Below are 64491 nucleotides of genomic sequence, written 5' to 3' on the forward strand. Positions count from 1 at the left end.
TCCTTCCCAAAAAGTAACCAGGATTTATCCAAAAACAGTGTCAGGGGTCACCACACCATGCTGACAAATGACAAAGCAGGAAAGCACGAGCCAGGGTCTGAGGCCATGAGAGCCCTAAATAAGGCCACTGTTTAACTTTTAGCATGTCAGAAAATGGCTCCTGCCAACTGGTACAACTAGTACTCTCCAAACTAATGCTCATTCAAGGTTTGGAGATGGTATGTGCTGGGTGAGAAAATTCTAGTTTTGGCTCACTCCATCCCACACAGTTTTCCAGCAGCATATAATACAGACTTTTTACTCTGCAACATCCATACTTACCTTCAAGCCAAATGCAAATGTACAATCAGTATATGCTTCTTTGCTACATAAATGCCACTCTGATGAAATAGTTCTGCCCTCACATTTTTTATTCCCTTTGAACATAAATATAAAAAAGAAACAAACCAAATTCATACTTTTTAAGGTAACTTTAAGAAGATCAGATAAAGCCAGTTGAAACTACTGTATAATGTGCGTTAGTACCAGCCAGTACCATTTGGGTTAGGGCTGGAAAGAGTACCTCACTGTTTTATTTAGAAGTATTATAATATCCATGCAGCACTTCTGTTATTCTCCACAGTAAATCTAGAATACCTAATATTGTGAGTGATCTTGGTTCTTTCATCCTTTTTTTCTACATTGTTTATGAATATTTTAAACAGTCCAGGTACCTGTGCAAATTCCTGTGGGAAACAACTCATGGCTCCTTCTTACTGTGAAAGCTGACTATTTACTCCCACATTGTTTTCTTCCTTTCTCCCAGCTGTTTATATAAGTGAGGACCTTCCCAGCTCTGCCATGCAAGTCTGGGCTCCTAAACAACCTTTGGCAAAGGACTCTGACACCTATCTTTTGGGAATTGCACTAGATTATTTTCTACTTGCTTTAAGGCACGCTCGGTGGATTCCTGTGAATTTTATCATCATTAAAAATGACATAAAAGTCTCTTTATAAGAGAGAATCTTCTGTTTTAGAACATGTCATGTACCCATAAACCAGCCTAATTGCTTTGTACTCATATGTACTCAGTGAATATGCTAGATCTTTTATTGGTCTGTAGTTTTCAGATTTTCCCTGTAACTTCTTAAGACTGGTGCCATATTAGCTACTTCCCAAGCCTTCTGATAACAAGGCAGCTTTAAATGAGAATTGACATGCAGTGGTAAGTTCAGCTATTTCAACTTAAGTTCATTTAGAACTGATGATATGTGACTTTTCAATTGATCCATTTGATTCCTAACCTCTTTTTTTTCTTAATAAAATCAGCAAATTGCTTGATCTAAGACAGAACTTCTGAATAAAAAGTGGTATGAAATGCAAACTTTCTTGGATTCCTTTACACTGCAATGCAGATACAGAAAATTCCTTAACTTCATTCATTGTGCACTCCTTGATTCTGTTGACACTCTGGACTCTGCCTTTTGTTAAGGAAAGGAAACCTAGCAGGTGAATTCCATGTTCCAAGGTCAAGTTTTACCAACTACCTTACATCTAAGTTGCTTGTTGGGGCTCTAGGGAACACTAGTCCTAGAGATAAGAGTTTGGGGAAAATATAAACAGAGTCAAAGAATGAACAAGGAATTAAAGAGTGGAGACCACAGTACTCCAGTGTTTGACCTTGTTCCCTGCTCTCAGTCTCATTGATTGAAATAGATGTAGGCACAGGCTCTCCAGCAACCTTCCTGTTCTGATGTGCTAGAAAAGGGATTTATTGGAAGACTTAATGCCTTTTTTCAAGTTCAACCTCCAACTTCTTTCAAGGTGATGTGAGATGTTTTTTTTCTGTGTTTCCTGGAGAGTCCTGTTCTCCCAGAAGTTCATCTTCTGCCTCCATTAGTGGCTGTGCTTTGAGGTGTTTATCTCAGTGTCTCCTGACATTCCTTTCTTGGTTGTGCTGCTCAAAGCTTGAGGGAAGCAGATGGTCAGACTTCAGATTTAAAATTATGGGAGAAAGCAGGCTTTCTCATTTTCTCTGAGTTAGCTCAATCACAGCTTTCTGTCTGGCTCTGGACAGTCACATTTACTGTTTCAGCACTTTTAGTACATGAGCAGTTTCTTACACTTAGCCTAAATGCCTAGCACTCTCAATAGCTTTAATGATGTCTGTGATTGTCTGCAGTTCAAAGACAGGCTTGCTAGCAGCCATTAACACCTTGCAGTGCCAAGAAGGATAGCTCAGTAATAACTATAAAAACGTTGAAAATCGAAAAGTGCTACAGAAACAGTTGTACGTTTTTGTCACCTGTCCCTGTTTACTCCTATTTCTGCTGGCACAGAAGGCTTTCTTCTAATGGCTTGGCATGTGTTTATATGTGTTCTGGTTTCAGTTTCATATAGCTTTAACATTATTTAATCAAAAAATTAGTTATAAAATATTTTATAGGGAAAAAGAAAGCATTATTTTTATTCATTTAGATTTCTAGGGCTTTTTCCCTGTGATAGATTGTCATGAATGTGTCCATGCAGCATGAGCTCAATGCCTTTAGCCTGAAGAAGACATCAGTGCAGGACTTTTTTGTACTTGCACATTATGAAGAATGATTCAAGAGGCAGCTAATTGACAGCCATCATAATTCCATGCTGGGCTCCAGGACTCCACAATTTAATACATGATCATGACTTATATCACCCTCACAGCATCAAATTTCAACTTCTTCCTCTTCTGCGTTTGTTGAAACAATGTATGGGTCAAAGTACACCTTTATTTTATGTGCAAACTAAGCATTTCTGTAAAAATATGTCCTCTGTGAAAGGGATCACTACCTACATCTTATATTGAGCTTCATGGAGGCAACTGTGACCACAGAGGTTTTTAGGTATATAATTAACTGAATAACTTCTGGTGCATACAGCTGAATATATCATACACAGCATAAGGGTATGAACTATGAAGATTACACTACTGGTGGTACCAGACATATTCTTAAGTCACAGTTGCTGGTTTGTTAGTTTTATTTTTTTGGTAGACATTTAATTCAAAGGCCACTAAATCAATAGAAATAAGTTTTTTCTACTGACATCATTGATTGGGGTATAGAACAGTGGTGTGCTTACATCACCTTTAAATAGCATTAAATCCCTTTTCAAACTGAGCTGGGAAATACACAATAAGGATTTCAATCCTGATTGAAAAATTGCAAGAAATAAAGTTATCATAACATTTCCCATAAAAAACTTTATGAAACACAAATGAAGTCAAAATACTAACAGTTCCCAAATGTGTGCTTAGATAGGTATGTAAGCATTTAGATATATTTACGATCTTAACACTTTTACCTGCAAAAGAATAGAGAAAGAGGCAGCATAAGAATTCAATAAATATCAAAAGAAAATCTAAGAGAGGTATCTGCAGAAGAATTAAACAGTTTCTTTATGAAGGAGAGTTAACTCAGCTGATTTTCTGAAAGGTGAGGTATTTTTACATAGATTTCTTGCTAAGGATGAAGAGTCAGAAAGATACTGTACTTAAAGCACGTTTTCACTGAATGCTACAAATACTCAAACAGAATTCTGTAAACAAATGGTTAGCAATGGCATGAACATGTTTTTGGTAACTTGAAAGAAAAAGTGGTAACTGAAAATCAAGCAGTAAAACAAATGTTCACCTATATCAGCTGAAACCGTTTAAGTGAAAACCACTCCAGGAGACTTTCCATACACATTTGACACACAGAATTAATTATTTGCTTGTGAATGGATACAGAAAGATGAAATGCTTCATTCAGGATTCTGCCATTTTGTCTTCTTTTACCCTTCTGTATATATTATTTGCGTTATGTTTTCTAGCCTTTCCTAGTCACAGATGACTTCTTCCTCATGCCAGTTTCTGCCACTAAGTCACACTGAGTTGTACGTATTCAAACACAAATGTCTGTATACAGTAGTCCCATGGAATCAATGGAAAAACTACTCCTTTAGTCACTGGGAGTAAGGGAGGTAGACTAGGATTTCATATAAATGAGCTCTTCACACAAAGCAGCAGCAAACAACAAGAGATTGTGCATCTGGCACCTCATCATCATGAATGTTGCATCCAGCTTTTGTGATCTTGCCATTAGAAGTTTGTGCAGATGGATTGTAAAACTGACTGGAGTAGCGTGCACTGTGGCAGAGTATAGGTACCCAAATGAGACAACATATTAAAGCACAGAATTATTTGCAGCTTTATTTACAGGAAGCTGGGAAGAAATGAACTCATAGCAGCAATCAGAGGTAAATGAAATCATGCTAAGATTATCTTGAGAGACACGTGTTTCACTCATAGACCCAGAACCCACTCCTTTCCCACTTTGTATTTCAGCTTGCAAGTAATTATTTTGCAAATGTAAATGCAATTTTAGGAAAATGTGCTTTTTTGTTGAATGCTAGAAAATTTATTTCTAATTGTCTCAAAGAGCTTGAGCAGCTGAAAAAATAAGACAGAAGGTTCAAAGCCGCATGACCATTTGTTCACAGATGGCAGTTTGAGAATCTCTGATACTGTAAATGCCTGGCTGCTGCACCAGTTTACCTTGTCCTTTGCTGCAAAATCAAGGGTTTTCTCTTTAGGGTAGGGATTGTGTCATCAGGGAACAGAATCAGCAAGATGCATTATGTTTGATTATTAACTTTTTTTCAGCTTAGGTCGCTTTTGGATGGAGGACATTTCACTAGATGGAATATTGACAATGCAGTATGAAGTGCTCTATGAAAATTGTCAACAAAATGCCAATTTCTGTCCTACAAGAAGATGCCAGGATACATTTGAGAAGCACACGTTTCCATTCTGCCATTTACTTTAGACTGCCAAAGATAAAAGGTTTCAGACAACAGAAGACTTTAGCAGTGTCAAGAATAATTCATTACCCAGCACTATGACATTCACTAATGAATTTGAGGAATTTAGCATTGCGTCTTGCTAACATCTCTGTTGCAGACATTGTTTTTGACTTTTGAAAACATTGCTCACATGCATAAAGCAATTACTGAGTCATACCATTGATTGTGTATCTGTCTTTATTTTTTATGAGCCTTCCAGCATAGCTCCGTGATGCCTATTAGCTAAATTTGCTGAGCGGTGCCCTTCTTTCCTTGTTTTGGTTTTTTGATTTGCTTGTTTTCTTCCCTGGATAATCAGCTCCTGGTTAGTGTGGAGGCTGTGTTGATGTTTGTATGGAACAAATAATCTTCAACTTTCTCCAGCTATGCATTTGGTTCAGTAAACAAGCTAGCAAAAATATAAGCTTGTAACCCTGTGGAGTAGCCCACAGGGGTTGAGCCCACAGGCTCAGCTGTCTGTGCTCCAGGGCTTGGGTTTGTGAAGCACAGCTGTATGACCTTGGCTCAGATTTACAGAGAAAAGACACAGTTGTTGTGCTGTGAAAAAAAAAGAAAATATTTTCAAAATATGAAAAATAAAAACAGAGAGAAGTGAATTTTTTGTGCTAGTAGTTGTAAGTCAAGGACTCAGAAGAATACTGACCTGATAAGGTCTAAAACTCTGAGAGGAAATGTAGTGAGGTGGAAGATTACATCAGCAGGATTGAGGATCTGCCAGTTCTGCAGGTCCATAGGGTCTTATGCTTCCCCATGCTACCACCTGGCTTGAAGAGACTCACCTGGTAACTTGTGGCAGGGGTGGCAAATATATCACTGATCTCTCCTGGTGGGGTTCTATTAACCCATAGTTATTGTTTGCTCATTGAACTGTGTGTGTTTTTGCCTTCAAGTTCCTAATCATGGCAAAAGATGCCCAAAGAAGAGAAATGCAGCAAAGACAATGGTGCAGTGGACAGCCTGTTGAGGTAGAAAAGGGGCATACTGAGATATGACGAGGTTAAATAAGGTGAGGACAGATAAGGCATGATGAGGAATTTCTAGGCACCTGTGCCAGTAAGCATTCCTATTTTTACCTAAAGATTTTGTTGAATGTAAAATATGTGATCAGTTGAGGAAGCTAAACTTTGAGTGATTCTACTTCGTCTTACTTTTCACCCATGTTTTTTATGGAAATTTCTCTAATGCTCTCTCATGCTAAGCTACATGCACATAGTGTGGAAATGGAGGCTGTGCTTTGCAGTTACTCTGCCTGGAGGGATATTATACAATGAAGAGAGAAATAGGGACTGTATTCAGGTGGGAGCATAATGTTCAGGTATCCTAACTCTTTGTGCACTGACTGTGTCAGGATACAAGGTCTGGCAGCCATGGATGGTAGCCATTATGAATCACTCACTGCTTATTTGAACTTAGATGCCAGAGCAGCCTCCTAAACAATTTTTACACCTATCTGTGTCATTCAGATAAACTCACTCCTGTTCCAGTACAATAAAAGAAAAATAGAGGCTTTCCAAGAAAAATCACAGTTCAATAATGTCTTTTAAACACATTTATTTTTCATTTTGTTGAGGACTTCCCACTTGGAAAAGGTTTTAAAAGGGCTGTTGTTTTCTAAATAGGGATATACTGTGTGGAGGTGGAAAGAATCAGTTTGTTCCATTTCTTTTCCAAAATGACTAGTAATGTATATTACAGAGACTGTTTTCAAAATAAAGAGAATTCCTTAAATCAATAAATGTAAGTGGTTTGTTAAGACAGTATATGATTCTCATTGACAGCAGAGATTTGTGGCTTCCCATTGGAGAACAGATGTGGTTTATGTTTGAGTTCAGTCAGCTAATGAGTATGTGGAGAAAAGGTTTTTGAAAGAAAGAAATGCTCTTCAGAGAGGCTTTTTGGAGGATATTTACTATTATAGCAGAAGTCTCTGAAATGGCATTTGTGTCAGCTAAGGGGGATAAAACGTGTCACGTTTGTGATAATTTAAAGCATGTATCACTAACGAAGATAAAGGGAGCAAAGTATTTAAAGCTTAATGATACAGCAATAGCAATTGCCCTGCGATAATGAACAGTGGAGATTATCAGGCAAAGCCTAATGAGTGCTTTGCTTATAACAAGCTTTTTATAAACAAATACTGGTTGAGTCCTCTTTCAGAATTAGTGCTGATATGAAAGTGAAATGATTTAATTAAAATGTGCAAGATAAATAAGAACTTTGGAAAGGATGCTGTGTAAAATAGTCTGGCAAGGGCTTGCTGATAATAAGCCTTCCAAAATCGCCAGGCAGTGTACAGTATGTATCTGGTTTGACCCACAAAATAGCTTTAGCACTTGGAGGACAGACTGTGGTTCTACCTACAGCTCAGTCCATCCCATATGTGAAAGGAAATGCTTTTACTTTCTTCCTCTGGGTTCCCACAGTTGGGAGATACACATCTCCAGGGAACAGTGTTGACTATTTTCCCTCCTGGTTGTCAAGGGGAGAGGTGAGAAATCAGAGCAGATATTACCACTCATGATGGAGATTCTGCTGTGGCCAAGGTAGCACTGGCCAGAGTGAGGTTTTTTGCTTGATATGATTGTTTTCTATGTCCAAATTCAGGGACTGGTAGGGAGGAGGGGAAGTTTCACTGCAAGGTTTGTCTGCCATTCACAGGGATTCCTTGTGTCACTCATCAGCTTAGGGACTGACCAGGTTAAGAATGAATCTGAAGTAAAAAGTAGTCCTGGGGACTCTTTTATTAATACCTTAAAACCATGCTCTCAAAAGATCACAGGTTTCAGAAAGCTGTGTGGAACATTAGGAAAAGGTGCACAAAGAGCTACAACTTTTCTATAACATCTCCTTTCTTTGATAACCAGTGTTACTGAATCATAAAATCACACAACAAGTGAGCTTGAAAGGTACCTCTGGAGGTCAGAAAGTTCAGCCCTCCTGCTCAAGCCCTCCTGCTCCTGTGAGCTACAACAGATAGCCAGTCAAGTTTTGACTGTCTCCATGATGAAGACTTCACAACCTCCCTGGAAATCTGTTACAGTGCTTGGTCATGCTCACAGCAGAAATGTTTTTTCTGATATTCAGATGGAACCCCCTGTGTTTTACTTTTTTCCTATTGTCTCTTGATGTGTAACTGGACACCACTGAGAAGAGCCTGGCTTTGTCCTCCCAGTTCTCTCAGCCTCTCCTTGTATCAGAGGTGCTCCATGCAGACCCTTACTCATCTTCTGGTGCTTTGTTGGACTCTCTCAGGTGTGTTCATGTTTCTCTTATACTGGGGAGCCCAGAAATAGATCCAAAATTTCAAGTGTGGCCTCTGTAGAACTGAATGGAGGGAAAGGATCACCTTCCTTGACCTGTTGGCAGTGCTCTTCCTCATGCAGTATGTTATTGCCTGCCTTTGCTTCAAGAAGTATTGATGACACATTCAACTTGACCACCAGGATGCCCATTCCTTCTCTGGAGAGCTGCTTCCAGCCAGTTGTTCACCATCATATACTGGTGCTTGGGTTTATTCATCTAGGATTTGGCATTTTCCTTTGTTGAACTCTATGAGGTTCCTGCTTACCGATTTCTCCAGCCTAGTGAGGTCTTTTCAAATGGCAACCTGACCAAGTCTGATGTATCATCCACTCCTCCCAGCACCATGTTGTCTGCTGAGTGCACACTTGATCCCATCATTGATGTCATTAATGAAGAAGTTAAGCACTATTTGACCCACAGCTGACCCATGGGGTACACCATTACTAAGTCCTGACCAGATTTTGTGCCATTGTTCACAACCTGCTTAACCTGGCTGTCAAGCCAAGTTTGGATCCACATCACTGTTTACCTACCTAACCTGTATTGTATCCACTTTTCTATGAGTGTGTTACAGGAGATGGCTTCAAAAGCCTTACTGAAGTCAAGATAAATAACTTCCATTGCTTTTCTCTAACCAGCCAAGCTAGTAACACCACTGTAGAAGGCTATCAGGTTGGACACATTCTTAAATCCATGATGACTGCTCTGAGAACCTCCTTGTCCTTCATGTGTCTGGAAATGGCTTCCAGAATTAGTAGCTGTATCAGCTGTTTGTATATTAATATGCATCGACATCTGCTGCTATGTTCAGACTTTGGTTGGAGGTGTAAGCAGAAGTTTGTTTTGAAGGCTGATGTCATCTGCCTGAATATAGATAATTAATATAATGATCACTTAGAACCCAAATTACTTTACACAATGCTAATGGCCAGTTTTGGCTGTCAGAGCAGGGCTACAGTGAAGAGATGCCTTTTTGCACATGTGAGACATATGGTTCTAAATATCTATTGATATTCTATTGCACAAAAATGTTTAAGATAACCTTTCTTTTTTTTTTTTCCCCTAACATTATATGTAACTTCATTAATGTGAAAAAACACTAGTTAGAAACAGTTAGAATTTGTGATCAGATATAAAAATCAGTTCTATACATCTCTGGGCTTATGAGATATATACAAAAAAAAAGCTTTGAGGAAAAGGCAATCCTGTTTTCAGTGACAGATCCTGTTACTGCTAAAATTGGGGCCAGATTCTGGTACACTGGGGTCAGAGACTGGTATGCACAGCAGGACTATAAAGAAAGTAGAGCCTGTGGCCTCTGCCCATGGTGAAATGCACATGCCTCTTTCTGTCTCTGTCATTTTGAGAAGAGACACAAAATGTCATATTAGTCCTACAGAATTTTGTGGGAGCGGGTGTCAGTTAGCAGGTGATTTAATGAAATGGAAAGGACTGGAGCACTGGAGTAGAACACAGTAGGAGTAAAATATCCATTCAGCCTGTTTGCTCCCTTCTCTGTAGTTTCAGAGGTCTGACTGTATTTTCTGGTATTTCCTACTGTTTGAGCCACTAAACAATTTAATTTATTTTGACATCTGTCTTAAACAAAGGGTCATTAGCATGTCCGCTGCTCTCAGGATGACCTGTGATAGCCTAGAGATCCTGGCTACTTGCCATCAGCAGCCTCTAGCATGAGAACACACACACAAAACTAGAGAGCTTCAGTGAAAAAAATGCTTCAATGGAAAAGTGAAAGAAAGAGAGATTTCTAGGAAGGAAAGGCTTCCAAACTGTAGGGGCAGTGGCTTCAGGAGAAAGGAGGAAAAATCTAACTTTTATTTCAAAACCCTTTGTGTATTTCTTTAGTACTCTGAGGGGCATGTGCACCCTTGTGGGGTGTCCAGAATACACTCTGAATAGAGGTAGAGAAAAAAAGAGAAAATCTTTAAAATAAGCCCCAGCATACTTGCACACACAAATATATATATATATATATATATATACACACACACATATACATATAGATAGATATATGGCAAATCACAAAATGTTTAATGAGATTTATTTGGTCTAGTCTACTAATTACACTGGATGTGCATTGAGATGTTAAGAGGGGGAAAGAAAACACTAACAGCTCTTTGTAGCTCTGGGGGAGAGCTGCTGTTCTAACACATTACAAGAGCCATTACAGGCAGCTGCACATGGAAAAAGAGACAGTTTTTTACCACTGAAAGTAAGCCTTCTGTGAAGAGCTACTTGCAGTGACTCCCTTCCCTCCCACAGTGCACTCTGCTGAGATCTTCAAGTCCAAAGAAGGTGGTTACTTTTTCTTTTTTTCTGAAATGAGTTCCTACTCAATAAAGTTGTGTTTCTTCCACTCTGGAAGTCCTCTGACAACCATTTTGGTACTGTTGGAGCAAATGAAGCTGTGTGTGGGTTTTCTGTGGAAGGGTGTATTTGCTTCTTTGTTGGCTTTGGTGTTTTTTTATTGTGGATTTTTTTTTTTTTTTTTTTTTACTCACTGGCTTGTATCTTTCATTTCTTTGTGCAGAATGGATCAGTATTCTAAAATAATTTGCTAATAATAAAAAAAGGAGAGTAGGCTCAGCCTACTCACAGTGCAAGTGACTTTTTGTGCATGAATTGCTGCTAATCATGCCCATCCTAAAATTCAGGTCAGATTAAGATGTTCTTGGTACCAGAAAAGGAATTATTCTGCAAAAACAAGGCAGATATAGGCAAAAGTGATAGTTTCACAAAGAAACTGCACTTGCTTCATGTTCTTTTGAAAACCATGGAGCCCATTGAGAATAGTAAATTGAGTCAAGTGAATATATGCTGTGAATATTAGACATTTCTTTATAAAGGCATGATGTGCTTCTCTTTTTCTTATTTCTTATACTCATCAAGGTAAACTGTAGAGCCCCTAGTATAACCCTACTGATCAGTAAAACTTTGGAAGACTCTTGTAGGAAAAGAATAAAGGCTAAGAGAGCTTAACTACATGTAGAAATTATGACAAAAGCAAATTTTTGCATTTATTAATGCCAGCATTTACACACAATTCCAGGGACACAGTCCTAAAGTTAATCTAAGAAAGAAGTAATCGTGGAATATTTGAACAGACTGGTTCTCTAACAACTTGAATCTGGCAAAACAAAAGGTGCCACTGACTTGTTTACAATCCAATTGTTGGACAATTTTTTTTCCTGAGTTCATTCTGTAAAATTGAAATGATGGCTAGATTCAAGACTGGTGGAGAGGCAGTGAGAAGGAATGGGAAAAAATGAAATTCTTAAAATAAATTGCTTGCTACAAGTTTCTTCTTTAGCTCCAATTACAATAAACACAAAGGAAAACCGAGGCCTATAAGCCATCTGTGTGTGCATAACCTCAAGGCTGGCAATGACAAGCTAAGTTAACAAACAAAAATCTGCCAAGGGGGGTTAACAACTGCTGACACTGTGGTGAATGCTATGGCAGGTGATACTCATCAGATATGGCAACAGCAGAAAGTATTGAAAATTTAAGTTTCCAGGCTCAGAGTGAAATGAGAAAAAAAATAAAAAGGCCAATGGAAGCTTTCTTTTGTTTAGTCAAAGCCAGGCATATTTCAGAGCAAAATAATGGCAGTGAGCTTTTCAAAATTTTAAGTAACTCTTTAAGGGTTGCTATTTTATGGCAAAAATTGTGCTAAGAGTACAAGGAATCAATTGCTTTCAGAGATTTTCTGTGGCTGGGCCAGATGTGTTCTCCCTTCATGTTTCAGGGTGGATCAGGCAGTGTGGCTTACTGGCTTAAAGCAATGGTGTTCCAGTTTTGGGATCTAGATTTCATCTTCCCTGGAGTGTCACAGTATCAGTGATATATATTTCAGTTGCCATCTCCCAATACCTCCAAAGTCACCTACAGCTCACCACCACCTCAGTGGTGATCCGTCCCTTCTTTCTAGGAAAAGAAAACTGTACTTCTCTGACATGACAAATCTCAGCAATGAGTGCTTTATTTTTCTATATACATATGTTTTAGAGTGGAAAAGGCTGAAGATAGCGCATAATTTTTTTTTTTAACCAGGGGTAATTTTCTACATTAGTGTTTTTAAATTTTTCTTTTTCCCTCCTATTGGAAATTACTCAAACAAATGGGTCCCTCTTGGTTCACATGTATGCAGTAGATTCTTGTTGGTTAAAAGCTCTTTGTACATCTGTTGTACAAACAATAAAATACATAAAAGCAGGGGATTGAAAACAATTAGTGCAGTCTTTTGAAGTTGCAGAGCAAAAGACAACTTGATTCAAAGTTAGCTTTTATCCCTGTATTCTCCAGTTTTTTTTTCTCTGGGTAGTTTGTGTTAAGTATGAGGTTTTTAGGTATTACACATGGACATTTTGATGTCTCATCAAAAGCTATAAATGACAAAAGAGGACAGAAATAATAATGAGGAAAGAATATTACCCCCTTTATGTTAACAAGAAAAGAGATTACAACTGGAAAACCTGCGAACGGTATTCTCAAATCTGTAAGAATAGGAATACCCCAGAGGAAAAAAGTTGTGGAATAACTTCCTCCCCAGAAAACCCCACCAGTGAGGTTGTGTGGGAAAACTGCTGTGTCATATAGCCACAGCTGAAGACAATTCTGAGCAGGTAAATGTGTAATTAAATGAGTGATTTGTCTTTGATTTGTCTTTCCTGTGGGGAAAATAATAATTTTGCAGTGAGATTGCTCTAAAGGTTACATATACATTGACAATATTGATGCAGAAAGTACAGAGTCTTTATCCCTGTAAAGATGTGTTTGAAGATTTGGGCTCTACAAAAGGCATCAAATTAAAGTTCCTCAGCTTGTGAAGTGCTCACCTCTCAGAGCACCATTAGTATTAAGGGAGCAGATTAAACACAATTTAGATCACATTGAAAGACTAAAGTCAATTTAGCAGGTATATAACCATGCATGATAATGGTCTCTAAATCTTCAGCAACAAGGTGAGGATATGCTTGGATATGCAGGATAAGATGTGAAACTAAAATAATTTCCTTTGAGGACTATAAAAGAAGCAATGACGAGGAGAAAAATTTTAGATGCTAGTTTGTTTAAGTATGTAAATTCAATGGACTGATCTAGAAGGGAAATAAATCTGATAGCAGTTTTATATATATCTGCTCTGCAGGGTATTGTGAACTTGACCTTTGTTGGAGTAAATGGCTTCTTAGCTGAATAGTGTAGTATTTCATTATTATTTGCATGATAGCAGCATGCAGATGCAATATGGCGGTCACATGAAAATCTTTTCCAAAAAAGCATGTGATCTTCCAGCCTCCTCCCCCTCAAAACTGTAAACAAGATGGTTATTTTGTTTGGTGGGGTGTGGAGGCGTGTGTGTGTGTGTGTGTGGTGGTTTCTTTTTGTTTGTTTGTTTGTTTTTTTCTTTTTGTTTGTTCAGTTTTTGTTTTTGTTTTTCTGGTGCTAGTTTCTTATCTGTTGCCCATTATGTGCAAAAGTGCATAAGAGACTCCCAGGGGAGAGGAAGCTTTAAATTGCAGGAAGGTCGCATTGTGGATGAGAGGGTGTAGTGATCTTGGCAACACATGGTTCCAAAGAACATAGAAAACATGAAGAATCAAACTCATAAAGACTTCAAATTTACATAATGCTGGGATAGCAGGTGGGCTTAGAAAAACAAACAAGCAACGCAGCTGCCTATGGAAGTCTTGTCTGAATAAGTTGAAAAGTATCCAAATTCATTTGTATGGCACAGCCTGACAGTTTGCTCTTACAGGCATAAGAAAATATGTGATTAAGCACTTAATGTTCAGTCTGATCTGAGTAATGAAGATGCTTAACTTTTACCAGAATCTTAGGTAGGGAGTTGAGACAGAACCTTAAGAAGAGGGGAAAAGGACACATTGAAGGAAAAATTAATCTAAGATTGCACCTTTCCTTTCCAAAAGACCTAAAATAAAAAAAAAAAAAGTAAAGATGTAAGTACGCTGTCTTTGCATGCAGTTATTGACACTACTGCTTTTGCCTGTGAATTGCCTTTGCCACCCTGTTCAGTGGGACTCCTGTCATGAAGTGGAGCTCCACTACCACCTTCTGTAGGCCTTTCATCATCCCTAACGGATCAGCCGTGAGGGAAACTTTCCCAAGTCAGCCTCACAGTCCAACTGCCTCCTTTCTCCGCGGCCCACGCTGCTGTGCAGCTGGTACCACCTCCACAAAAGTCTGGGCCAGCAAGTCCTTAGGCTCTGCCCAGCCCCCTAATGTCATGTCTTGTGATCCTACCAGTCCTGTGATCCAATCAGTGAGCAGTCTCCTCACCAAGAGTTTTGTGTTTAATGGGATGTGTGGTAACCAGCTTTAAGGATTGCAAGAGCCTGCTGTGTGTCAGCTTTTTGAGCCCACAAAAATGCAGCATTTTCAGAGACTCCTCATTGACATAATGGGTCAATATTACCTGCTATTGAGAGTTAATGGAAGTTTTCTTTTGTTCATTTCTGAAATAGTGCACTTTGAAAATAGCATAAAAAATGGAGAGTGTTCTTTCATAGGCTGAAAAAAGAAAAAAACCATGGTGGGAAAAATTAATCATAGTCCTCTTTTGGGAGGGCCAATAAAATTATAGGGTTGGACTAATGTTCACCTGGCATAAGACTCCTGTTGCTAGCTTCAGTGAAGCAATTAAAACACGGCTCTAAGTCCATATGAGCATTCTGGTGTAGCTGTGATGCGCTAGTTTTTATGCTCTGCCAATATCCATGCTTTAATATGTGTTTTAACCTCCTGTGCTGTTGATATAAATCTTATCTCTTACAAAAAGGGTGGAAAAGCTCCAATATTGTGAATTAACATCCTGATTCCGTTATCTAGTAAACTGTGGGCTTCATTGGAAGTAGTAGTAGTTATGTTGTAGCAAATAGGATTTCTTGCAAGCACCAAATTAGAAATGTACTTAAATACCTTGCTAAATTTCAGTCTGAGTTTGCATATTGCACTCTTCCTAATAAACAGTGTTGTATTCTATGTCAGGGTGTTGCATGCCATAAGTAACCCATTGTCACCTGCAGTAAACTGAGCAGAATTGCAAATGTAAAAACTGTACAGAAGGCAGGGAGTTAATTAAGGGCTCTATCAGGTTTTTCATTTTGATCAGGACACAAAATTAAATATAGGTTGCATGGCACATTAGTGTGTCTGTCAAAGACAGTGGCTTTGACCAGGCAATTAAAGGGAGCAAAATAATCTAAATGAATTTTTAAATTGCTTCTTCCAGTCATTAAGCACAGTTATCACATCCATATTTTGTAAATGTAAAACACTGAAGTTCTCAAAAGTCTGTTCTCTGCAGTAGTTTTTATTGATGATCCATCTCAGCTTCATTTCCTAACTGAAAACCCTTGTCGGTCAATTTATTCCAACATAACACTATTTGGTTGGGTAGTTATTAATCCTGTAATTGTTCATGGCATGCCAGGAATAATTCAGCTAATTATTACAATATGTCTTACTTTGCCATGCTTCTATATGTCAAAATGACTTCTATACATATTGGAAAAAATCAGTTTCCTAATTTAACTGAAGATATAAAAATTGATTATTAATTCCCTAAAAAATGGAGAGCTGCTTTTTTTTTCCCTCTGCCCCACACATAATCTCTACTGGTCTGGATACATTTTTGACAAATATTCTGCTTCTAACTTTAATTGATCCATGAATAACACTGTGCAGCAAAACCTAGGAGTGCTACCCTCACTCAGCATTAGTTTCAATTATAGGGCAACTATAGCAGAACATGTTGGATCCTAATAGAAAAAGACTTCATTTTTTCCAGTTCCTCTTAGATCAAAAAAACCCAAAACTACTTGAAATGGTGAGATTAAGAGGTTGGTTATACTTGCAAAAAGAAAACTTCTTCCATACGTAAGTAGTCTATTAATTAAATGCTATAATGCATTAAAAATACATTTTTTATGCATAAAATTCACTATATTTAATCCTCTACTGGCGAATTCCCATCAATAAAGTTTGGTTTGTTTATCTTTGCTTTTTACACATTTGAAAATATGTCTGATGTCACTGAAGTCAATCTCCTATCTCTCTTTGGCCTAATAAAAGGAAAACCAGACTCTTATGGACTAAAATATCTTTTTAGTTCACAATAAATGCAAGAAAATTGAAAGCACAGTGAATATCACAGTATTTACTGTTTTATAGTTCTCATTAGTACATTTCCATAGTACAAAATTCTTAAATTGTATTCTGTTGGGGCAAAGAAGATCCTGAGCTCCTAATTAATGAACAACTGTGTGTACACTGACTAGAAAAGTATTTTACACAGTGGAGTTCCATGCTGTGATATATTGAAGTAAGACAGGATGTGTGAAAATGAGAACCACATAAAAAGTCAGTAACTTTTATTCTTGTGAGAATTGTCCCAGAACATTGTTCTCACTGCGAATTTCCTCCAAAAAAAGATGGCTCACTCAAGGTTTCATATGCTGTTTACGTTCCGCACAGGGACTTATCCAGAGATTTAGCAAACAATTTTGAGAACTTTCTGAGTGGAGATGTATTATTTTTTTGTTGTATATAGCTCTGATGCTAAAGGAAGAGGAAATGTAGAACAGTCTGAAAGAACAAATCACCTCAAAATTAGGGATTAAAACCAATGGAAATAATCCTGTTGTTGTGGCAACTGCTGCTTTAACTGGTAATTGAGAACTGATACTGATAACTAGGGGAACTCCAGAACTTCAGTGATTAATTTGCATGATCCAGAGTCAGTATTGGTGTTTATTCTTCTCTAAGGAAGCATGTGACTTTCAGAATCCAGTCAGTTTCAATGATCATATTTTTTTGGGGTGAAATCTGCTACTTTCCAAAACTCTTTGAACCTCTTGGTTGAGTAAATTTTGGAAAAAGCTTTGCAATTCGCATTCATTTTTGACACACACAGACAGAGACTTGAGATGTCTATGTGATTTATCTGAACTGTTCAGCTCCTTTGAGTCTCAAAAATTGGATGGTAAAGGCTTTAATCTAAGACTTTGTTACATTTTTAACTGATAGCTCCAAGTGTTGTCACATTGGGAACCACTGTCATGATATTTTGGTGTTTATTGTTGTGAACAGAAGCAAATACAGCAAAACACACTAACTCACAAACAGAACAAAACAGAAAAGTCTAATGCTGCAAACTGCAAAAACCATTAGGAACACAGCTCAAGAAACAGAGAGCCATGAGAGCAGTCTGCCTCTAACTGAGCATAATTCTAAATTAGGCATTTGAAATGCTGCATTGTCTAGACACTGTAAATGCAGTGGTTAAGTTACTTGTGTTTATTTTCCCTCTCAGACTTGTAATGGAACTACCATTCAGTGCTTACTTTTCCACTTAGATAATTCTATTTTTCTCTTTTTATTTTCTAACAAAGAATACTGTGTTCTAGTACAATGTTCAGGGATGGGATGATGCAGCTCTGCAAATGCGTATAATCCTCAGCATCATGTACCACAGATGCTCTTACTCATTGATAGGAACTTGTAAAGTAAGAAAGAGAACTCTTAGGAGCACTTTGAAAGGAAGCTAGCTGGAGAACAGGAGAGAGGTATTCCATTCTTCTAGGCTTATTGATCCTTTCATACCATTTTCACATCTAAACTGAATAAAAAGGCTTAAATTTGTACATTTCTCATGAAATCATGACAAAAGCAGGTATTCTAAACTGTTGAACATTACAGATTTTTTTTGGCTATCGCAATATGTAGCTTCAAATAATATTAGAAAGTAATGCAGTTAGTAAGCATAGAGAAACATCACAGCAGACAATATTCTATGTGCAATCCTATAATGATGTAACTTAACTTGCTTTAATAACAGTTTAATATTCAATATTTTAAAAAATATTGTAGAAAATTAAATGAAAGCAAATGTCTAAAAAATGGTTAATGAAGTTGCCAATTTTTTAGATACAGTAGAAACTAATGAGAAAGTTAGAAAATGCTGTAAGTTTTCCTATGTGTTTCTTTGCAAACTATGCTCCCGTAAAAGAGTTCAGTTTAAACAAAAATACGTGTTCAAAGTTCAAACCAAAGAGCAGTCAGGTCAAATAAGATACTTGTTAGAAGTACCTACTGTTATCCCTGTTTCAAATTGATCATGTTTCTTCCATGAAAAATCCTTTATTATGAAAACAAATTGAAAACTAGGAGACAGTCCACCTCATGCTCTGCTTGACTGGGATTCAGCATCCATTGGTTTCATTGTGCCAAACCAGGTTCTTAAGGCTGTGACAGAGTGGACATGAAAATATTCACATCTATAATTTCTGTTGCCAAATTCATTCTGCTCCCTAATGCAGCCAGTTCAAATCATTGCTTATGCGCTTACAGAAAAATAAGTGCATAACTATTTGCATATAGATTGTGTATCTGCCAAAGTGAAAAACTTAAAAGAATAAGACTAGCAATTTCTTGTGTGCATATTGAGGGAGAGCCTTTCATTTAAAATACAGGCCTAAAAATTAGGTGGAGCACTGGTCTATTCTTTTTTTTTGCCTTAAACTTTCTTTGTGACCTTGAATAAACAATGTAGGACTCTTTTTCCACAGAGAAAGTATGTGTGTGCAATCATAAATGTGCTGCTGCTCTAATTATGCCAAGTTTAAAACATAAGGTCCTTCCTTTTCTATTTTTCTTATGTAAAACAAGGTTAACATCACCTAATTTGCTTTGTAATAACTAGGATGGTGTTGTGTTGATTCATTAGTTTAACTTTTTTTGTGCAGTGCTTTGAAAACCACAGAGTTTTTTGACAGTTATATATAATTATCATCAAAGGCAGGTAATTTTTCTTCCTTGATCTATCCTGCTGCATATTTATGCCATTGTTTTTATCATTATATCAGGACAGCAAATGGAATTTTTTTAAATGTATCTGGAGTTGACAAGGAACTTTTAGGGTATTCAGGGGAAGGGAGAATTACCCTGCTGCTGGACCAGGGTGCCCACCATGGATTCATTGCACATCTGAGCAAGGCCTGAGCAGGTATTATCTTCTGTCTTCCCCTGCCAGATTTCTATCCTACCTTCTGAAAAAATATGACTGCATGGTACAAAGCACATTCAAGATGCATTAAATTCAAAAATCAGGAAACCAACATTTTGTAGCACATGATGGGGTTCATCACCCCTATGGTTTAAGATTAATTTCTGGATAAAATACTCATATTGACTTTTAGAGGACTTTGGTGAATAGGACTAAGACTTTGAAGATGTGGGTTCTGTTTGGCAGAATTTCTCTGAGCAAAATATTTTCTGTCCCTGGCTTTTGGTATTTTTAAAATGAACAAATACCAATGCAGTTGAGAACTGAATAATGAAAACCTCAATCAAATTATCATGAATGTCACTGTTATTGGTAATGTTAGTAGTTGAATTATGGGAGAAGAGCTAGAAATTCTGAGAGCTAGTGGATCTGCTGGAATTCCTGTACTCATCATGGAATCATTAGATGAGTCTCTGTTCTGGAAAAGAAAAGCACACCAAAAACATACCCTGCACCATAATCAGGGGGTGCTGTGGGATAGATTATCCTGTTTTTCAAACTTCTGAAATTGTACCAGATATTGCTTGGAAAGGATGTTGATTGTTAATATGAATAAGTGTAGAAGACTCTGGCCTTTCATTGTTAGTGCTGTTATTAAACCATATTTTTCTAATACGAAAGAAAAATTCAGGTTCTCAGTTAGTGTGCTAGCAATACCTAAACTGCAGTTTTCTGTGGCACTTGTGTTGACTTTATCTAACTTACATTATAAATGTTCCCATATTTTTTTGTCCCTGAAAAGCTTCAGGCATCAACTGTGTTTGTGACCTAAGTGTAATCTCAAACTTGCTTTCAATTATTTCTAGCCCAAGAGGCCTGGACTATACAAACCCAGTTTGAAAACCTGAAAAAACCCCATGTTTTTATTTTTCCTCTTTGATACAAGTTATACATAAGAGCCATTTCAGAGCAAAACATTTGTCTCTAATATCTGGTAGTCTAGTATTTCAGTTTTTATGTACTAGCCCAGAAGCTTTGTTGAACTTGGAGATTACAGTTGTAATTATTATTTATAGCTTGTAATGCCACAATACCCTGGCCAGTCCAGCTCCATTTCTGTTAGAAATAGTACAAGAAAAACACAAAACAACCCCCCCACAAAGATCTCACACCCTGGTGTGATGTGGCCACTTCATGATACACTGGTATGTTAATTTTCTTCAATATTCTGTGTATTACACAAACATTGATGATCCCCAGGAAAAGAGTAAAATGCACAGTGATGATAGAGTATAAACTTGTAAATAGGTATAAAGTGGTATTTTTGTCTGCAGAGTGTCTGTAAAACTTCACTTTAATTTGATTGGCCTCCTTTTTCAAATGAAATGTTGAGGTTTTCTCTGATTTTTTTACTGGCTGATGTATAAAATAGAATATATTGTATTTCATAAAAGCTTTTTATGCTTGCCAAAATAGATTGCACAAAACCTAACAGTAAATAGAGATAGCTTAGTTCTGTCTTAGAGATAGAGCACTAAGAAATTGGGTCCATCACTGTCATTTTTCTCAGATTCCTCTCATCTGTCACAACACAGTAGTTATGAAAAATGAAACCATAAATTCAATTTGTAGCTAATCTTTGGAGTAATTCCAGTGTGAATAATGCAGCAATTTGGATGCATGGTCAGTCAATTCTGTCTCTGATTTATTAGGATTTAAGATTTTTTTTTCATTCATTAATGATAATTACCCAAGAAGAGAAAATAATTTCTCAAAAATTATCTATCTTCACATCTGTGGCCTCAGTTTTGAGAAAGACTGCAATGTTTTTTAAACTTATTATTGTAGTGGGGGGGGGGGAGGTTTTTATAAAAGATATATGAGGTATTTAAATTCTGAACTGTATCTCTTTACAGCACATGTGTGAACTGATCAGCACTGGTTTATGGCTGCTTTTATACGACTCCCATTAGAGCTAACATTTTGAATATCTCAGCATAAGAACACTGGGATTTGCTATTGATTTTCCACACTTCTTACACCTTGAAGATTGCATTAAAATCCAACTCAAGTAAGAGTGACATTTTTTGTTCCTGTTTAAAAGTCAAATTTATTATCTATGACTTTTTCTACTTATTAAATCTGTACTTTCTCTGATACATTATTTATGTATATTTTTTCCATAGCTTTCCTTCAGCTCTCAAGGTCTTCTCTTGATTTTAGCAGATAGTATCTCCAACACATAAATACAGTAGATATTATACCTACTTCTGTGTCTGCTCCTAATGAGGGATGTTGGGACGAGGCCAGAGGGAAAACCAACTCATTTAACATTGACTTTGAGCTTCTGTAAAAAATTTTAGACATCTAGAGAAGTACTTCTGATGAAGAAAGGGCCTTGATAGACTTCTAGAGGAAGACTCCAAGCTGGGTGTCTTGACTTGCTGTGCTTCAAAGCTTCTTGCCTCTCTCTAGAGCTGATGAAGGAAAGGGGTACTTCAGGGGTCCTGGCTTCCAAGGCACCCAAAGAGCAGAGTAGTAAAACTGTGACCATCCACTGAGCCAGTAAAACTGTGACCATCCTACTGCCACATGTGGCCCTCTCCATCAGCTCTATGCCAGGTACCTCTGTCACAACATTTTCTTCATAGGGAAAGAATTTCATAGACGGGAGGTCCAAGAAGGACTGACACCATCCTCCCACCAGAACAAGGTGCTGAAGAGGGCTTAGCCCATGGACAGAGTTTTTAATTATCTCGACTTGCTCCTTCATAGAATCAAACAAAGGCTTGTGTTGGAAAGGACCTTAAAGATCATCTAGTTCCAATTCTCCTGCCACAGGAGATGCCACCCACTAGATCTGGTTACTTGGGCCCCCCTGTAACCTCACGTGGGACACTTCCAGGGACTGGAACATCCACAGTTTCTCTGGGTAGCCATCTTCCAACCACGGATTCCTATTTTTACCAAAGTAGCACTTTTTTCTTTGTTTTCTTGTGTATTAAAATGTTACATGTTAAATGTACAGTTAATTTGCCTACTTTAGGGTTCAGAGCACCAGACTTTGAGCTGCAATGCCACTCAAAGCCTAAGGTGCAGTCCACACACAAACTTGTACGTCCTGGTTTTCTAAAGTTAAGGGTAATGCTTCCATAGCAAAAGATGAAGAAATATTTTCTTCCCTGTAAATACTATGTATATCTAAACAAGATATCAGGTCTGTTTGGCAAGTTTTTTTCACTGGAAGCAGTAATTCTGCATATGAACTGGCAGCATCTGCCAAGTGAAACATACTTCCCATGTTATTAAGTATTTTGTGTATTTAAAATGTGCTATTAACACTCTTGCAGCTTTACTTTAATTTACAATTACATTTAGCTATTTTTAGTTGAATTTTGCACCCTACAGAATAGATTTCATATATATATGGGGAAAAGGAAAAAAGGCAATTACCTACTTTCACACCTTTTTTTACGCTAGACTGTGAACCTTTTAAAATAGGTCTGTAAAACTGTGAACCTAGAAATGGTTTTTGATTGCTGAAGAAAGTGTGTATTTTCCTGCTTTGAGCATATAATCTTTTTATTCCTGTGAGGAGAGTTTAAATGGGCTTCACAGGAAATTCACACACTGATAACAATTTTCAAATTATCATGTCAGAAGCCTCCCTTTATTTAGAAATAAAATATTTGTTGTGGTTTTTTTTTTGTTTAAATAAATTGTATTATTTAGTTGCTATTCATTGAATAGGTTTCCAAGAATATTTTCTTACTAATTTTTTTTACAGATTTCTTCGTGCATGTTTTTCAGTCTTACAATCTACAGGTCTTTTTTGTTTCCCATCAGTGAAAGGTCAGCCCTTTTAACAGTTCTCTATGTGAAGATGTTAGAAGAGGCTATTTTGCTCAACACTGTAGCTTCCAACCTTCACAACCAATAGATTGTCTGTAGTCTTCTTAATTTTGCAATTATCCTTGATAATAACTTCAGACTGCATCACAGCTTCCTCCCTTACTTCAAAAATATCTTGGTGAAAGAGTATTTAATTTATAATTAGTCCATCTAAATAGTTTCCCTAAGCATGTCTAATTAAGAAATGAAAAAAAAAAAAACCCAGTAATATTTATTTAGTTCTAGTTCTCTGAACATTTCCAATGTTTTCCCAACTGCAATGAAGCTCTTGTTTAGTCTGTGAAGTGGGGCCATTTCTGAGGTGAAGCCACCTCACCTCTTAACCACCAGAAACCGCAAACTTTCTTTTCTGCCTCCTGCTCCTGCATCAAGGACTTCTGATGACTTGTTTTGTCTTCTGTGGATTTCCACTCACTCACCTTGATGGACATGTGGTGGCTGTGAGGCAGTTGTGCATGTGCAGTAGGAGAAGTTTAGGCTGGGTTCATCAGGCTTGCTGGAAGAGTGCAGTGAACGTTCATCAAGCAACTCAGTGGATTTCCATGTGGATCCAAGGCTACATATGATATTGGACATCTGGGCAGGTGTGATGATGCCTGTGGTAGAATCTGGTCCTGACGTGCTGGGCCACTCCAATGGAAATGCACAGATTAACTAGCAGCTCTCTTCTAAACACTTCTAAACTCCATCTAAGCAGAGAGTGGGAGTTGGAAGCAGAGTAACCTTGCACTGGAGTCTCAAGGCAGGTGATATATTACAAAGCCAATCTACTAAAAATCTGAGCCTTGTGTTAGAGTAGTAAGCGAAATAAATGGAAGGAAAAGGAAGATACAGCACAATGTTTTTCAGTACTTTTCTCAATACATGTCGCCTGCTAGGTTAACTTTTTTCTGGTTTAAAACCTTTTTAAAAAATCCAGCAAGGTCTGTGGCAAGCTAGCTCGTAAGAAATCACTGAAGCAGGGGATGAACTGCTCTTTCAGTTCCTTGCCAGTCTGTAAAGTCTGAACAGAGTGCAGCACTCTGCTGAACAGAGTACAGCATGCAATCTTGAATTTACAGTGACTTCGTGCATTGTGCTGGTTGCTAAATAACCTCAAATTACTTTAGGCAAATGCTTCTGGGAACATTACTCCTTTGTTCACTTATTTAGGGGTTTAAAGTCTTCATTAGTCAAGGGATAAATACATCTGTGGAAGTAATTTATCAAATTAGTACATGTGTCTTTGGGCTGCACTCTTTTCATTGGTTATCTTAACAATAACTTGAGGTGTGCAGCCTAAGTGATATTTGCTTACAAAATATGAGATTTCTGTAGACACAGTAGGCTTGAGATGGATTCACAGTGTGCATGAAATTACATGCAAAATTAAATTATGGATGGTAATGTGTGCATGGCATTCTCAGCTGAGTGTCTTTAAGTGTGAAATACAAAATTACATGGTCTCTTTTATTCCAAACCACACAAAAAGACATTTTTTTGTACCTACACATCATCAGCTGATTGATTTTAAGGAACAAATATTTCTATCACTCCCTAGTATAATCTATGCAAATACTTATGTGTTAAGTGAAAAGGCTTGCTCAAACTGAGCATTTCTACTTCACAGGAGATGTCCAGATTTTCAATTTTTCTCTGAGCCGTTTTTTTTTAAATGTTAGCTTGCCGCAAAGCCATTTGTAAAGAAAATTATAACATTTTACAAAATTTCAGTTTGAAATTAAAATTACCATCAGAAATATGCTTTTCTTTATGTATCTTTTTATTATTTTATAACATCCAAACAGAATTGCATGTTATGCTACTCTATACCAAGTAGAATTGGGGAGAGGTTAATTTTTACTACATTTGAGTTGTAGTCATCCAAATCAGAGCTAGCCATTTAGAATTGCTTTAAAACTGGCAAAGGAGATGGGCACTTCTAATGTGTGCCACCTGTCAACTCAAGCTAGACAACTTCAGTGTACCAGATGAATCATGAAATACCTACCTCACCCTTTTGACTCTGAAGGGAATCTCCATAATATGTGTCAAGGTGAGGTGAGAGAAACTGCCCCTTAGATGTCCAGCAATGACATCATATATTAACCAAAGTATTTAAATATAAATGAGTAGTTACTACTTAATGTTTGGTGGTACTCAATCCATATGATATGTATCGAGCATAATTTCTTATTTTGAGCATCCTCTTCCAAGACCTGGAAGTATGAAAATAATAGAAGTACTCGGGTTTATGTGCATCTCATCTAACTTAAAGCTTAACTTAATAATTAACTTAAAAACTCAGTTGACTCTCAAATCAATGTTGGTGGGCATCCGCAGAGTCACAGTCACAATTCACAATTCACAGAGTTGGATGAATAATCCTCTGGAGATACCTCTTTTTCCAGTGACATTCAGGTAGCAAAAAATAATAAGAAACATCAGTTGAAATTCCTGAATTTGGGAATCTAGTCTCTTGATAATTTTTTAAGTCCCAGGCATCAATTTAATTGTCGAGATTTTCAGGACTGCCTAAGCTTAATGCCATCTAAATTTACTAGTTAGCTCTGGACTTAGCTTGAACCTTTGGCATCTAACTCTAGGGATCTATACATGCTCATACTTGGGAGTTGAGCACTTATTTCCCACTCAAGCGCTTCTTCGAGCCCTGTTGAGACACCCAAGCTACCCATATTACAGAAGTAAATTGCTAGAGAAATCTGGATTGTTAGATAAGTTTATCATCATTTTTTGCCTGTCTGCTGAGCAGTTAGACCATTCATCATGGAAGTAAGAGCTGGAAAACAGGCTCTCCTTAAGCCATCATTCCTGTTGCAGAAAGGTGTGCAACCGCCCTGGAAGTAGCCTTTGAAACAGAGTTCCTGTGCTGCCAGTAAAGCAAGAGTCAGAGAAAATTAGCTGGAAGGAGGGAGTCTTGCTCTGATCTGTTAATGTACTAAGGTGAAACAGATACAGGCAGATTGAAGTAGTTACTGTATTCTATGGGTTCCTTACATTCATAGCAAACATTTGACAGCTTTCATAAGATGAACTGCAGAAAATTCTAGATTTGTCAGAAGAAAAAACTGATGTTATTAAAGGATCCTTCTCTACAGGTGTTCAGACACTGCACTTCTCTTCCTGTTGTCTTAAAGGAGAACATAGTTTTAAAGAATCCTATTTTACCCCTGCAATCTTTTCTGTCAATGGCCCTAGCCAGTTGAAAGATCTGTAAAAGAAATTACAGATTAATCTAGACTGCAATTTAGGACATTAGGTTTGGTGCCTAAAGTAGAGCAAGATGAATCTGGGCCAATATACTCACCAGTGCAGAAGGTCTTTCCAAAACGTTGGTGTTGGCAGAGAAACAATTTTCTAGGATACTGCAAAAAGCTGTTCCTTCAATAATTAACAGTCATCTAACTTTCTAGATCAAAAGCATGAGATTTTAAAATTACAACATAGATTAATCTAAAAAGATAAGATTTTTCTATCAGTCTTGGGTAATAATGGTTCATAATAACACTTCAAAAATTAGAACATTTTAATTATCATATTATTCATGTTAAGGAATGTTAGCAGCAATGTAGATTGTCATGTCATTACTTGTATTTCTGAAAATATAGATTCTGTATTTCATGTTGTTTGTACCATGAAATATGTGAATAAGTATAAAAACCCTGATTTGCCATTAAAGTTTTTTCAAAATAAACTCCGAAAAATATTTTAAAGAAATATTGTCATAAAAGTTCACCAGAAGTCAGGACTACACTTTGGATACATCTGTTTGAATATTAGATTATGGAATTCATGTTACCAAAGGGAAATGTTTGCATATTACGTAGGGCAACTGGTTCAGATGAGAATACCCCCAGGAGAGGTATACTAGGATGTGGTCCAGCTGCCTATATGTGGACTTCTAGTGCCTTATGATGTGCTGTAAGGTATCTGTGAGCTGACCCTGGATGGATGCCAGTTACCAACTAGAGTTGCTCCATCATTTTCTTCCTCAGCTAGATAGGGGAGAGAAAATATAACAAAAGGCTCATGGGTCAAAGTAAGAGCAGGGAGAGATCACTCACTAGGCACTGTCATGAGCAAAAGAGACTCGACTTGGGAAATTAATTTATTACCAATCCAATCATAGTATGATAATGAGAAAATAATAGGCAATTTTAAAACACTAGGCCTAAATTCACTCACAATTTCTCTATTTCCTTCCTGAAAGCAGCACAGGGGGATGGGGAAAGGGTGTTATGATCACTTTATCATTCGTTGTCTCTGCTGCTCCATCTTCCTGAGGAGGAGGACTACTTACACTCTTCCTCTGCTCCAGAAGCAGTGTTTCTGCTCCTGTGGGGTCCCTCCCATGGGAGACAGTCCTCCATAAACATCTCTGATGCAAGTCCTTCCTGTAGGTTAAGTTATTAATAAACTCCACTGTGGATTCCTTCCGTGGGATGCAACCCCCCAGGAAGAAACTGGTCCAGTGTGGTCCCCCATGAGTTCTTATGTCCTCCAGCAAACTTGCCCTTTCTTGGGATCCTCTTCCATGGAGACATGGATATGTCATGAACTGCTTCAGCACAGGCTTCCCACAAGGTCACAGCCTCCCTTGGGCATCCACCTGCTCTTGTCTGGATCTCTGCTGCCCAGGGGCCACCTTGGGCTGTAGTAGCACAGCTGCTTAAACACTGTCTTCAACAGAAGCTGCAGGAGAACCTCTGCAACTGGTTCAGAGCATTTCTTCCCTCTCCCTCTGCCCTAACCTGGGTGTCTGAAGGGCTGTTCCTCTCATGTGTTGTTGCTCTTCTGTTGCTGTTGTGCAGATTTACCTTCTCCTTTGTGACTCTGTTGCCCCAAAGGCACTGCCATCATCACTGATGGGCTTGGGCTGGGCCAGTGGAGTGTCTGTCTGGGACTCACCTGGCACTGGGAAGGCTTCTCACAGCTTTTTACAGAGGTCATCTCTGTAGCTCCCCCTCACAAAAACCTTGCCACACAAACCCAACACAACAGCAAAGAAATGGCATATGCAACACAAGAATTACAGGAGACTGTGATGACAGCTGCATAGACCAGACTCTATACCACCTATATTGAGCTGCTAACTTGAACCTCCAAAGAAAAATGAAAGAAATGGTGCCCAATACAGCTTCCCATATCTAAAAATAAGCAATATTTTTAAGACACAAAACTGCGAGCCTAGAAATCCAGATTTTAGAGGCATCTGTCATGTCTGACTTCTTACTGTACAGACCAATAAAGGAAAGATGCTCACTGTAAGAGCTGGAAATCAAGCTTCTGCTGTGCCATTAATGTAATTGCAGCAGATGGAAGACTTTAGAATATGTTTTGCATTAAATAACCATTTTTTAAAGTGGTGATAAATAAAAATTAGAATGGATTTGGAGAAGAGCTGCTAAGATGACCAAAGAGACAAATCACTTATCACCTATAAAAGAAAGTTTAAAACTTCTTCAGCTCAGACAAATGCATCAAACAGGAGTAAGCAGCAGGGAAAAAAAGGAGAGCTACTTAACCTAAGGAATAATTTTGGCCTAAGTACAAGTGTATGTAAATTGGCTAGGAATAGCTGAGCTCTAAGCTAGATGAGTGTTTTTTGATCAGAGTAATGATTTTTCAGAATATCCTTCCAAGTGGCTGCCAAGTGGACTAGTGACATCAAAACTCCCTTCTGTCCTTATGCAGAGGTTTAAAAAGAAGATGATGAATTTATGAATCAGATTGTCTGCTGTGATCAGCTGTGGTAGCAGGCAGTGAAATCCCCCAGCTGTCTTCTTGCTGCTAAGAGGGTCAGCATGGCCTGGCTCATCCCCTCACTGATGAAGTTCAATCTCTTCCAAGTGGACTCTCTATGCAGTGTGGCACTCAGTTTTGGCCTCATCTGTAGCCCATGTGATGTCCTTAGGAAAAAGTAACTATGTTTTGTGAATTTGTTTGGGTTTTTTTTCTCAGTTCAAAGGCACTCAAATGATATGAAGACTGTGCTGTCACCCAGCAGAGTGCTGTTTTATTATAACATGAAATAGGTACTTTCTGCATAACTAGGGTTTCACTGTACTGCACATTGTACCTGAAAGTGCAAAGCCTGCTGAGCTATTTTACTTAGAGTTGCTTTTTGTTTAGTTATGCTTAATTTATAGACCACATTTCAAAGCCCAGTACCACAGTGGCCAGCAGATCAGTGAGGGAAAACTGGGAGCCTCCACATTTTTGTTGATGACTGTCTATAAAGGATCTCATATGCTGTGAGGACTGTGTCACTTCCAGAGGAACAGAGATGGAGGAAACCAAGTCTGGTACAATGCCATCCATGCTGTCTCCCAGGATCTGACCCTGGTGTGACAGCTATCCCAGGTCTTCCCTTGTCTTGGGAAGAAGCTTTGAAGAGCTGAGCAGACGAGAAGAGCAGCATAGAAGCACTGTCAGTGACTATGGGTGCAGTGCTCGATGGTGTTCCCCAGTTCTCTTCTGTACAGCAAACTGTGTTAGTGTCATCTCCTGGGTGAGATGTGCTCAATAGAGGTGTGAGTGAGAAATTCAGAACAAAGTTTAAAAGATACAGGTAACCTGGTAAGCACGGTAATTCTAAAGTGAACAGAAAACATTCCTAAAAATGAAACATTGTAAGTAGAAAAATTAATCTGAGACTTAATGTTATTGTTCCTGTTTAATCACTGCTAACCCTGCAGGTAAAAGAAGATCAGTCTAAGGAATTTTATGGATGTTTTAGTGAGATTGAGATATTCTTTATGAAATCTATAAACTTCTCAATCTCAGTTGTTGATTTTTACTGAATTTGAGCACTGTTTTTGACAAGAGAAGTGTCTGTGAACTCTAGTTTGAGGGTAAATGTATTTTATTGCTTACATGTGGTTGTTCCTTCCATGCAGGGGAGAAACCTTTTGCTCCTTTCTCTCAGAAAATTTAGCTTTGTGTGCACAATGCATATTAAAACCCACTGGTGGCTTAAATTGGAATCTAGGAGCTCTGTGGGCTGGCCCTTTCTCTCATGATCACCTCTGCTCACACAAATGGCATGCAACTTACCATAGATAACAACATGGGACAGTGCTAAACTCTGGGTTTCCCTCTTGTCTTTCCTTTCCAGTATATTTATTTTAAAAATATTGGTTATATACATATATAATCTCTATCCATATATCCATATATATATATATATAGATATATATAGATATATAGATATATCTATATATATATAGATATATATATCATATATAGATATATAATTCAAGAGTAATCAGAGAATTAACAGAATTAATTGCACTTGTACTATATGTGGGTATGAAGGGCAGAAGATGTTAGAAGAATGACTTCAATTTTGACAAGAGAGATAAGGGCTGTGTGCAGCATAGTGCATCAAAAACTAGATGCAAAAGCAATAATTGATTAGAGTTCTTAATATATGTGTCAGAACCAGAGATGGAACGAGCCAGTCTTTGTCCCTTTCCTTCTGGAAGATCTCTAACTTTTTATGGGAGAGAAAGGCTGAGAAGAAGAAGAATAGAAAGAAAAAATATAATCTTTGTGTGACTAGGACTGATGAATGCATGAAAGTGGAAAAAAAGAAACTTACATTTTGGTGATAATAGTACCAAATTAGTACAAAATGAGTATAAAATTATTGCATTAATGGCTCACAGACCTGAATGAATGGCTGCAGTGATTTGTTTGGTTGCCTGGATTGCATATGCTGCCACATACAGACTCAACATACAGAGGTGTATTAAAACTGTTGGTAATGTTGATGGTGTAACATAAAATTTGCCTTAAAACTCAGATATTTATCAAAAGGTTTGCTGGAGTTCATGGGCCTTTTGAATGAACTTGAACAGAGTTATGACTTTGCAATGGCATGATGAAAAATCTGTGATGTGATATGAAACACAGTAAAATTCCTCATTTTCAAAAGTAATTTTCAGCCAGGCAGCACCTAATACCTCCTGCATGTTAGTGAGACAAGCATTGCACAGCCCTTTTGCCTTTGAGAATCTCTTCTTCAAAAAAAAATAGATGTTGCAATATAGAGTTTCTTTGAAACTCAGCTTTGAATGGCAGATTGTAATTAGTGTTTAGAGCATGTGAAATGTGACTTGGGGAATCTGCTGTGTTCAGATTACAAATTCTGATTAATTTCATAAAAAAACTGTTTCATTTGGTGCCACCATATGTGATGAGCCACCTAGAGCTGGCGAGATTCCTGACACATATTGCCTGTCCTGTCTGAAAGATATCACAAATCTTCCACAGTGAGGTTGCTAGCAGTAGGGAATGAGAAGTGGTAAAACAATGCTCATGCTAGGGAAAAGAGTTGGAAAAATATGATACCACAATGCTGTTGGAGGGAATGTGAATGGAAATATGCTTTGCAACTCTACACTAGAACAAGGACCAAAGGGGTAAATACAGTTTTCAAAGGATACGGGCAAAAGAATTACAGGATTTTTACTAGCCCGCTTCAGACTCAATGCACAGAGACTTCCAGCTACCTTGAAAAGGATATCCTACAACACATATGATGCAGCTCTTTCAAGAGAAAAAAATCTCACCTGAATGGTATCAATGATTTACATTAAAATAAAATATGAGAGGTGTGTTTTGTTTTGTGTATTGGGCTTTTTTTTTTTTCCCAGCAGTTACATCCAAATCTTTTTTCAGTGCTTCACACTTGGACACAGATCTGATCACACAGAGAAAAGTCAGATTCAATACAATGGGAAGCTGACTAGGCTGGGAAATGTGTGTAAATGAATCAGTACTCCAGAGAAGTTATAAGGTGAAGATTCAGGAAGTTACACTTTTGAACTTGAAAGCATATTTATGTAAATCTGAAACTTACTCAGGATTTTTCAGGATTCTGATGTATAGAATAAGGAATAAGATTTACTGCTGTGTCTGGAAGTACAAACATACACACATATTTCCTAAACTGTCTGTGATTTGAAGTGATCAGTTTTACAGCATTTGGCAAAATTTGTGTGGTATGTGTTCAGCTGCCTTATGTGCTGGAGAATATGATCTCTACAGAGAACATATCCACACCTGTTGAGTATGAATATAAATGAAGAATTACACTGTCATGTTTTAAAATACAAAATAATAGCTGAGTGATAAATAATTAATTTTAAAGTAGAATTTTTTAAAAAAAAAGTCTAAAAATGTGTTTAAAGCAGAATATTTTTTTAAGAAAAATAATTTTCTTAAAATAGGATAAATGTTGCAATATATAGTTTCTTTGCATCTCAGTTTTAAATGACAGATTTTAATTAGTCCTGGTCATGCCTTTTTCTTTCATTTGCATTAGCAAAATTTTTCCTCAATCCAGGATTTAGATTGCTTCATCTGACTGTGTTGAAGTAAATTCTCTCTTTCCTTGAAATATTTTTTGTTTTCTGATCTCAACATTAAACACCTTTGCTATACTCAGTCTACAGGGGTTACTGGCAGTCCTTTCCAGAAACTAGAATCTTTATGTTTATTTCCATGCTCTCTTCTTCATGTGAAGCCAAATAATACTTGCTTGGTGCACCATGGCTCTCTTTAAAAAGAACCAAACCTTATATAAAATTTTCAATGTCGATTTTCCCCAAAGCAACAGATGTGAAATGTGGGGACCTGGTTTTGAAAAATCCTTAGGGAAGACAGAAGTAATGAAAATTGAGGCTTAACGAAACTTGGAGTCCCTTGAGCAAACCTGTGAAAGACTACTTTATCCTCAAAATGGAGTGACAGTAGCAAAGACAGGACAAAGAAATGCCACGTGTGTTTCTTTAATGCATCTTATGGCATTATTAGGGCATAAGTAACATATATTAAATTAGAATGCTTGTCTTTTGACAGGTATGATCTGATTCTGGCTACTGGATCATCTTCAATCTCAAATGAGAATCATATTTCTAAGCTTGATTTGTAGTGTTGGCTCCCAGGAAACTGACACCGATGGGAGCAAGCTAAACTATGTAAAACACCATTTAAAGAAATGCTGGGTTATGATATTTTTAATTATTTTTCTTTTAGCTTGGTTGCTTTCTTTATGAAAAATTATCCTGACTTTACATAAAGTGAGACAGAAAACCATAGTAGAACATTGGCAGAATCTGGGACTTTCAGGCCTTTTTTAGCACCTCAAAAATCAGTTCCTAACTGGAACTGCTCACTGGACCTGCACTATCTTGAAGTGGATTTGACAGCTCTCACACTGTCCTCCAGAGGAAACTGTTCTCCTGAACAAAAATAGATGTTAAGTGGTGCAAGGAGGGTTTGATTTACATGCCACAGTGAGTAGAAGAGTTAGAATCATAGAATCTTTTAGGCTGGGAAGAAAGCTCTTATGGCCATTGAATCCAGCTGTTAACCTAAAACACTGCCACGTCCACTACCAAACCATGTTCCTCAGGACTGCAAGTGGAATTTGAAAGGAAGTGCCACTACATGAAATATTCTGAAATTTTACAGTTGGGCTGCATTCTGTATGAGAATTGAAACAGCGTGTTTTAAAATTCTCTGAAGGAAATTTCCTTTGAAGTTTTATTAGGTGGCTAGAAACAGTTTGTTTCAAGAATATTGAGGTATTTTATTCTGAGGCTGACAATTTTTGCACTAAAAAATACACTAATACACAAATAAAATATTCAGATTATGATAGTTTTTTTTTTAAATAAAATACTTTGATCTGTATACACTGTGAAAGGGAATTCAACCCTCTGGAGAATTATCTTCCTTTTTTTATTTCCAATATTAAATTTTGGAAAACTGACCTGATTTTACAAGGGTTTTGAAGGTACTGCATATTCTGATAGAAAATGGCTCATTGGGAATGTCCCTGAGCAGCTTTGGTAATGAATTTATCCATGAAACATTTGCTGAACGGGTAATGTCTACTGAATTGAATTACAGTGTTTCCTTTATAACACACGGATCTTTAGATTCATGATTTCATTTGTTTACTTTCCTGTTTTATGGCTAAAGTGAAACTAATCAAGGAATAAAAAACCAGGACAGAACACTATATTGACATGCAGTTTACATTTTCTTATTTGCAGATCTGCCAGCTTTTCAAAACTATGGCAATAGAAAATTAACTGTTCTGTTGAAAGATGCTGGGAATTGCTCTCAATCCCACCAGGGAACAGTTTTATCTTTTGAAACATGGACTGACTTTAGTTTTTATTCTAATTAAGTCAGTTAGTAGAAAGAGGAAAAAAAATACCTGCCAAGAAATTATCTGTAAGACCAGTCAGTTCATTAAAAATAAATAAGTAAATAGATAAATAAATAAAAAAAATTACCCATTCTGTCTCTGCAATATATCACAAAGGGAAGAAGAGATTATAAAGAGGAAAAATAAAGTGATTACTTTGATTCATTATAAGCTGTACTTCCAGTCATTCTAACGAAATAAAAGCCACAAGTTTCTCATTCACCTAGTTATATTCTAAATATTTCAGTTTTATGTTTTTAGGAAATGTATGGCTTTGCTGTATAACTTTTTATCCTGTTCACTGCCTTGACAAGGTAGAGCACTGAACTGATGGGGGTGGAGTATTGAAAATAATTAAAATAATGATCCTTAGTCTGTCACAAATGTCCTTGTGATAACACCATAGGATACCACCAGTTCCCAGCAGGGAATTTTCTTCACTGCTCAACTATGATTTATTTTTTTGGTCTTGCCTCTCACCCTACCATCCCCTCAAACTATTCAGTGTTGCTTGTGCTGGTCCCACTGCAGGCAGATAATTGTGAGCTGTGTGCAGCAGGAGCACAGAGCAAGTGCAGCCTCTGTCCCTGATACCTCTCAAACAGGTAGGGAACACAAGGACAAAATTCCACCTTGCTATTAGCAGCAGGTTGGGCACTATCCACTGTCTTCTGTCAGGATGAGGAGAATTTTGAAGAAGGGCTTCCAGTAGATCATGGTTTCCTCTGTTCCTGTGCAATCTGCAGAGCACCTGTACCCTGGGAATGTTGTGCAAAAAGGCTCAGTGAGATTAAGTAGTGTTCTACATATGAAAGATATCTTAACTGAAATTATGCAAAGCTGCAATAAAAAGGAAAGTAATAACCCAGTATCCATGTCCAAGATTGCACTTTGCCGGGTACACAGAATTTCCTCAAAAGAAAGGACTCTCTCTTTACACTAAGGGAGGAGAAACAATGGAATTGAGCGTCTAGACCAGATTTGGAGTCCCCCATTTGTGCATTAAAAAAACCCCAACAAGATATGAATAATACCTGTTGGAAAAAAGCAGATGTAGTATGGCAATTGGATCAAAGAGTGGAGAGAAGATCTCTCAGGTTCACTTCAAGCCTATCTCTCACAATTCTGGGATTGACATTTTATGAACTTGTGGGCGCCAGAGGGAAGTCAGCTCTTCCAGCAGAATTACAGCTGCTTATCACTGACTGGGCCTCCTGATGCTCTCTGGATCCATTTGAAGGAAGTATGCACTGCAGATGTGTAGCTGCTTCCCAGTATGGTTTCCTCTTTATAACCCAAGTTTGTTCAAGTTTGGATGTATTAGAGGTTTTCCGAACTGGATCCACACATGGCACGTAACACTTGGCCCCGTGCCTTTCTTGTGCTCTGCATCTTGTCCTTCTAGCCCTAGGAGGCACTCCCTGTGTTGCCTTGCTGGTGCAGGCACACTGGTGTGATGGAGCTGACAGTCAGAGTGACCTGGGGAGGCCAGACTTTTAGTTCCAGAGAGCCTCAGGAATAACCAGTGGCTAAGCATGTGAAGCACGTCGAGTTCAATAATCGCCCTGCTGCTGCTGAGCTCTGTAAAAACACTGCCTCTTGCTGAAAGGCAGATTGCCTTTGACTGGCACAGGCTTATGGAAGAGCAGAGCCACTGCTCCCTCCAGGGAGATGTGAATTTCATTTCTCTGAATGGGGCTTTCCCAATACAAAAGGATAAGGGATGTTGAATACCACCATGGGGTTACTTGCATTCCTGATGCAGCCCATTTTCTTAATCTGCTCCTTGCCTCCCAAATGTGATAACATAGTAGCATTGACATTTTTTGGACTGTTTTAATGAAGCTGGTGGCTGGAACAGCTAGCCAGGTCTCCTTATCTGTAGGGACCTTTAGGAGCAACTTTAGTAATTTGGAATTATATGAGTCTTCTGAGACATATGTTAAATATTTTCCTTTGGGATCCTTCAAAGCTGTATTATGCCTGTAAATTTTGCTAGGGACAGGGTAGAATAGCTTGTCTTCCTGTGTGATACTCCAGTCTGCATGTTGGATATCCATATGGTGTAAATACTGTTGCTCCATTGACTTCACAATGATTTCCTACTGAGACAGCTGCATCTCCTGGCTGTGTACAGCAAAAATTAGGACTTGAATGCAAAATATATGAGGGAAATTCAGCTTCTGTTGGAAGCAATATCAGTAGGCCAGGGAAAACAACTTGCAAGTTTGGAGTATAAGGGGATATTTATCCTCCCAAACCAGATACTTTTGACAGCAAAATTGCTACAGTTAACAAGTTCAGTGCTTTGCTAGATCTCAGCCTCTTATTTCTGGAATCAGTTTACTGGGCTGAAAATATTCTCTCAGCAAAGACCAGGGGCTGGGGCTTTATTCCCCCACTTATCTCTGGCTATCAAGATGCCGTCTATTCTCCATGCATGTACTGTCCTTGTCTTGTCCCTTCTTCTTCCAGGTAGAATCTGAGGTAGTCCAAAGTGATCTTAGTTTAGTGTTAATAAATGAGACTGATTAGAAATATGAGTTTTTCCTTATTAAGATTAAGTAATGAGTACTTCAAACTGTTCACTGTCTTTAAGTTTAGTTGTGGCAGAAGTTCATGATGCTAGTGTTTCTCTATGACACCTTTAACTATTTAGACTTCTATTATCCTACAAGTCATCTTTACACTTCTTTAGCTTGGAAGTTTGAGAATAAGTTATTTGCTAAAGTTTATAATTCTCACAGCTGTTTTCCTGTGTTTGAATCACACAATTTTAGAAAAATATACTTTGCTTCTTAGAAGCACTCCTTGTTTTCTTCTAGTGGCCTTGCTGAGTCTTTTTGACCTTCAAAACAGAGATGTATCCCTGATATTTTTTGGTTCAGTGTTCAAAAACAAAAGAAAGACATTTTAGGTCAACCCAAAAAGAAAATTTATTTGGTTTCTTCTCTCCAGCTCCTGAGAATCAAAATTAAAATAATTTTAGATTGAAGGGAATATCTTGGTTGACTCTAAAAAATGTTGGATAAATTTTTGCCACTGTAGTAATATAGAGGAAATTTGGGAACAAGTATCAAATTGACAAGGGAAATTAATTAAAAAAAGTGAATGTATCATGCTATATTCTTCTGTTTACCACCTTATTCTTGTCTCTTCAATCCTGATATTTGCAGCAGCTTTTGGGAAGTGCAAGCTTCAGGTTCAGCTCCCCTCTCTCTCTGATTTTAAATATAGATTTTCTATCTCTCTAGCATGACTATTGGTGCATTTCAGTCTCACTTGCTGAAGCTGCTCCACTTTTTGTAAATAATTGAGTATTCATTTTGACAGACAGGGAAATAAATGTGAAAGCCTGGTTCTTTAGTTTGCGGGTTATGGCATTTTAGCTCGGAGGTATGAAAGTCAGTTGAAGTCCTTGCTTCAGCAGTGGTTTAACCACTTCTGCTGGCTACAGGGCTTTGGAAACAGAGCTCGCTCCTAGAAATGTTGGAATGCCTGATGGCATGAATACTTTTCTGGTCGTAAGGGAGACTCATTGAGCTCTGATGCACACAGGGAAGAGGAGAAATAGAAATCAACTTCCTGCCCTCCAGCCATAAATGTTTCCATGAGGGGCAGTACCAGCCTGCACTGTGCGGTGCTCATGGGGCTGCCACAGTGTTTCAGTGAAGTTTAAGGAAAGTTATGTTGCTTTGTCTGACCAACAGTGCTTGTCTAAGCTGAGCTGAAACCACAGATGGTTTCAAATGTTCCCAGATTAATCTTTTGGTGTAAAGAGACATCAAAGCAATGTCTAGTGTTAATTCAGAGCTCTTAGATTTAACTCAATAGGATTTTTTTAGGTATTAGTGGAGGGAAGGAGAGGCTATATGAGGAAATTATCAACTTGATGATGTTGTTTTCTGTATGTGAATTAAAAAAACCCAATTTCGGTCTTGTTAGTCCTCCAGACAGTCATTTCTTATAAATAGAAAGAATAAATGTGATCACAAAATGCTTATAAGTACTTTGAAGATGTAATGTGCTAAAAAAACAAAGAAAAAAACAGAAAGAAGTTATGAGTTCATGTCAAAGGAAAAGTCTCCAAAATTTTGACAGTTTGACAGTCATTTTCCATTCTGGGTGCTCCTGTAAGTGATATCCCAGACTTCCTTTTAAAGGCACACCAAGCAACTGATGAGTATGTGTACCAGTGAATTTATTTCAAATAAGAAAAGGTCTTTAAAGTTGACAGATAACAAGCTCCTGAAAAAATTATTTTGCAATAAATAGCTCAATGCAAAATATTTTTAGGAGAACACATGTTCAACACCCTGAAGACTGAGGAAAGCATTATAGGTCGCTGAGTGGACTCACTCAATGATATCAGTCACATCAAATAATGAAATTATGCTATTGAAGCCTGGTCCAGACAACACATGATCACACATCTTTATACCTGCCATCCAAAAATGCCTCCCAGCAACCCTATATTAATTAAAGACCAGATTATAAGTATAACATTCCACAGTCTTTTTTCAGTGTTTTGCTCTTGAAAGACATCAGGACAGCTACATCTTGGCATTACTGCCCATGCTTTGGAATAAGGGAGAAACAGCAGTGGTCCCTAACAATATAACCTGAGGAAAAAAATCCCTTTGAAATTTCATGGTCAATTTATGCCTAAGAATAGGACTAGAGACCTAGAAAGCACTACACTTACCTAACTGGACCTTGTTTTATGACACCTTATTTTATAAATCTTCTTTGCAAAATCCTACGTTTGAGCCAGTCATAGAGACTACCTTAAAAGAAAATGCACAAAAAAGAACATTTCTGGAAGACTTTTGGTAGTTTGATATCTAACATGTAGGTTGTGCATTGGTTATGTGGGTTGTGCATTGGAAGTGACTCTAAAGGAAATATTTGTTCTCGTCACAAATGTAGGCATCAGTACCACAGGTGTACTCCAGTCATGCTAATAAAACTTATTTTATGCCAGGATGCCCACCTAAGATTTCTGCCTGACTACTGAGACATCATTCCTAAAATGTCTTTGAACTATAAGTGTCCTATCTTCATCAGTTTTGCCTCTTTATTTGTTGCCTGTCCACAGTGCAGAAGGTTAGCAAGACAATGGAAGGGTTTGCTTTACAGAACATTGATTCTGAGAAACTCTAAGGTAGTAGAAAAACAAAAAACTGAAGATAAAGAGAAGAAAACAGAAAGGGAAATAAACATTCAGCTGTGTAAAATGTCCTATTATGTGGTTTAAGATTATTGGGAATAATAATAATCTTGAAGCACAAAATGTACCATTTTGCTTTATTGCTGAGAAGCTGCAAATTTATCTGCTTGAGAGTTTAAAAAGTCAATTCTTTAATGAACAAGAAACCCTGCTGGTGTTATATTCTCTCCCTTGTTTCTGTACTGTTATATGCCAAGTTATTTTATTAAACTGAGAATGTAATACAATACTATTTAAAATTTTGGAATCTTATTTTATTAAAGCTAATATTCAGAGGTTATTGGGAGAATGAGAAGGCAATTGTTTCAATTGCATTAAAGCAATGGTAATGTTAATTTCAACTTCTTTTTTAATTCTTGCCTTACCAGAACCCTATGCCAATCAAGAAAAACTCATTAATCCAGTTAAGAAGCATAACAACAGTTTTTCTTGTGGAATCAAGCAGGCAGAACTCTGCTACACATTGCCCATTTGCCCAATATCCTCTGCATTTTCTTATGAAAAGCTTATAAGTCTGCTTGGTAGAATATTTTCTTGAATTAATATCATAATGATCTGCTCCTTTCTGGTTATTCAACAGTGAAGAAAATGGCCTTTGGACTATTTCACATGGTGTCTCTGAATTCTGTGAGCACAGACAGTATTTCTTTAATGTGTCTTTCAAGAAAAGAAAAAACAACAAATGTCATCAAAGCAAAGGTGCAGAGAGCAAAGATGCAGAGAGGAGAGGAGGAGAAGAAATTTGTCTCCTCACAAATCAGTCACCCAGCTATTCTGGGCAACAGGTTATGGCTGAGGATGGTGCATTTGTTGGAAGGGTGATATTTTTCATGCAGGTACACGGGAGATGGGCCTCCACTACTGTATGGACACGATTCATCAGGTTCATCATTCAGGTAAGGAGTGTCACCTTAAAACCATAACTGAAAAATAAGGATGTTTGAAAGTACCTACTGGCTTTCAGTTAGGAATAGATTGCTTTAAGTAAGAATCGCCTCTTACCATTTTTCCTTTGTTCTCACTTCTGGCAAAATTTTATCCAGTTTCTCCAATTTTGACAATAAATCTTTAGAGATGTACTATTCATCATCTGCACAATTTCTTTCATTATGACGAGCAAGGATTTCTCAGATACACAAAGTGTTCCCTAATATCCACCATGGCATGGAAACAATTTACATTTTAGCTGAAGGTCAGAAAATATGGCCCCAGAATTTGATACTACTGATTTTGTCTTTCAATAACAAAATAGTTTAAAACTGAATGCAAGCTGTAAGTAAATTGTTGGAAACACTGGCTCAGCATTTGGTAGACTCACATATTCACATTTCCTTTAGGGGGTCTTTCCCCCAAAGAGATTTGAATAATTGAGTTCTACTGGCAGGAAAACAATACTTAAATTCACATACAGATGTGCTCATGCCCACAGTGCAGTACTCACCAAACTGAGAAAATTAAATAACGCCACATGCTTCACCAAACCAGCTACAACGTACCAATGCAGATCAGGTAACAATCTCACAAGCTTTGAATATCAAAGGCTTACAGGGAACTGTTCAGGTTCAATCCATGGAAAAAAATATTTAACAAAATGATCAGATGGTTTTGATTAACAAACAAACTGGAAAGTAGATTTGCTACTGGATATTCAGCAAGCAGAAAATGAGCTTACATTCAGCAGATGAATTATTCATTGTGAATTATTTGCTCAGTTCTAATAATTACAGCAGGGAAAAATTAATTAATGTTACAGCAAATACTTTAATTTTTATAATAAAAAGATTGATCATTGAAATGAGTCTCAAAAAGAGATTTCTGAATGAAAGAAGGAATGAGACATGATCAAGAATAATATGAAGCTTCAACCTGAATAAAATTTACACCTGTGAATAATTTTACACAACTGTAATCCCATATGTGCATAGTTCCAGTAGAGAACTTGAACATTTAAGTAGTTTCTTATTTTCCTTTGCATTATGAGAAATGTCTTTTTCTTGACTGTGGCTTATAGATGTATTCAGAAGATAGTATCCTAGTTGTGTTAAGTCCAGGTTTAGTTTTAATTATTTTCTGGTAATTTTCTTGTAATTTTTTGTTTCTTGCAGTCACAGTCCTAGCAGCTTTATTGAATGGAGATACTCCCAGAAATGAAGCAACCGCAAAATTGGTGTTGAAGTCACTGAACTGATGGTATGGAGACTGTCAAGGGACTGGTGACAGGAAACTTCTGCACTGGCATGAAAGGAACATTCTCATTCAGTCTTAAAGGGAGATAATGGAAAACAATGACAGTGAAAGATGCTTTATCTCACCCACCTTCTTTAGTTGTAAATTTTAAAAACAAAATATAGATTATGCTAAGGATTTTCCATGTAGGAAGGGTTTATACTAGGATTTTACATATTTTAATTATTATATCTATGGCTTTACAGAAGGGTTATTCAGTTATAGAGATTAATTTATCAGCAAACATCTGTTTTGAGACATTCACAACTTTCATTGAACCAAAAGCTGCTTTGCTATCAAAGTGAAAATTTTCACAGAAAAATGTGGCAGTGAAATTTTTCATGTTTTCATGAAAATAAAAGTGGCTTGTTTTTGTAAAATTTGGCATCAAAAGTTGTTAAACAACATATGTTTTAGAAGAAGAACTGTAATAATATTAAATCAGTTTAGTTTGGCTTTGCTAACTTTTTTATCAACTGCCAAAGCTTTTCCTGACCAAGTCCAATAGAATCTCCTGATAATTTCTGTAGGTTGTTTAAAACTTGAATATAAAATGCTTTCTGCTGCTGTAGGGCTGATTGAGAAGGATACATTTAATTCCTCTGCTGTGTTGTTTAACTAACAGAAGTTCCATGCCATTATATGTTATTAAACTCATAATTTAAACCTGTGCTCCAAAAACATTTTGTGAAAACATGGGTTCCCATCAGCATCCAGCTGCTTTAGCGCTGAATATCTATTTTATTGTTATGACTCAACAGGGTGGAAGACAAGAGCAGCACCTGTCAACACGTGTATGCTGAAAGCTGTCCCAAAAATACAAAAACAGAGATAACGGTGGAATTAGAGATCCACTGTGCTGAGGAGACTAGCAACACATAGCAAAGGTGTCTCTTCTCCAAAGATTTTTCCACTATGATATAATCCAAAACCACAGCATCATCATGAAATGAAGAGGTTCTGCAGTGGAAGGCAGAGATAATAAGACCTTACAGGTCTTATTACACAAAATACTTACATGCCTGGTTTCACAGGCTTAAGCTTAAAAAATGAAAAATACATAAGGAACAAGGGACATTAAATATGTCAGGATCCCTACTGGCTACCTGCCTAAATGTTAGACAGAGTGCTTGTTAATGCAGTCTAAATTCAAAGAGATGCAAAAAGCTGCTTGAAATCGGAGTTCAAACAAATGCAAGGCAAAAGGATTTTCTACAGACTCCCTTTCCTTTTTCCCAGGGAAACTCTGGTCCTTGGGTCTGTCCAAATTTAGAATATGAAAAAGTAATTTTTAAAAAAATTTTTTTTTCATTTCACTTTTTTAATGTGTGTGTATTTCCTGGCTTCTGTCCCTCATGGAGCAATTAGCCTCATCTGTGCACCCTGATACAGTTTCCCATGGCAGATCTCCACAGCAATCTCTGCAGTAGGTCAGACATCTGCTGAAGTCACTTGCTTCTATGATTTCATTTAACCCTTTTCTTTGCTACATGAGAAGGACATGCAGCTGAGCACCAAGAGGACTCAGAAGCGCTGATGTTAATTCCATCCAGAACAATTCTTTGTAGAGCCTCAGATGTGGTATTTTAATCCTCTGAGCCTCATTTACTAGATATGCCACATGGCAATTCCTGTTTTCAGTTTGAAGGTAGCATTTGGGATCAGCAGCTCTTTTAGCCCTCTGCCTTCCCCCCCTCTGTTAGCCTCCTCTGCCAGCAGCATGTGCCCTGCTGGATCCCCTCTATGCTCCTCTGAAGCATGTTGAAAGTACCTCTGCCTGTGTGCTACGTTTCTCCTTTTCACATCTTTTCTCTCTTTTCTTTTCTTTTCTATTTAAAATGAAATTTTGCCTAGCCAGTGGCAGCTGTTGGATCTTTAATTGGCAGTGGAATACCTCTCAAATAACAAGACTGTGTCACACAGAAAATATCAATGTTTCCATAATATTGTGACTTGGCAACCAGTATATTAGCTTGGGAGGCTTTGTGACATCAGGTGCTACAAATCATCCCTTTAATTTTCCTTAAAAAATACAACTCAAGAAAGGAGATTTTTCAATCACAAAGCTACACATTTCATTAGTATTCTCATTACAGTTCATGCTACTTATTTATGGAGTGCTCACAAGTGTGATAAATGCTATATGGCTCTGCAGACCTTAGGAGCAAGCTTTACATACGGCAAGGCAAGCGAGACCTGAACAATAGGTGAACCAGTCAATTTCTTTTTGTATTAATTGGATCTGTGAGGAAAACTGAAGAAGGGAAAAAAATCCCTCTGCTATTCAAGTATCTCCAAAACTTCCACCGACTTTAATGGCATTAGAATTGAGGCTTTAAAGACAGCCTCGTTCTCTTTGAGAAGCAATGACAATAATTTCTCACTAAGACTCTGTAAAACCTCCTGCTTATTTTTCCTTTCTGTACCTTTTCGAGTAAGATTTCTGTGTCAGCTTCCCAAGCGTGCCTAGTGGGGAAAGTCTGATTTTCACTTTCAGTGGATTGCTGATGCCTAACTAACAACAATAAAAGCAGTTTGTGTCCCTGAACCCTCTCAGGAGCATTGCAGCCTGAATTGGGTGTTATGCTTTGCAGCTCGGCCTTTTGAAAGCGTCCACGGAAACAGAGCACAGAGCCTTGTCAGCCGCTGTTCAATTCTTCAATTAAAATGTGAGCTGTCTCTTTTATAGTTCTGTGTTTTGTCTCCATTCCTTATTGCAGCACTTCTACCTGATGCAGGATATTTTAACACTTGCTTTCTGGCAGTCAGTTATATATTGAAGATTTTTTGTCCTCTAGGAATGAGCTCTGTTGTTTTGATTGATTTTTCACTCTTTTTATTACCTCCAAAATACTAGATTCTGAAAGTAATAGCAACCATCGTTAAATAGTATAGGAAATAAAAGATACTTCAGTTGTCTTAAGGCTGTTTCAATCTCCTTTTCCCTTTCTACAGAGGGACATAAGTTTGTCTATGGCTTAGCAAAAAAAAAAGAAAGAAAGAAAGCTTTTTTTCAATGTAGAGGTTTTTTTGTCCTTTAAAGGCAAGCTTGAAAGGCTATATATTGTCTGAAGAGAATAAGAAAAAAAAGTTAGGCTCCTAGAGCCTACTTTATTCTGCCCACTACATTTATTTCTGCTGTTAGTAGGATTAAAATTTACTACTAGAGAGAGGCATAAATAAAGACATGTTCTTGGAAAATATATGCAAATGTGAGCACACCTTTCAAAACCTCATTTGGCAGTTCAAATGCCTAAGTGCCTGAGCTAGAAGCTACTGTAAAATTGACTGCAAGGTGGAGAAAATGCATACAAAGTAAGGCAGAGGCAGAACAAGGCTGCAGTCCAGGTCCACAGAATAGCAGTCCAGGATAGCATCCTCTAGGGTACATTGCCATATATTTGCCTTGGTTATGTTTGTGAGAGGGCATTTGTCTTTTCAGGATGGCTAAAATTTCCTGGATGGGGTGCTGAATCTGGATTTTAGGACATAGTCCTCCTCTTAGGAATTTTTCCCAGCTGTCCTTCCAACAGTGGTAAATAACCTTGCAGGATGAGCTATGGAAAAGTCAGATTGCTGCTGGGAGAGGAGAGAGACAAAGGGCTAAAGCTGCTTCTGGAAAGGGTGGGCAGTTTTGACAGCATCATTTTCCATGTCTGGTCCCAGGGGAGGAGACTAACTGAAGCTGGGCTGTAGAATTTGTGTTTGGAGTTCTCCAAAATCAATAACCCAAGTCTGTATTCAGAACCAGGGTTTCCAAGGCAGGTAATTTAATATGGCTCTGAAATCCTCCTGTATAAGTACCCCAGCTGTGGATGTTTGAAAATTGCTTAAACTGTCAGTCCTTGACACACAGCCTTGTTGGGAGCAGATTCTCTGGTAATCACTTTAAATTGTACTCAGGTAATTAGCCCCCAGAGGCACACCTTTATCACACAGAGTTGGTCCTGGCATTCCACACCACTGTCCTGCTGCTGGCCACTGGTAAGCAGAGATATGAGAGAGGAAATGGTGTGGTGGCCGATATGCCCTGTTAAACCGGTGCTTGATCTCTTTTCTGGGCACCTTGTGATGTTAAAGGCCAGGGTAATTTAGAACAGCCTGTGAAGTGCTCAGACACAGGCCAAGGGAATACCTTTCACAGAGCAACAGACCTTTCTGCACAACAGCCTCAACCTGTGCAATTTGATTGCACCTTAGGAACAAACCCTCTGAATGACAAGGGCAATGACCTGAACCTGGATTAAAATAGACTGAAAGCTGGTTTGAATCCTCCCATTATTTCCTCTCCAAATGATTTCTACAGAGGGGCCAACCTGTGAAAAGTGTAGCTAGTTAGCATATATTTCATTCTTCCTTGTGTGTTTATTTGCATTATTTTCCAGGCATGTGAATGAGAGACGTGAATAATGTGGTTTGAATGCTTCAGTGACTGGGTCTTTTAAATAAAACCAAGAGGGGATTGATCAGTGTCACAAAAGAGCCAAAGAATCCCTTAAACAGCAGCTCACATAACTGTGGATTGCATAATTCAAAGCTATCCTGGGGCATCTTTAAATGATGCATAGATTTTATTTTCTTACTTTACATTTTTGAGAGGAGAAAGTTAGATGGAAGTTTGTCATTGGCCACGGTGGCACTGAGAGATGCTGAGTGTTTCCTTGAAAGGGAAGATGTCACCCCTGCCTGCCTGCTGTCTAAAGCAGGGAGGGTGGGGGAATCAGCTCAGCTCCGTTCAGCAGGAGACGCTGCCTGAGCGTCGCTTTCTCCCTGGTCAATTAAGATACGGGCTGGAAAGGTAATAGAGGGAGACAAGCTGGCTTTTAAAGCCACTATCAGATATTGTTAGCGAGGATGGTGTGAGCATCCCCCGTTTGCAAACCCAGTTGCTGCCTGGTGCCGGAGGGCTGCTGGAGCCTCCCAGAGCCCTCCAAATCCTGCTCCGTGCAGCCAAACCCAGAGTGCCAGGCATCAGATGGAGCGAGGCAGCAGGTACAGTGAAGAAATCCGAGATAATGATTTTATTTGTTCAGGACATTTAAGTTTTTTAAATTGGCAAATTAAGACAACATAATTAGTTAACAACACACTACATTTGCTCAGCCCGTGTGTCTGAAGAGCTGGCATCATTAAAATAACACCTGTGGATTATGTCTAATTACCGAAATTTTTGAGACAGAGGTATACATTTTAATTTTCTGCCTTTTAAAACTGAAGTCAGAGTTTAACAAGTTGATATTTATGAGAGAGGAGATTTTAATTTGTAACACGAGCAGCGGGTTGGGGTTTTTTTCCCCCTATCAGCCACAAGGTGGCACAGCCCGCCCGCAGTTCGCCCCGAGCCGCGCCGGGGCCGGGGATGGGGATCAGGATGAGGATGGGGATGGGAATGGGGAGCGGGACTGAGATGGGCATGGGCCGAGACCGGGGCTTGGCTCGGGGCCGCAGCAGCCGGGGCGGAGAGTCGTGTAAAAACAAGCAGGAGAAATGGCCAGCGTGAAAAAGGGTGATGGAAGCAAGAAGACCCCTTCAGGTATGGAGCTGGGCTACGTTCATGACTCCCACTCGCAAACCTAGGTGGAAATCGCTCGATGTAGAGAAATAAAAGGTTCCTGTAAGTGGCGGTGTCAGGAGAAGGGATGCAGGGAGAAGACGTGTGTGATCTCTCCCCACTGTTCCAGTGTGCTACATCTGGTGTGTGTGTGTGTGTGTGTGTGTGTGTGTGTGTGTGACTGGGGATGCAGTGTTTAGTGACTGCCTGGCTCTCTGCCTGCAGCTCCCTGTGCATCTTCCTTAGAAGATATTGCAGGGTTTGATAAGTTTCTGGGTGAAAAAAGTGGGGCAACCCCCTTCCCCCCAGTTTGTTGTGCACAGCAGCACACACCTTCTTTGACATACTGCAGACTGCAGCAAGTAGCACCAGTTGTACAGGGATTGATTCTGGAATGCCCCTTCTGTAACCACATTGGGGCAGAGACTTGCTTTGTTTATGTTCAAGGCAGTGGCAAGTGTGCTGGCAGTGCTTAATCAACACATGGCTTTTCATAGTGGAGCCTAATTTTAAGTACACTTCAGTGATACACTACCAATAGATTAGCATGGGGGATCCCACCAAATTATACCCTGTAGCTTGTGATAAAATACATTTTCCAAAGCAACAAGCATTTGAAGAGAGGAGGAGATGGCAAATACACTTGTTTCATCACTCATTAAAACAAAAAATATGATTTCAAAGCACAGAAATGAACTTGGCAAGTGAACTGGTGGCAGAGACCAGATTCCCTGATGTGTTAGGGAACTGATGCCTGTGAGGGGGGTCATAGGTCCCCTGTGAAGCATGTCTTGCAGGGGATGCAAGGAATCTCCTTTCTCCTCAAATATGGGGATTTTCTAGACACCACTGTATCTCTGTGCTGCCTTATCACAATACAGTGGGTAGTTTTGGAAGAAAGGAATGATCAAGGCAAAGCTCTGGTCTCCTGTAGCAGTTATGGTGCCCCTGGCTGGATCTTGCACAGAAACACCATGAAGGAGTTGTCAGGCAGCAGCTCTGAGAGAGTTTCTGCATGGCAAATTGGAGTGTTGATTGAGGTACTGATAAACTGGTTGCCTTTCCTGAGGGCCTGGGGCTTACTGCCAGATTGAACAGCCAGTGTGTATATAGCTGTCTTTCCCAAAAGAAGAAATAGGGTGTAACACTCCCACTGCTTCTTAGTTCCATCAGTACAGCAGTTCAGCCTGTATTTTCTGATTCTGAAGTCTGTATTGCAGGTGGGTTAGGTCTTTCAGGTACAGGCAGCACAGCAGGAACCTGAAATCCAACTTTTTCTCCTTCTTCCTCAGAGACTTGGAGGAAAAGATGAGTTCAGAGCTTGTGTGCATCTACAGTGCAGCTGCTGACACAATTCCAACATCCCTGCAGGTATCAAACATGCGGATGATTGGAGCCCAAGGACTATGCCTGGCACATGTGCACATACACCCTAGACAAACCTCCCATTTCCAGGGTATGAGGTACCCTGAAGTGAGTTCAATCCACTGTTGATGCTGTGTTACTGGGCTGCTAATGCTGACTAGATCCCATGGAACACCAAACGTAATTAATTTAGTATGGCCCAAGGTTTAACATACATCTTTTAGGGATTTTTTTTAATGCAGTGACTGTTTCATATAGAGTATGCATTAAATTTTTCATACTCTGTCATGGACACTTATGACAACACAGCAGGTGTTCAGCAGGCATTCCCTGGCAGGAAGAGCACAGATATGTTCAGATGGAGAATGAATGACATCAGAAGATGAAAACCACACCAAAACTTCCATCACTGTGGGAGCAAGAATATAGGCCACACCTGCTGGCAGAGAAAAGACACCACAAAATACCATTTGTAACCTATTGTAGTTGGTTTGCACTCCCTCCCAAATTACGAAATTGTAAACAATAAGACCTACTTAATCAAAATGTATGCAGTCATAACCTGAATTTTAAACAGGTTTTGGGAATTTGCACAGGAAAATCAGCCACATAAAGGTTTTTTAACAGGAAGATTGGGGGTTAAAAAATGACTGAGGCTAAGCAGAAATAAAACCAAATGTCGAACTGTATGACAATCAATCATTTCAGTGTAATTAAACTTAGAAAATATACATTTCATCCTTTCACCTGAACATTGAGATTTTACATACAAGGATACCACTAAAAAGCAGGTGCATTTTACTGTGTATAGCTCTATGGTTTCACAGCACAACTTACAGCTTTGCAGTTAAGGCACCCTTCCTTTTTCACTTTGTTTAGCAGCCACACTAGTATTTTGTTCCTATGACTATAGGATTTCAGCCTGTATTTCTTGATCCTGAAGATAAACCATCCTGGGTAGTGCCAAGGGGTAAGACATAGATCAGTCAGGAATTAACAGGTTAGTTATCTTCAAGTGATTGAGCTTTAAGCAGCATTTGGATTATCCCATGCAAAAGCATCTCAGGTTGTAAATCACAGTGGTGAAACACAGTGAATCTTGAGGGTATATCATTTGCAAACCTTCCCTAATGATTTTAAAACCTCCCAAATGAATTGGTATATTGACACAACTCTGTCCACAGTGGGGAATATTTGTAGTTCAACAGCTATAAATCCTAGAACAGTTGAGTAATCTTACACTAAAACCAACTCTGTAAATGTTATACATACCACTGTGCATTTTCCAGCTGTATTAGCTTATTTAATAGCTCTAACAGAGAGCTGCCATCTATTATTGCTTTCTCCACTGGCAGGTTCACAGCAAGGGAAGCTGCAACTGTCCCACTCTACTCATGGATCAGGTACCAATTTTTTGTGTAGGGACCCAGCTGCACACAGTGGATGAAGGAACTGGGAGGTTTCTGCTCCAGCTCTGCTGGGGAGTATAGGCATAAGTTTTATATAAAACTTATTGTTGATCCTCTGTCTCTTGAGAATTCACCTTTTCTGACTATTGGGGTCTTTTCTTTTTAACACCAAGTCCTTGCTCTGGTAAGTGTAATCTTGGAGGAAAATAAAAAATTCCACCATATATTGACAGCTAGTAATTTATGCTATCTACAGCTTGAGTACAGACAGATGCATCAGGAATACTGTCAGTATGAAAGAGACCAGGCTTTCATGGAAAAAGTGCAGATTTATGCTGGAGTTTAAGGTTCTCACAGTGCAGTATTCAGTTATGGTAGTGATATATGTTGATAGATTTAAAAGTGACACCTCTTATAGTGTGAATAAATGTAGCATACTGCATGTAGCTGCAAAAGAACATTTCTTCTAATGAAATTACATACATAATTAATGCTATGGCCCTCATTATATATGAAACTGTGGAATAGTTTTGAACTACTAGAGACATCTGTCTAAACAAATCAATGAGAAATCTTGAGGATTTATACTAAAAAGCTTCTTGTGATCCAAATGTAAGTCTTTCCTATTAAAAATGGTGATCTTGTTGATCCTTTTAACAGTAACATTTATAGAGATCGAATTAGCACAGTAATGGCCTCATCACACTTCCCTGTATTGTAATTACAAAGATCTGGTATGGGGTATATCCTTTTTCTAAACATTGTCACATCATTTTATGCTGATCCCTGATCCCACTTTCAATATATCTAGGATTACCGTACTGAACAGTACATAAAGCAAACATTACCTGCAATCAATACTATAAAGGCCTGTCTGAGTCAGCTGCAAGTGCACTTTAGAAACTGCCTCTTCTTAAATCATGGCATGGCACTGGAGATCAAACAAAGCGCTGAAGATGTTAGTCCCTGAATTTACATCTCAGGGCATTTACAGTGGAAAACCCTGCAAAAAACTCACATACCCTGCACTTAAGGAGAAATGTCAAAGTCTGTTTATTCATCCCTTTGCTCAAGTGGCTTGATCCTCAAATCTCACTGAAGATAATGAAGTGACTCGGGTTATAATGGGGTTTGGATTAGAAATTTATTAAAATAAGTGTAAATATTTCTATTTCACTAACATAAAATTTTTCCCTAAGCAATTACACGTCTCAAGTCCTCAAGATGTTGAGATTTAAGGGTATAATTGAAGTTTATTAATTGGTTTATGTTCTGAGAATGTGGTGTCATTTATCTGTGTAAATCAAAACCCTATATAAAGACACTTAGATATTCTCTACTATTCACACATTACTGTTACAAAATACAGAAAGTATTGCTCTTTCCTCTTCTCCAGAACTACTTTTTAGCATTTTTTTACTACACAGGCAGTAGCAAGAAATAAAATAAAATCTGATTATAGTATTTTTGAATTAAAAGATACAAATATTAAAAATATTACTAAACAGAAAGGAAAACCTGGGTAAACTTCTATTAAAAACTATGCGTAAAATCTCAAATGAATTACATATATGTTCACCGAGGACATATGTCCTAATTCAAGAGAAGATTGCTTACACTAGCACACTGAGGTGTACATAAAGTTCTCATGTTATTTAGCCCTGGTCAAAACATGGAAACTTCCTAATTTCAAACTGTATATTGCAAAGTTGAAAGAGCAACACTATTTTTAGTGATGAAACTACCAGAAAACATTTGTTGGAGTGCTGTAAGCCAGTCTCTCTAGAGTTCCCCCTGAGAAGGGCTAATCTGCATGACTAATATTCAGAGTGTAATTCCTTCCCCTGGGCAAGACTTCCCATTGCACTGACGGTCCTTTCTCTGGCTGCTGCTTTGAGTGGTGTCTTCCCCACTCCCTCTGCTCCTGAGGGAATTAAGCTTAGTGGAGGACAATAAAAGAAGCAGGACGTCAGCACACTAAAACTCTCATCAGGGACAGCAGGAGCCCCAACATATGCAGGTTTGTCTGCACCACTCAGACAGAAATAGCTCATTTAGGGTTGTTAAGGTGGAATATTTTAGACTTCATTCTCAAGAAAACATATCTTTTTGTGACTGGGATAATTATCTATCTATTCCTTTTTTTTTTTTTTGGCAATGTTGACCCTAGCATAGCAAAAAAAAAAAAATTATTTTATAATTCACAAACATAGATAGCTATGTAGAGAAAAGGGGCCCAAGTAGCAAAGAGAGAATGTGGATGAAAGTCAGTTATCTTCTCTATTTTAACAAGGGGATTCCCATCACCAAAGCCGTAACATACCATAAATAGGGGCAAAACTCTGCAGACAGTTAAAGGTACTGTAGGAGAAAGTGTTCTGAGTGACACCCTTTAAAGTTCAGAGGAGAAAGATCTCTTTTCTGCATAGCAAAGGACTAGTCCCAATCGATTGCTGTCAGCAGAAACAGGTAGGCAGACAGCACAAATTTGGAAAACAGCTGAATAATGGGAACAACATCCAAAATTCCAGGAGAGAAAATATCTCATAAAAATTAATGTAAGATATATGAGGAGATGCACTCACCAAGCTCAGACATGAATCTGCACAGACACTGTTTCTATGTACTTTTTTTACAAGGGCTGCAGCACATTATCAATTTTGACCGACGCCTGAAGAAGAAGCATACCCTATAAATGACAGTTCCACATGAGAAAAATGTAAGTTATCTTGGCATTATTTCTACATTTGTTGCTGGACCAGCTCAATTTGTTACCAGTTACAGATCCAAACAGTCTGGATTTTAGTATCAGTCTGTTGAAAGTTTTCTTTTCCTTTAGAAGAGAAACTATTTGTGACAGATTTCAAATATTATTATGTTAGGAAAAAAGAAGAAAATGTCCTTTGGACTCCTTGTATTCCTGAAGCAATTACAGTAATTCTATTAATGTGTTATGAGCTGCTTTTCTGATTTGATCCAACATAATTGCACCAGTTTGCTAGCATTTTCAGATTTCAGTCTCTAGTTCCCACTTAAAAGGCTAAGATTTCGGTGTCTAGGTTTTCATTGTCTTTGGTTTTCTTTTGTGGGAGTCACCTCTTGGCTATCTGCAGAGAAATATTTCCATGCTCTGTGAGCACAGATAGTGCTGCTAGCATATGCTTTTGTGCATCAGATAAAACAAATCTCCCCATGAGGCCAGCTGAGGATTCCAGCCACATTTTCATTGCCTATCATGATTGATACCATCACTAAAGCCTTTCCTTGTCACCAAACACAGAGGAAAGTCTTAATAAATAGTGGACTCTCAATTACTTGCTCTGAATTTATTACTGCAGTTTTTGTTCCTGTTTGCAGGGTTTCATGCAGATATAAGCTGCACTCAGTCCAAGATACCTGCAATTGTCAGAGGACATGGAAAAAAACAGTTCCCATGTACCCCTAAGTAGTATTTCCTGAGACCTTACTCCTGGTTAACCTTCCTGCTGCTCACTGCTGTCTCACCTCAGAGAGTGAGGACTGCTCCTCACAGTCTGCCCAATCTTTCCTGTGGAGAACTTCAGCTTTATACAGATGTTCCATCTACCCTGCACTCTGACTTTCAGTTGCCAGCCGACCTAGGCATGTTAGAGCTGCAGAATCTGAAATATTCTGAAGGTTTACAGTTTTGCATGGATTTGGAAATGAGGACAGCAAAAGATATGGAGACTTTGCCATGTCTCTCATTCAGAACATTGCAACAATTTCCAACATTGCTATGATCTCACTGGTGGTATAGAGCTGGAAGACCAGAGTCCAGTCTCATATCAATCAAAAGTCTCTTCTGTTGATGGTACATCCCCAGTGCACAAATATCCTGAGTCCAAATATGTGCTGTTCAAGCTGATGCAATCTGGATGAGTCACCATCCCTGGAGGGTGATGTGATGTGTAGCTGTGGCACTTAGAGACATGGTTTAATGGTGGACTTGATGGTGTCAGGTTAAAGGTTGGATGCAATCATCTTGGAGGTTTCTTCCAACTTTAATAATTGTCTGATTCTCTCTGAGGTAGCTACCTGCTCTAAATATATATCAATATTGTAACAACATCCATGATACCACATTTATTTCTTGTTTTGCTCTATTCTGTGATTATTAGACCAGCTTTGCTGTATGTCACCTCATCATGTGTTTATCCCCTCATCCCAGCACCTCTCATAACCACTCTGAAGTGAAAGATAGATTAGTGTTGGATACAGCTCTTCACCCCTTCTGATTCACAAAATTTATGCCTTGCCAGTGAAATGCTGGAGCAGACCCACTGTGTATTTTAGGTCAATTGGTCCCCGGAGGAGAACATATGGGGAAGATTCTGGGCAAAGGCAGCAGAAAAACAGGGATTGGGAAGTAGTCCTTGTGCTGTAACTTCCTCCTGGCATACATTTGCCTCAGAACTGGCCTTGACAGCCTGATAATACAGAGTTACTGTGATGCAGTAGAGCCCATTGAAAGTCTTATCCTACAGATCCCTTTGCCTAAAATTTACTTTTATCCCTGATATTGTGAAGAGGTTTTTTTGAGTATTGTTATCTGGAAAGACTTTAGTAATTAAGTAATTCTTTTATAATTTTTAGATTGCACATTTGGTGTTTCCTTGGCTCCCTGACTACTAATGCTTACCATGCCAAATAGCTCCTTTTTTGAAATGTTCTCTGTGGCATTCAGCTGTACTCTCTATTGTGGTCCGAAAGAATCTGGACCATGTTGCTTGTCATCAGAAATGCATCCAGGATTTTCTAGGATTTGGGGGAGTTCAAATTTGAGACTCAGGTTTTGCCTGTTAGACTGATCCCTAGGTGCCAAAGGGAAAGTCTGAGTTTAGAGCTGCTGCTGTTCAAACTTTGACAGTATTTAAAGTGGATGTTTCAGGCCTAACTCTGCTTGTTATATTTTCCAAAGCTTTCCAGCTATTGTGCATTCTGTGCTATAATAACCAATGCTCTAGCACTCGACTGCACTACTTATAATGCTCCCAGTGCTACTTGACTCTGCTACTAAAAATGCACCTGATGATAATGTCACTTGCCCACTACTTCCTAATGCACCACTGGTTGGCTCATTACTGGATGCCTGGAGGCAAAGTGAACTGTTCCAGTCTTTCTTTCTACCTTGGCAAAGATAAGGGTAGCATAATAAATACCATTCAGCCATTTGATTTCCCAGTTCCACTGAGTTCACGCATTTGGAATAGGTTGTAAATTCTCTTGAACACAATCGCCCCTAGATTATCACTGATGCACCTACACTGAACTCCGTGCTCTTTATTTCAAAACAAGGACTATCTTCAGCTCAGCAGCTCAGCTTAGCTGCTTTCCCATCTTCATGTGCAATAGATTGTATCTTTAACAAATTATTAATGTTCCTATTACAAACTGATTTGATTTATATTTTTGCTGCTAGCAATGGTCTAATTATTTTTGTATTACTGTGTGGTCATAATGATAATTGTCCTCAATTTACACACTGACTAAGCATTTACTTTCACAGATTTGGAGATTGAGAGATTACTGATGAGAAAAAGCAGAGAATGTAGAAATTTAATATAATTAGTTGTAAGGGAAGTCTCTAATAAGGAACCATAAAAACTCAATTTTCATTGAAAGGATCATTTTACACTGTATGATTTCTGTGTTGGTTTGTGGGCTTTTTGTTTCTTTTTTTTTTTTCCCTAGAAGCAGAACAAGCTGATCTTACTGTCACAGTTATTTCATTTCATCAGTCTATTTATATGTGCTTTGTGGATTTTTGGTTTGAGCAATAATATGTAGAGGCTAGTGAGCCATTTTAAGGAGTGAGACTGAACTGTTCTGTCCATCTTATGATATTTGAGGGAGAATAAGAGATCCTGGCCCTGCCATTTTCCACAGAGCCAGGATTTGCTTTTGGATTGGCAAGATACACATAGGTGTGTAAAACATCCACCAGGGAGAAAAGGGTGGATAAGATAACCACAAAATAAACAAATTATCACAGAAGTCTGAGCTTGCTAACAGCTTGTCCATTGTCTGTAAGCCCTGTAGGTTTCACCAGGGAGTCATGTTGTAAATAGTGATTTGACAGTAATTATGTGGATTTGTGAAGGAATGTTTGCCATGCATATTGAAGGTGGAAAGTTAAAACCTGAGCTCATCACCCGAAGGTCTTTTTGTAGTTAATAGAAAGAAACAAACATCTGTAAAGAGGAATTCATCTGGTCTTTGCTAGATTTCTGTCTGAGGCTGACCACTTTACTGCATGTCATTAACTTCAAGGAAAGCAAAAATTATTCTGTACTTAGACAATAGGAGTTTAGATGCCTAATTTACAAGGGATTAATCCCACACACAGGGCGTTTAAATTACCCACTTTCACTAATAAAACAGAGTAAAAAACAATGAAAGGGAGTGGGCTTTTTAATAGCTTCCAAGCAAAACACAACCATACTGCTGGAACACAGAAAGATTCGGCTCCCTGTTCTGTCTCCATGAGAATATTTTTCTTCTCCATAAGAATAACAAAATTTTTTTAACAAAAGCTTTTAGGGAAATTATTATCAATTCCATATAAGAAGAGAATTATTTCTGCTAAATTATACCAATTAAATAATCTGAAATCATTCATGGCTATAAACATTCTGCAGAAAGATATTCAAAATTTTTGTGCAATAAGCCCTATTTTAGCAGATTTTATATATTTTTAATATCTTTGCCTATGTTAACCTATACATTCATAATGATAGATTTTCAAAACTTCAGATTTCCATCATGTGACATCAGAACAAAAGTATTTAGGAAAACAGTGCAATCTGTGAAGGAGCAAGTAGTTGTTGTTACACAGCTCCATTAATTAGAAACATAGTTTGACAAGTTATAACCCTTCTTCCTAATTTTAATTCTACCTGGTAGATCTGTAGGAATGAGTTATTAATGCTGATATTCTGAAATGCCACTTAGGTCTTGTGTAATCAAAGAACTGTATTCTCTCAGAACACAAAGGAACCCCTAGTGTGAATTTGTAATTAATGTGCTGAAGGGAATGTTTCCACCCATGTACTGAACACAGTTGTTGGGACTAATAAACAAGCACAATGGATTCATCCTTTCAACATGATCAAAGAATACATAATGATACCGGCACATGTAATTTTGGGAAGTGTGGAGACATTGCTTAGCATAAGCTTATATCACAAGAAGGAAGTTAGATCCGTGTTTTTGGATATGAGCAATTTCCAGAAGAGATACAAAAACATCTTGCCTAGGCTGGCAGAAAGATGCAGTGTGTATTTGACAAAAGATGGGGTAGAACATTTGGTAGAAATGAAAACTGGTACTACTTTCTAGCTATTGAAAAGATTGGGAAGACTCCTGAACTAAAAGGATTCTTTCTAGGTAAAGCAAAGACATTAGGAAGAGAAAATATCTTTTTCATCTTTATCAGATGAACAAAACAGGCAGCCTTCCAGGCACAATAGTCTTTCTTTAGATCATTTCAGGTTCATGAGTCTGTCTTGCTTGGGGGTTTGGATTTTTTTTTTTTTTCAAAGTGTGTTAGTTAGTAATAAAATATATCAGTCCATACAAAAATTGCTCTGTGTCCTTAGGACATAGTGGTTACTATGTATGCCACCCCAATGGCTGCCTTAAGCAGGCTGACCAAAGGCATAGATTGTCCTATCTTAGTTATGTCTCAGTAAAATATAAGTCAAGCACAAAAATCACTGATGTTTTTATCCAAAGGTGAACCATGGCCAGGGGGTGGCCTCATTTAGCTATCTCACACTAAGAATAGTATAAAAATGCATGCAAGAGGCTTGCCTGTTAGATTTGAGAGTAGGGTGGCTACTCTTGTTAGCAGATATCCTGCTGACAGAAATAACCATAATTTTTGAACAAAGATACAGTCCAGAAGTGTTGATTTGCAGCAGCACCTATTCATAACAAGCTGTTGCATTTTTGTAATCACAACAAGAGGAAATGGTCTTATTTTTTATAGGAAAACTACTATAGGTTAGTTATTACTGCTTAGTAACCACTATTTAAGATTTAGTCTAGAAACAAAATAAAATTAGTTATATTTAGAGATGTATGAGAAACCATACCATTGAGGTCTCTGGTTATTTTAAATATTTTTTCCCATGGATACTTAGTTATTGCCAACATTTGCAGGAAAAAGAATCTCCAGACTTAAAAAAAAAAAAAAACAGCTTCTCCCCTTGAATAATTTCAAGCCAAAGTTATTCTAGAAGTCATATTTAGTACTCTTAACTGTTGTGCCAGGGCTTAGGGATATGATCTGTCTTTGAAATATCTACAAGTTATCAAATTAAGAAATCTGTATCATAACACATTCTTGAAACAGGGAAAGCTGATAAGTTCTACTTGCAGCTGAATGGTCAACAAAGGCCTCAAAAATAAAAACGTGTTTGAAAGCCTAAATAAACCCATACCTATCTATCTATCTATCTATCTATCTATCTATCTATCTATCATCTATCTACCACAAATTTAGCTAGATAGTTTCTTAGTTTTTTTTTTTTTTCCCCAGTGTAGAGCCTATTATCATGGAATCCAAATACCTAACACTCTAAACAACATGCAAACTGAAGAAGCTGACAAAATACTTGCCTGCAACATTGCAAATCTTCCTATTACGTGCTGGGTTTGCAAGCTCTTGCATGAACGCACTCCCCATATTACTGAGCTTTTGTTTGTTAAGATAGCGAGGATAAATGAGGAAATATATATTTTGTGACTTGAACTGAAAGTGCAGAAATATTTCCAGTGTTGCACATTGCAATTTATTTTTTATTTTTTAACATATAAAGTTTTATGGTAATGAGGGGAGTTCATGGACATTGCTTTCCCTGATTTCTAAACCTGATATTATTAATTAATAATTTTAAAATGTCATGAAGCCTCAATTTGCTACATATGACATTGCTTCTCTGAAAAGGAAATTGTGTGGATTGTTAAATTATCAATGCAATTGGTTTATCATTGAAAGTAAAGAGACCTGAAAGCAGAGAGAAGCCTTGGGGAATTCATAGTAAATCTAATCAGGTGAAAAAGCATTTGTAAATCTCAGTGCATCTTCATATTATTTTTCTTTGTGGTAACCATATTTTCAGGAAAATTTTTGTCGTACTGTGTTGTAAAACTGAGAACAGTCATTCCTTATTCTCTAGAAGGGTATACTACTTATGCATATGTAGTCCTTCTCTGTCTCTCCCTCCTTCCTGTTCTCCCTTTCTGAACAATATTGATTTTTTTGCTTATTTTTTAGGATCCTGTAGTGGTCTTTCTTCAGCAGAACTCACTCTGAAAGTCGCATTCAACTCCAGAAATTAAATGCAGAATATGGACCCCCTTGCTGTAAAAGCTACTATTCCAACTCTGAACACCTCCAAATTACGTATATTTTCAGTTTGAGAGCCTACATCTACTGCACAAACTCTGGCTGGATGGTGTGCTGTATGCCACTAGCAGGGCTCAAGGCTGCAAGGCAAAAATGCCCACCGCCTCTTTCTTTTTTCCTACCTGCTCTCTGACCCTCTCTCAGGCTTCAGCAGTTTTGTACCTCAGAGTCAACTTCACACCAGTGGGGAAAAAGAACCTTCTTTGAACAGTTTTGCCATCTGTGAGATCTGTTTATAAGTCATTTACCTCTGCTGTTCTAAACCCATCAGCTGTTATGCACATGGATAATTTTATGGACTGGGCTATATCCTTGAATGGCTAGAGACACACTCTGACAATTAAGCTATGTAAATGCCAAGCTTTTTGCAGCAAGAAGGCTTTGGCCTTTAAGATTTCCTGGCAGGGACTGTGCAAAATGGATGCTTTTTTATTGTTCTCTGCACATGCCCTCCATTTTATTTAACATCCTACTTGCCCCAGTTTATAAATGTTCACCTGGCACAGTGGTGGATACACCTCACTCAGGAGCCAAGTGAATGTGGCACCAGGAGTCTTTGGATTATGGAACACTAATGAGCCCAGGTGCAACTGGAACAAATCCAGAAGCTATGGGTGGACACAAGGAAAATGAAAGAGCGGGAAATTCTTGTTTTAGGGCCTGTTGTTACTATTCATGTGCAGAGAGAAACAGTATGTGTCCGTGACAATTGCATTGGTGTTTATCAGCAAGGCAAGTGTTTTTAAAAAATATTAAAAAATGGCATTTCCTGTTCATAAAATCATATAAATTCTATCTAGTTTTTATGGTATGTGTAAATTATGTTTTGGATTTGATATAATCTACAAAAGTATGATTAAATCTTTTTCTGTTTTATTTCATTCTATCATCCATGATAAGATGACATGCCTGAACTGAAAAGCCATATTCATTAATAAATAGTACAATATTTTCAAAAACTGCTTTGAAAAAGATGGGTTTTATCCAAACACTGAAGCTCAAGCTTCAATAAAATTTCCTTTCCCTGCAAATAGAATAGTCGTCTTTGGAGTTTGCAGTCTCCACTCAGTGCACACCTTTTCCACAAAGCTGTGTTACCTCCTACAGAGCTTTGGTCTCAGAACCTGCCTTTCATCAGTTGTTCTCCACTCTGCATTTATCTTTCCTTCCTGCACTGACAACACAGAGTTAGATCACCCCCTCCAGAGGCAAACCCAACATCTATAGGATGAATGTCTAGCTGGGGTCACCCTGCATGGTGCTCCCAGCATCTCTCCAGGCAGGGTGGTCCACGCAAGGGTCTATATTCCTATTCCTGCCTGTTTGTGCCTATTTGTAAGACAGGAGATGGGCAGGCTTCAGGGAAAAGATAGTACAGCTTCAGTTTGCTGTTTCCTAGGAGATTCAGTCTTGAGCAATAAGAGCTGCTGAGCCTCTTTGGAAGTCCTGATCCCTGACTGAACCAGCAAGACTTGCTCACACAGGGCTCCCCCTTAGAAAGCTTGCCACTGCTGGGGCTGCCTTGAGGGGATGCCTTGGTGCTCAGTGTATCCTGCTGAGACAGATGAACTCTTCAGGCATGGACCAGGGACTACTCAGAAGAGAGAATAGCAGACAAATTCCAGAAGAAGATGGAAGCAGTAACTCTATCTCATGGTAAAGATACAGCTAGAGCTGAGCCATACTTGGTCTGTCTGAGAAAGGTATCAGAAATGGCCCAATAAAACCTGCTGATCTTACATTAGTTGTATATGAAGATTAAGGCCACCTTTTGTGTTATATTTAAGAATATGGAGATGAATGAAAAAGATAGAATGGCCTTTAAATTACCAAGTGGATTGCATCTAACTGAACTTTGAGCTTGTCTAAAGCAATTGTTTTAGCACGTAATATACTTGGACTCAGTGTGCATGGAAAATAACTGAATATTGGTAATAAAAGGAAGATTAGCACAAGATCATAGTGTGTGAACTACAAAAATTATTCTAAAGTAAAAATAAATCATTGGCTGTAATTCCTCAAGAATCAGAATTGGACCCAATGTTTTGGAAAATTTCAGCAATATCTTGAATACAAGTTATAGGAAAGCGTTAATATTTTTTCAAGAAATACAAATGTACCAGACATTGACAATATGGAAAAAGATCAGAATATCACATGGGAAGAAATGGATAGGCTTTAGAACTGGGACAAGGTATGTGATTTAATTAGTTTGAAATGCGAGGTAATGAACACAGGGAGCAATGAGAATTCCTTCAATCAGAAGGCCCACTGGTTGAAACAGAAAGACTTAGGGGTATTAGTCAGTCAAAGAATTATTATGCACCACCTAGGTGCATGTAGCAGTAAAAAATGGAAATACAATTCTCAGATGTATTCAGCGAGGCTTTTGCAAAACGAAAGCATTAAGTATTAATTATAAGTTGCACTGTTGAGACATTATCTGGTGTGGAGTTTAGAATTCCAGTCATAAAACCTCAACAAGTTAAACTCCTAATGGAGCAGGTGGAGAGAGGAAAAGAGTTAATAGCAGTGCTGTAGGAACGCTAAGCCTGTTTTGTGGCCAAATCTTATCAAAATTTTTAATGTCATGAAATAAAAAATCAGAGTACTTTTGGTCTATTTGTATTAAGATATGATAAAAGCAGATAAAAGTAAAAGAATGCCCATTAAAGGTAAGGGACAATTTTGACCTAAATAGGACATAATAAATGTGGTATCAAAAATGGAAAAAAAGATGTTCTACAAAAATCATAGTAATAGAAGTAGTGGTGGCAGAAAACCTTAATTAGTTTAAATCCTTAATGTTATCAGTGAAAAGGACTTGATAATGAGATTGATTATGATGAAAGAAAGCTGGATATAAAAAAGTGTCCCAGAGCAAGAGAATTAATGTTGAAGTTGGGAAAATGAAGCCAAAAAAGATCTGGTTTTACTAAGACCTACCTTGTCCTTATGCATATAGACCTGGTGTGTCAAAACCAAAGTCACATTTACCTGGACAAAGCAGTAAACAATGAGCAATGAGACTAAAACTTGCAGAAGACTAAGTAAAGAAAGGATAAAAATTCTAAAGGAATTATCCAATGGGAAATTTTTACTGTGCTTTGCTATCTGCACATCAGTGACATGTATGATTGCATACCTGTATGTAGATCTTCCCCCTATGCTGTTTTACTGACCTAAGCTAATTCTCAGGGCCCTGTGGGCATCACTCCCTATCCAGGGGCTGGCTGCCTGGTCTGAGGGGCAGCTCATACTGTCTGTCTGTCCATGTTCCCACTTTGCTGGCCTGGCTGAGTGGTCTGTGACCATGTTGGGCAGGACACTGCTCCGTGCCTGCCCTGCTACTACCCAACCTCCTGGATCCCCTTCCCCTGCAAGTGGCCCTGTTGTTATCAACCCTGGCAGTAAACTACTTTCATAACCTGCTATTACTTCATTGAGGGGAAAGATATTTTCTTTTCTAGGAACCTAGGAAGACTTTGCTGTTCTTTTTTAATCTGTAAATCCAGTTTTGATCAGTGTTGAGGGGCATCAGGAGGGCTGATGAGCAAGGACTCTGCATCTGGCTAGGATATGCAGAGAAGCCCAGGAGTTGGGAAGCACTCTGGATATCTCTTTGGCAACTGCCTGCCAAGTCAATACATAATGTCTTCTGTCAATACTGACCCATAAAATATCTAAGCACATGAAATTCAGATGGTTTCTTCTGAGCATGCAATCTGAACCAGTTAGGATCACCGGAGACACTCCACAACACAATATGCTGAAGCTCTCTCTGGCATGCAGAAGTGCTGAAAACAATCTGAGTGCTGATAAAGTGCTCGTGGATATATCAGGGTTAGCAGAGAGCACTGCAATCCCTCTACAGTCCCAGGAGCTGCGATGGTGTGTATCTTGTGTGTTTTAAATTTTGCTCTGAATATTCTACATAGGTCTATTTGGTCTAGTCTCCCCTGAAGTAGCACTCTTATTTCAGCAAAAGCAGTACAGAAATGATTCACATTCCTAGGTAATTTCCCTCTGTGCTGTTGCACAAAAGAGGGAAAAGGAATTCATTTTCCTTTGCACCAACCAATGCTTGAGACCAATGAACTTAAAATAAAGGTATTTTTTTGCTTCCTCTCTTTCTCTTTTGCCTCCTGAAGTGTAATAAAAGAAATTTTATTTGTGCAAATAAACAGTGTATTTCTATAGCACTTGCCCAGTCCAAAGCTTTTTCAGAGTGCCTTTTTTTTCTCCCACTGAAGATCTACACGATAATTCTCCTACTGTATTAGAGACGCCCCAGAATTCCTGGATGTGGACTACAATAATGGTTTCCACATAGACCAAAGAAACTCTAAGCATGCAGGAAATGTTTTAGTGCTTCTAAATAAAAAGTTACTGAGGTGTCAGCAAAGTAACTTTTGCAAATCAATGTATTTAATTTTTCTGAATTCACACTTAGCATGTGAGTATATTCTTCTGTACTTACTTGAATGCAACTGATAATATGTTAGTATTTGATTTATGTTAATGAAGATGGTAATTGGATGATAGCGAAAAAGAGAAAGGGGAACCAACATGAAAATGCTGCAGGGGAAGCAAAAGATCAAGAGGGTTGGATCCATTTCCTGTTAAGTTCCTCAGGAGTGTTTCCACTGATTTCACTGAGCTTTAGCTCTTATCCTTAGTGGGATAAAAGATACTGAGGTTCATTAACAGCTTTTATTAAATAAAACTTATTTCCATAAAAAGTACAGTCCCACCTTCCAAAGAGCTATGTGGAAAGAGAAAACAGGAGATATTTGAAGGTTGTTGGAAGGTTTTTGTTTGGGATTTTGTTTGTTGGGTGAGTTTTTTGTGGGGTTTTTTTTTGTTTCTTTGATTGCATGTTTGCATGTTTGGTTTTGTTTTAATTTGTTTTAACTTGTTTTAATGCA

The 64491-nt window shown here is 38.1% G+C and overlaps 1 long non-coding RNA gene across 1 annotated transcript; it reads left to right on the top strand.

The window, feature by feature from the left end:
• Positions 1-47171: 47171 nt before the first annotated feature.
• On the top strand, positions 47172-60522 carry LOC139600256 (uncharacterized). The gene is made up of 2 exons (XR_011682463.1): positions 47172-47338; positions 59432-60522. It is a non-coding gene; the product is annotated as an uncharacterized lncRNA (long non-coding RNA).
• The last annotated feature ends 3969 nt before the right edge of the window (positions 60523-64491 follow it).

Source organism: Agelaius tricolor, unplaced genomic scaffold, assembly GCF_023055355.1.
Source record: "Agelaius tricolor isolate 1412-34295 unplaced genomic scaffold, bAgeTri1.0.p SCAF_26, whole genome shotgun sequence".
Taxonomy (NCBI): Eukaryota; Metazoa; Chordata; class Aves; order Passeriformes; family Icteridae; genus Agelaius; species Agelaius tricolor.